Here is a 72,089-nt window from a genome sequence, read left to right as displayed (position 1 = left end):
GATTCTCGCACTCGCACCCGATGATAACCCGAGCGCAAATCTATCTTTGAAAAATACTTAGAACCCTGCAACTGATCAAACAAATCATCAATCCGGGGGAGGGGATATTTATTCTTTATAGTCACCTTATTTAATTGCCGATAATCTATACACATTCGCAGTGACCCATCTTTCTTTCTTACAAATAATACCGGCGCTCCCCAGGGTGATGTACTGGGTCTGATAAAGCCTTTATCTAACAGATCTTTCAGCTGCTCTTTCAATTCCTTCAATTCAGCCGGTGCCATTCTGTACGGAGGAATAGATATAGGGTGCGTATCCGGCAACAAGTCTATAGTGAAATCTATCTCCCGTTCAGGCGGAAGACCCGGAAGCTCATCTGGAAACACATCTGGGAACTCACTAACAACCGGAACAGACTGAAGAGTAGGTGTCTCGGCTGTAGTATCGTGCACACGAACCAAATGATAGATGTAACCTTTCTGAATCATCTTCTTAGCCTTGAGGTACGAAATAAACTTACCCCTCGGCGATGCCGTAGACCCGAACCACTCTATAACTGGTTCCCCTGGAAACTGAAAACGGACTACCTTTTTCTGGCAGTGAACATTAGCATAAAAGGAAGCCAACCAGTCCATACCCATAATGACATCAAATTCCAGCATATCTAATTCTATCAAATCAGCATTAGTGCAGCGATCACATACAGTCACAGAACAATCCCTATATACCTGCCTCGCTATAATACAATCCCCGACCGGGGTAGCTACCTCAAATGGCTCTATAGGCTCAGACACTATCCCAATTTTACTTGCAACGAGCGGGGAAATATATGATAAAGTAGAACCAGGACCAATCAGTGCATATACAGATCTGGAGAAAACCAGTAATGTACCTGTGACGACATTTGGTGAAGCCTCCTGGTCCTGCCGACTGGCTAATGCATATATGCGGTTCGAGGGACCGCTAGAACCTGAAGCACTGCCACGACCTCGACCGCGTCCCACCGGTGCAGGCATAGCTCGCCCCGCAGGGCGTGCAACTGATGGAGCAGATGATGAACCAGCGGCTGATCCTGTCGGCTGAGCTACACTACCAGAACCGCTCGCCAACGGACAATCTCGCATAATATGGCCCTGACCGCCGCATGAAAAACAGGCTCCAGTAAGTCGATAACACTCTCCCTGGTGCGATTTCCCGCAATGGGAACAACGGGGCCTTGGTGGTCTGGGCTGGCTGGGACCTCTGGTTATCTGTGACCCTGATGCTCTGGAGCTCTGACCGGCCCCAGACTGTCCTGCACTGTCAAATCTCCTACCGGCTGGCTGTGTACCCCGGCCTGACGGAGGAGGATGTCTGCCTGACTGCTGCTACTGAGGCTGTCCGCCTCGAGAATCTCCAGAATAACCTGCGGATCTGGCCCTCTTGGGCGGCCTCCTGTCCCGATCTCTGCTGGAATAATCAGCTCTATGTCGGTCCTCCATACCCAGGGCATAAGCCTGTAGTCGGGCAATATCCATGTCTTTCTGCAATGCCACCGCCATACAGCCATCAATCAAATAGCGGTCTAACCCCATCACGTATCTGTGCATCCGATCGGCCATATCTGCTACTATGGCAGGTGCATACCGGGCCAAAGAATAAAACTCCATATTATACTCACGGACGCTCCGACCCCTCTGCTGCAGATGCAAAAATCGGTCAACCCGCGCCCGCCGTAACTCTGGGGGCAAATAGTGGTGAGTGAAAGCAGTCACGAACTCGTCCCAAGTAGCTGGGGTAGCACCCTCTCCCCTGGATAGCTCCCAGGACTCATACCAGTGAGCAGCAACATCCCGTAGTCTATGCGAAGCCAACTCAACAGACTCAGTCTCTGAAGCCCTGACCAAATCTAGTGAGCGCCGCATCCCCCGAATAAAGTCATGGGGGTCCTCGTCGGGCTTAGACCCAAAAAACTCTGTAAGGCCACATAATAGGAACTCTCGAACCATCAGGCTGTCACGTCTGTCGTCATCGTCATCGTCATTATCTCTCCGCCCGCGTCTGTGAGCCTGCCCCGCTACCAGTGTGGTCAATAACTGCACAGCCTCTCTCAGTGTCCTGTCCTCCACCCCTGGCTGAGGAGCTGGAGGCTCGGGTGCGGGTACTCGGGCCCCTGGAGCTGCTGATGGACCTGCTCCAGGTCTCTTCCGGAAGTGGTGTAGCGGATCCCTCTGAATGGGGCACAACCTCGGGCAAATCATAAACACGAGCCCGGGTAACTCGTTGTGCCTGACTAGTGCCTGCCATCCCTGCCTTGCCCTTCTGGGCCGTTGTTGCCTTCTTCGGAGGCATCACTGCGAACACAATAACGGATTAGATCAAAATCGTCCTAATAGCACAGCTCTAACGCACGATCTAAGATTCCAAAGAAAAGTAACACCCTAAATGCCCTGTAGCCTCCTGTTTATAGATGTAGTGCACAACACACCGATAAACAAGACTCTACGAGACATGGCCTGTAGACATTCCAAAGACAAACCGCTCTGATACCACTTTTGTCACGACCCAACCCCGTAGGCCGTGACTAGTGCCCGATCTGGGCACCCAAACCCATCTATCAAATGCATTCAAGTATATAGCAGAAGCCTCCAAGGCTATATTCTAAATTTAGATAATTTTCAGAAAATTTTGGCAGAATTTCCTTTGTTTTACAGACTATCCAAAATAACCCTGCGCACAGAAAACACCAACAAAGGCCACACCGGCCAACAAGGCAACATGTAAACATATGCGGACCGGCCGCCGCGGCGAATGGGATCGCCCAAACACATCATATACACACATCCGTACAGAAAGACCCAACCCACAAACATGTCCACAGACCTCTAAACAGACCGACAGAATCATATGACGGGACAGGGCCCCGCCGTACCCAAATAGTCAGATATACAGAAATATATACATAACAAAAGATGTATGTACCAAAAGTGGACTCCGAATCAAAAGGGAGTACTCCGAAATAGCAGAAAATGGAGCCTACAGCAATGGATCACCTGTGTCTGTACCTGCGGGCATGAAACACAGCCCCCGAAGAAAGGGGGTCAGTTCGAAAGATGTACTGAGTATGTAAAGCATAGAGTACAGAAATATGAGCCACAACTGAAAACAAACAGGATACAAAGGGGAAATACCGAACAGTATATCAAAATCTGTATCAAAACCATATATACATAATGCAAACAAAACCATGCAAAGCTCAGGAACGTGGTCACCACTCCGACGCTGGTGCCACACACAGCATAACACAGGAAGGTTCAAATCTCCGTACATCCCCGAGCACACATATCAGCATAGCATATCACCAGCCATATCACAGCATAACTGCAAACGGAACCCGGCCCTATGGCTAGGTCTCGGGAACCGTAACACAGCATACGGCCAAATTTATCATAGCGCGCACGAATCATAACCGGCCCGGGAACCGGTGAACGAAGTCATAATAAGGGCACGAGCGGAGTCGTGAGCAAACAATGCAACTTATAAGTCAAAACACCTTTTTAAACTTGATAATATCATATGCTAACTCATTAATCAAATAGTTCGAATAACTAGTCAATACGGGGTTCGTTTCACAAAAGTATTTCCAACATAGTATTTATGGTTCAAAATATAGTTTAGAATATCGTGGCAGTCAAACATTATTTTATGATAACCAAATTCATAACCAAAAGTGTTTTGCCGACATTAGACAAGAATGGGCATAATAGAGCAAACAAAGAAGTCTCGATGCTAGCGGGCCTACCGCGGGTCAAGTCGAGGTGGCGGACATAAATCACAGACATTTGGGGTCTATGGAATCATACATGGAAGTCTCGAGGAAACTTGATTACATTTACAAAAGTTTCGGACATTAGATCACTTTTCAATATAATATGAGTTTTATAATTCAATTCAATTGAATGAATAATACTAAATTTCCAATTCGGATTTCTAGGAACAGAATTTCCCTCGGGGCTCCAATATCGACCTAGTATACCTAAGACATGCCAAAAGAAGGAATGGGTAGCCTTACATACCTTATATGCGTCTTACGCTCGCTCGAAACTCAAGTCCCGTTTCGCTCAGGATCTGCAAATGGTCAAAGTTACCAATTAGGGATTTCAAGGCTTAAGAATTCACTTAACCTCATTTTTGTCTACCGAAATTTCGGCAGCATTTCCCCCATATATATATATCACCCCGAGACTTAGCTCGGCTCCATATACAACAACAACCCACAGTATCACAATCATCACAAGTCATAACAAAATCACTCTAACGTCAATATTCTTTCTTTCTACATAAATCAACAATTTTCATCCAAACTTCACCACCTCCACATTATCATATTCATTTACTCATTCAAAGTTATTCAAACACATTCCAATAATATTCCAACGATATACATGAATTTAAGCAATCCGCTACTTTCCATATTATATTCAAAACGTCCACAACTACGACGAACATACTAACTTGCATTGTTTCATTCCAAATTCATTAACAACAACCATAATTCACATTTAAAGTCTTACTTTCACAATTATATACGAATATACAAAAATCATATAATTTCCCATAAGGAACCGCAACCATTTTCAATGCCAATTCAACTCGTTAAACATTCATTTACGTCATAAATGCCACAACGACGCAACTAACAAACTAAACAAAATCAAAATTCACCTTGCCTTCACCATGACATGGCTCACGGCCACTTCACCACACACACACACACCCACGGTTTCACACACACACCAAAACTATGGAATTCTCATCTATTTTCAATCCTTATAATATTCTTACGAATTCCATAACACAAAAGTGACAAAATCCTTACCTTATCTTGAAATTCCGACTTGCCGCAAACGTGATTCTTTCGCCAAACAAATTGCATCACGTCGGAGAGCGTCTTGTACTTGCTACAAATATGAGAAGAACAAGATTTTTAGACCACAATCCAAGGCTAGAGAATTTTTTTTTTTTTTTGGAACAAGGGGTTCGGTCGAATGGGGTTCAAGAACTCAAGGATGAGTTTTTAATTTTGTTTCTAGATTTCTCTAAGGATAAGCATACCTATATACATAATTGATTAGTAGGCACATGGAAAGCACATGACCATTAAATGGGTCTTGGGCCAAGGCCTCATGGCCGGCCACCCCATGGTCTTGGGCTTCAATTTTCCTTCAAATTTTTCTTGGCCCAATTCGTTGAAATCTCGTTTTGTAATTCCCGAAACCAATTTTCGGAATTCAAATTTTTGTCCTTAGACTTCCTCCACATTTCCACACCAATATTTTCATAAACAACATAGACATATTAACTAAAATCAAAGATATGGCCTTATAACATACAACTCTCAATTATTTTCAAGATTTCCAATTATGCGAAAACACGGGACATAACAATACGGGTGCTCCCCACGGGGATGAACTAGGCCTAATGAAGCCTTTTCCAAGCAAGTCTTTCAATTGCTCCTTCAACTCTTTCAACTCCACGGGTGTCATCCTATAGGGAGGAATAGATATGGGATTAGTGTCTGGAAACACATCAATCGAAAAATCGATCTCTCGCTCGGGAGGAAGGCCTGGAAGCTCTTCCGGGAACACATCCGGAAATTTGTTCACTACCGGAACTGACTGAAGAGTCGGCGACTCATCTTCTACATCTTGAACTCGTACTAGGTGATAAATGCACCCTTTCGTGATCATCTTTCTTGCCTTTAGATAGGAGATAAACCTACCTTTTGGTGATGCCGAACTTCCTTTCCATGCTAAGACTGGTTCTCCCGAAAATTGGAAACGAACCATCTTCATTCTACAATCAACATTGTCATAACAAGAAGCCAACCAATCCATGCCCATAATGACATCAAAATCTACCATCTCTAGCTCATGCAAATCAATCATAGTACGACGATCACAAATCACAATCACACAATTCCTATATACTCGGCTAGCTATTACTGATTCACCCACGGGTGTAGACACCTCAAAAGGTTTGATCGACTCCGGCTCGACTATAAACCGACCCGCAATATATGGAGTAACATAAGACAATGTGGAGCCCGGGTCAATCAAAGCATATACATCATAAGAGAATACCGATAATATACCTGTGACTACGTCAGGAGAAGACTCAAGATCTTGGCGTCCAGCCAAAGCATAAATACTGTGCTGAGAACCGCTAGTACTGGGAGCTCTTCCTCTGCCTCTACCATGGCCAGCTGGTGCATGTGAACCTAGCCCCGTAGGGCGTGCAGATGCCGAAGATCGGGCTACCGACCCTGATGGCTGGGTCCTACCTCTACCATGTACTGAGGGGCAATCACGCATAATATGGCCTGGCCGACCAATGAATAGCAAGCGTCTGAACCTGATCGGCACTGACCCCAATGCAACTTTCCACACTGAGAACATCGTGGTACGGGTGGCCTTGGCTGGCCTGAATCACCTCTAAACTGAGACCCTGAATAACCCTGACTCAGCTCGGAACGAGTAGATCTGTCAAATCTCTGCCCCGTGAACTGTGGAGGTGTACTGGTCATAGAATAGCCTGAATGGCTGGGAAACTGCTGTCTGTGTCCGCCCCTGGACTCGCTCCTCGAACCCGAAGGTCTGGCCCTCTTGTTATGGCCCCTATCCTGCTCACGTTCATTCCTCCGCTACTGTAGGTGTTCCTCTAATTCCTGAGCATGTGCCTGAATGCGTGCAATATCCATGCCATCCTGAAGGGACGCAGTCAAGCATTTATCCATCAAGTGTGGCCCTAGGCCTTTCACAAATCGGTGCACCCGATCGCCCATATCCGCTACCATGGCCGAAGCATACCTAGCCAAGGAATTGAAGCGGAGACTATACTCTGTAGCACTCATGTTACCTTGCCTCAAATTCAAGAATTTATCGGCCCTAGCTCGCCAAACTTATGGAGGCATGTAGTGACGGAGAAAAGCATCGACAAACTCTTGCCATACCGGCGGAGGTGCATTGGCTCCCCGCGAAGCCATCCATACTGTATACCACTGGATCGAGATATCTCTCAATCTATAGGACGCTAGCTCTACCGACTCAGTGTCTGAAGCATGTATCAACCGGAGCGTCCTTAGCATACCATCAATAAAGTCCTGGGGATCCTCCTCTAGTTTCGACCCAAAGAATTCCGAGGGTTTCAAAGCAATGAAGTCACGGGCCCTTGCACTAACAGCCCTGTCACCTTGCCCCGTGCTTGGCCTCTGAGTCTGGGCCGTGACCAACTGAGTCAACAAATTAATGGCCTCTCTCAAGTCTTGGCCCGAAGCATTCGGAGGAGGAGCTGGAGCTGGGGCTGAGGCTCCCACGTGCTCCTCGGTAATAGGCACTGTCTGGGAGGACTGAGATTGAGCCGCATTCTGGGACTCATCTTCCTCTACTACCGGTGGCGGTGCTCTTTCAGCCTGCTTTTCTGCCACCGTCTTGCCCTTTTGGGCTGCTGTAGCCTTTTTCTTTTTAGGCATTTCTGAAATACACAACACACGATTTAGGAACAAGAATTTCTTATATCATAGCTCTATCGCACGATTCTTATGAAGAAAGAAGGTCGTATATTCCTAAAATGTCCGCAGCTTCCTGTTTATAAGTGTGGCGCGCAACACACCCATAACCAAGACTCTACTAGACACGGCTCGTAGACATATCCTAGGACTAACTGCTTTGATACCACTTTTGTCACGACCCAGCTAGGGGGCCGCGACGAGCACCCGGTGGTACCCCACCCGAGCACCCCCTTATCGTACATAACATAACATCTAGGTGAACCATAAGTCAATTCGTGCTTTTCTTATCGTTAATCATATTGATCCCATTAGACGACCATCATCATTTAACATATCATAGGCACCAGTGCCACATTATAAGTACAAGGCCGACGTGGCTAACAAAAGATATACAAAACATAGGCCGACATGGCCGAACATCTCTACCCACATACACATGACTACGAGCCTCTAACAGTATGACATATCGTATGAGCGGGACAGGACCCCGCTATGCCCATAATTTTATATACACAAAAGAATAAGTACCCAAAAGCTACGGCTCTGAAAGAAATGGAGCTCTGCTATGCAATCTCTGAATAAGCAGCTATGGATCAAGTCTGTCTCCCTGTGCACCTGCGGGCATGACGCAGCATCCACAAACAAAAGGACGTCAGTATGAAGAATGTACCGAGTATGTAAAGCACGATCAACATCAATATAGAAGCATAATAGATATCATATGAAATAGCATAGGAGGGGAGAAAGTAATATCATCATCATCATGTCGCTTACTCCCATACATCGTCGTTCGTATCCCATAATAATACTCGTACCATACTTGTGCTCATAGTCGTATACATGTCCTTATTCGTATTCTTATACATAGTCTTATCACATTCATATTCATATTATATACATAGTCATTTCATATACATAGCATTTACATAGCATACCCGACCTCATAGGATCGGTGTCTTATACATACTTGGCCAACCAAGGCTCAAGGTCATACATACCTGGCCCTACCAAGGCATCAGGGTTATCCGTACCATCTGCAGAGGTGTGCGCGCGTTTCGTAATCGTATACATACTTTATACATATTCATATACATATAGTCTTACCCGGCCTCATAAGCTCGGGGTTTTATCATAGCCCTTCCTAGGCATACATATACATATATCATAACTCGTAAGCATCTCTAATCTCATTTTACTCTCATCATCATTATCGTTACATCTACATTATAGACTTACTCGTCATACGAGGAACATAGTATAATCATAGTACATATCAAGGGTCGTGAGCTTATGAGCTCGGAATGTCAACCACGTGAAGACAACATACTCATATAGAGGAATTAGGAATTTGGCCAAGAACCATGCCTTATGAAAGAAGGGTTAGCCTTACATACCTTTCCGTCGAACTACTCTACACTTGCACGTTCCCTTCCCATGCTAGCGTTTATACATTCATTAATATCATAACAATGGCCATTAGTCATTCACATTATCCACATTATCTAGATTCCTCAATTTGCCTCTAATTCACCCACATTCATGGTCATAACACCCATCTTCGTCCGTTCGTCTAAAGTGTTTAGTTCATGATCTTAATACCATTTATGACACATTCATATCACAACACAACAACATTCATAACTCAATTCAAACTATTTCTCAAAATGTCACTATTCATCATTCATGACCTAGTTGACCACATTTTCTACAATCCATGTATTTTAATTCTCCAATACCTTAAATATCTTGTAAAGATCATGAATCTTACCTTAGAAGTTGTAGGAACAAGCTTTGGTTGATAATACTCTTCTTTGAGCAAAACCCTAGTTTTTCTCCATTTGGATTTCTTGACTTGGATGATCCTTGATGATTCCCTTATCCTTGATTCACTTGTCTTAATGTTATTGATGGCTTATAATCCTTGAAAACTCATATAATAAATGTAGAGAGAAGTTTTAGAGAGAAGTGGTGTAATGTTGTAATGAAATAAAATAAGTGTTGATCCTCATATTTAATGAATTAGAAAATCTGTGTTGGGTGAACAGTGGTCGTCCATGGAGGTTTACGGTCCGTATTCCACTTTACGGACCGTCCCTCGTGGTCGTCTTTAAGCTTAAGAAGGACCAGAAACTTTGGCCTGCATGCATGGTGATTTACGACCATGGTTTACGGGCCGTAAATCACTTTACGGTCCGTCCACCAGGTCGTATTATACCTCTTCCTCAGCTGGCAGAAAGTTGAAGTTTGGCATGCCAGTTTACGACTTGGTAGTTTACGGACCGTATACCAGTTTACGGTCCGTATTTGCACTTTACGACCACTGGCAGAAAGCTTAAGCTTTTGCATGGCAGTTTACGACTGCCAGTTTACGGACCGTATTGCACTTTACGGTCCGTATTTTGCAATATACGACCACTGGGCAGTTTTGCCAACTTTCAATTTTTCTCATTTCTCGACTTTTCATTCTAATCATCCACATCCCTTCACATACATTTCCCATGAAACATTATACACTCGCACTCCTCGCACACATCATTAGTTCATTTACTTGCGTACCAACGGGAAATTTTCCGAGGTGTAACAATGATGAGTAAGGAAATGAGCGGTGCTCGGTGGTTAGCCCCGGGTACCCGTCACGGCCCCTAGTCGGGTCGTGACAAAAGTGGTATCAAAGCAGTTCAGTCCTAGGAAGTGTCTACGAGCCGTGTCTAGTAGAGTCTTGTTTATGGTGTGTTGTGCGCCACACTAATAAATAGGAGGCTACAGGGCAATTAGGAAAAATGACCATCTTTCATCTTAAGAAACCGTGCGATAGAGCTGTGTTATAAGACTTTCTCCTTCCTAATAGTGTACTATGATTTCAGAAATGCCGCCAAAGGGAAAAGCTACCGCCGCCCAGAAGGGCAAGACTACAATGAAAATGCGAGTAGAAAGAGAGCCGCAAATGAATGTAGAAGAGGGCGAGTCACATAATGAAGCTCCATCTAATACTTCCTCACCCCTGCCAAATGTAGAAGAACAAGGAAGAGGTTCAGCTCCATTTCCTCCACCAGTTGCTTCGGGTCAACAAGTGACTGAGGCTATCCACTTATTGACACAGCTAGTTGCCGCCTAGGCACAGCGGCAGGGTTCGGGTTCAAGTGACAGGGTTGTTAGTACTAGAGCCCGTGATTTCATGAGTTTGAATCCTCCGGAGTTTTTCGGATCAAAGCCGGATAAAGACCCCCAAGGTTTTATTGATGAAATGTTGAGAACATTAAAGATTATTCATGCCTCCGAAACCGAATCTGTGGAGTTAGCATCTTATAGACTCCGGGATGTGGCAGTTTTATGGTATAATAATTGGATTTCATCAAGAAAAGAGAATGCGCCTCCCCCAGTTTGGCAAGAATTTGTAGATGCCTTCATCCACCACTATTTGCCACCCGAGGTCTGCCAAGCTAGAGCGGATAGGTTCTTAAATTGGAAACAAGGAATTATGAGTGCCCGGGAGTATAGCCTTCAATTCAATTCATTGGCTAGATATGCCCCGGCTATGGTGGCCGATATGGGAGATAGAGTACACAGGTTTGTGAGTGGCCTAGGGCCACATTTGTTCAAAGATTGCTTAACGACTTCATTGCAAGACGAGATGGATATTTCTCGCATTCAAGCCCATGCTCAAAATCTAGAAGAGCAACTACATCCGCAAAAGGGCGAGCGTGATATGGATCAAGGGCAGAGTAAGAGGGCCAGATCCATAGGTGCTGATAGCAACTATAGAGGGGGATCGAGGCAGACATATTCTAGACACTTAGGCCAGTCGGCGACTAGTGTACCCCCACGAGTTGTAGGCCAGAGGTTCGATCGCTCTAGTCATCCTAGACCGGATCAGAGTTTCACAGAGTCAGGATCTCGGCATAGGAGTAATTCAGGCCAGAGGAGATCATCTATACCACAATGTACACAATGCGGTAAGCTACATTGGGGACCGTGCCAATTGGGTTTGGATGTTTGTTATGTTTGCAGCCAGTCAGGTCATATTATGAGAGAGTACCCATTTCGAGGCAGTAGGCGTGCGGTTCAGTCAGCAGGATCAGCGGCCGGTTCTTCTTCGGTGTGCCTGGGAGGGCAGACTTCCCCGATTCCAGCAGGTCGAGATAGAGGTAGAAGGGGAGCATCTACTTCAGGTTCCACTCAACCCCGTATATATGCTTTAGCTGAGCGACAGGATCCAGAGTCATTCCCCGATGCCGTCACAGGTATATCCGCACCTTTAATAATGTGTGAAAGGAGAAATAAATATTTGTAATATTAAGCAAGTATGAATTGAGAGGTTTTATGCTATGTGGCGACGGTAATCGGTAAAGTATGATACGTGGTATTAACAAAGTTTATACATCCTTGAGGAAAGTATTGATCCATCACCTGTAATCTTTATGAAATACCTTTTTAAAGGTACCACCGATGGGACTTAAGGGGGGATTGTAAGGACGATGGTACTTAAGTTCTAAGGAAGTAAGGTGTGAAGAGTAGAACCTCAAATATAGTAGTTGCTGAATGATAGAGAAAGGATAGGGTCAGTTAGAAAAAGTAAGAGAGAGACGTACGTTACCGAGTAAGTTAGTTATTAATGAAAGCTTCCTTATCGTGCAGACTATATTGTCAATATATTTTATGAATATGTGAGTGTAAGGAAGATATACGAGACATGAGTTATAGCACTTTAGAAGTTACCATTACAGGATTATTGAGTTAGTAGTACGAGGCTGCATAATCAATAAAGGACATGAGAGATGTCCTAGAAGAATTTACTGTATGATAGAAAGGGAATGGGAGAGGTGTAGGCAGATATGAAAATTCCCCCCCCCCCCACCCAAATAAGCCCATGATGTAAGTTAAGAACTAAAGATGCAAGCTTGATGAAGGTATGTACGTTTTCTTTTATGCTTTTGGGTCGTGTGTGGCCAATTTATATTGCTATGGTATTGTGGCCCTGTGAGGAAATATTATTAAGGGTTGTTGTGACAGGATGGTAGTGCCAAATTACAGGGGAAACCCTGGCGAAATTTTCGTTGAATTCCATAGTGTTTAACATTCGAGGACGAATGTTCCAAAAGGGGGGGGGGGGGGGGGAGAATGTTACACCTCAGAAATTTTTTCGTTAACGTACAGTGAATAGGCTAGCGAAGAGCATGATGTATACGATTTTTCGATAAGTAAGAAATAGCATTTGAGGATCCTAATCGAGATCCAAGGACATTTGACGTAACGGAAGAAGGTTGTCAAAGAAAGTAAAGGATATGTTACGTGTCGGATAAGAATTATGAGTGACAAGTTAACGATAGCTTAATGAAGTTTTAGAGAAGAGTTATAATTCCCTTTATATGGTTAATGAAGTTATTAAACAAGTGTTAAGAAGGTTTTATAAGGATAGGAGATCAAACAAAACGACGAGAACAACTTCGAAAAAACTGTGAGTTACACGACAATGTTATACGGCCCGTGGAATGTTATACGGACCGTATAATGGTCCGTATAACTCAACAGCAACTAAGTATTCCATGGTGGTGAACCACGACCACTTTCACAGACCGTTCCATGTTCGACGGACCGTACAAGTGTCCGTGGAAGTCCCGACGGGCTGAGTTATTCTAAGTATTTAAATGTGATCCCACTTCATTATATTCATTCTCCTCACTTCTCCACTTCTCTCCAAGCTTCTAGAGGGTTCCATATACAATTTATACACAAGAATACAAAGGAAAGTGAAGATCAATATGAAGAATTCAAGTAAATCAAGTGCAAAAAGCTTACTAGGGTTCCTCCAAGTCAAGAATTCTCTTGGGAGTGAAGCTAGGGTTTTATCCAAGTGAAGTATTACCAACCAAAACCCGTTGCTACGCATTCAAAGGTGAGTTTCATGATTATTCCATGTTGTTTAAGGTTTTGAAAGTTAAAAACACATGGATTGTAGAAAAATATAGGAAATGGGTCATGAATGTGTGAATAGTGACATTGTGGGGTAAAGGTTTGGATTGAATTATGAATATTGGTATGTTGTGGTCGTAAGTATGTTTTGAATGACATTTAGACCATGGAATAAGTATTATATATGAGAAAACGCGATAGTGAACTATAACCACAATTATGGAGAAATTGAAGAGGAATTGTGAATTGCAGATAATGTAAATGAATGATGATTGTTGTCCATTATATTGTGAGTGTTGTTTTGAACGTTTGGGAGTTGATATAGAATATGGGGAAAGTAGTATAAAACAAAGGAAATGCTGCCCAATTTTCTTTAGCTTTAGTAAGCACGGTTAAGTAATCGTTTAACTAATGTTAATACGAACTCCCTTGAAGGTAAGGACGCGAGCATTGAAGGAGAACGATCAAGCGGTAGAATAGCTAAAGGAAAAGGTATGTAAGGATAACCCTTTCCTTATAAGGCATGAATCTTCCTAATTCTCCATGATCATCCTATACGATGGAGACTATGAGTCCAAGAATATACAAAGCTACATACGCATATGATTAAGAAAGGAAATACGATATGAGATATGATATTTTCTCCTTCTTCATGATTTTTCCTACCTATCAAAAACTATGAGTCTACCATCATAAAGAACTTCATACTAGATAAAGAAAAGAGATACGTTACGAGCATGACGATATTGATGATGAATCTAAGTCTAGGGGTCTTAAAGCTCATGAATGACATTCCTACGAAGATGGTAATCCTTATACGATTCATATGATATTATTTCCCTTACATCTCTGTGCCTTTCTTATATTTCGGAGCTAAGAATGTATGATCATGAATAGCCACGTGAGATAAAGACAAGAGGCATGTTATGAGCACGATAATGAAGATGATAAGCTTAAGTCTAATTATTCTAGAGTTCATGGTATAATGTTTCTACAAAGCTAACGGTATTAACTACGATCTATTGATGTTGCTTGTCGTATACACTCACCTTATATGTTAATTCCTTCAAGGTGAGGCAGAATGCTTATGAATGCTACATAATGGAATCGGGGGTTTTCGACCTTATTTCACCCCGACATTGTTATAGATTGTCTGTAAACTCTAATGCATGTCCTATGACCAATGTTCCGAAAAGTTACGAGTCTATGTTCATAGAGGAATTCATATGAGATAAAGGTAAGAGATATGTTATAGAAACGATAATGGAAATGTTGAGCCTAACTCTAGAGATTATAAAGTCTATCATACGATACTCATACGGAGTTCATGCTACGAATATGATGTGATTTTAATAGATTGTCTTTAAATTCAAATTTATTCTTTAAAGAAAGGTTACGATAAACTCATGAGATGTGTGTAATGGTAATGATGACGTATGTGATATTGTCGAGCCACTACGTGGCCGAATACGGAAGATATGTATTGTCGAGCCACTATGTGACCGAATACGGATATTGTCGAGCAACTACGTGGCCGAATACGGATAATGTCGAGCCACTACGTGTCCGAATACGGATAATGTTTTATGTGTATGAGCAGTTACGGTACTATGATAACGAATGATATGACATAATGAGGTATACGCTGTGATGATTCATGTACGACGATTATGTATATATGATATATGTATTAAATGTATTCATCCTTAAAGGTCGCGCAGGTTTTGCCTTCACCTTATGACTTATGATTTCTCTATAATGTTTATTTCATTCCTGCCTTACTGTTATATCCCGTATTTTGTACATTCGGATATGTCAATGTTACACACCCCCGAAATATTTCGCGCTACAAAATCATAGACGGCGTGGTACGAGCTCGAAAAGGAGTTAAGTATAACAAGGATTAAGGATGAATATTGGGTGATCTAAGTCTACGAATATATACACATACGACATTTGGAGACAATATGGAGTGAATTGGTTCATAAGTTATTTAACGAAAAACCCTCGTTACAGTAAGTTAAGGTGGGGCCCACACGTCGGGACCTTATACAAGACATATGAATAGATATATCGGTAATACATTTGAAGTTGAGCATGTCATAAGAAAGATCCATAAGCCAAAAATGAGTGTAAGCCCTCCAAAAGGACAATTTAAGAAAATATTTTCGGATGACCTGACTTGGAGGGGCAAAAAGGGTATTATTAGTTTGGAATTTGGGAAAACGTCCAGAAATAAAAGTTGTAGATAATTGAAATATCTTTCCAACGGTAGGTTGTAGGCCTATAGGTGACATCGGGATAACGAGATATGAACAGTTTAAGGCAGGAGGGTCGAGTTGAACAGTAAATCCGGCCCAACCCGAATCCAATTCGGGTCAGGCCCATTATCCACGCTTTTTAATAGAAAAATTCGGTTTCTCTCCTTCATTTCAGACCAAGAGGACCTGGAAAACTCTAGAGAAAAAGAGAGGAGAGCCTAGAGAGAAAACCAGTTTTTGACCAAAATCGGAGCCCCGAATCCCGAAGCCCATGAAGAGAAAAGTGTTCTACGCCGCGTTGCGTTCGATTTGAGCTAAAAATCAACTAAAAATAAGAGGGTGGACGTGGTGGTTGTGCACTTAAGGTATGAATAAGGCTCTTTTTCATTGTTAACAAGTTTATTTAGAGTTTTAACGGATTAGAACGAAGAAAATAGCGTGATAAATTCGTTTGTTGGTATGGTTGAATTGTAGAATGGCGTTTGAAAAAATTTTTGGATGAAAACAAATGTATTTAACTTGTAGAATGTGGAGGATGTTGTTATTGATGTTGTTAGTATTAATGTTGACCTCTTTGCGGAAATAAAATTATTAAATAGTTATATCGCGAATTGGTTGGTTGGGAAAATTTGGAAAATAATGTGCAGGCTGTTTTACGGCATATGTTGGTGTTGGAAATGATGTTAATATATTTGGTATTGTTGTTGATGTGTTGGTTGCTGAATTGTAATTCTGGGCTAGGCATATAAATAGGGGAGGTGCTGCCGAAATTTCTGTAGGCAAATGTTAATTCAATGTTACATCCGGCATTTTTGCATATTCGAAAAATTTGAGATAACTTGACTTGTAACGAATAAGGCTATATTTGGACCTTGCTTGGTATGAATGTGTCGGCTATGAATACATTGGTGTGGAATTACGAAAGGAGGCCAAGGGCAAAATTGGAATTTTGGAAAACTTGCCTCATGAAATACAAAATCTAGCCAATTGGACTCAAAAATAAAAAGTGAGGTCCAAATTCAAGAGGCCCAACCGGCCATATAGTGCCCAAGTCCATGGAATTAACTAATTTCCATGTGACAAAATTATTATATAAGTCATCTTATCCTATAGAAGCTTCAAGAAATAAGGAGAAAGAACAAAAGAAAAGAAAGAGAAAAAAAAAGAGGGGCTACGGCCAAAGAGAAAGAGAAAGAGAAAAAGAAAGAAAAAAATTTTGGAGCTCAAATCCTTGGTTCAAAAATCCATCCCTTTTGGGATTATTACCAAGCTCAAGATTCTCTACAACTTGATGTAATTATCTTGGCAAGAGGACAACTCTAGTGGCAAGTGAGGAACTTGAAGGAAAGGTAAGAATTTTATGCTTTTGTTATGTTATGGGAGGTGTATGTATGATGTAGTGAGTGGAAATGAATGAAAAGCATGAAAATTTTGTGTGTTGGGATTGTATGCATGTTGGCCGTGAGTATGCATACATATAGCATGCCTATGATGACTTGAATTCATGTTGGAATCTTGTTGTAGTTATAGAAGAAATTGTATTAGAAGTGAAAGTTGAATGAATTAGTGAAAGTTGGAAAAATTAGTGTATGGCCGTGTGATGTTATGCTAACAATGGAATGTTAATCAAATTTCGTTAGTATGCCAATTGTGTTATTGTGAAATGAATGGAAGAATAATGGCTTTAGTTGTTATGGAAAAATGGTTGTTAAGTTGTTGTAGGAAAACATGCAAGTCCATTGTAACTTATGTAAATATGGAAATGAAAGTATTAAGAGGCAAATTATGGTTGGCATTGATGAAGTTGAAAGATAGAAATATATCATGAACATATATGCTAAAGATTGGAAGTTGTGGGTGAAACATGACTTTGGTAGTAAGCTTGTATATTGTGTATACCTTATGAATATTTTGTGAAAATGGTATGATATGCGTCCGAAGTATGTTGTAATGACCTTGATAAGTAATGAATATGAAAATGGTAAGATTGGTTTGGAAATGCAAGGTCGGAATGAAGGATGTTATGTTATGTCGGAAAGATGGCTAGTAGGCCATACTATGTGTTTTGTGATACTTGTTGTTGTTATTGATGTTGTTGTTGGGTTGCTGTGTTGATATATTAAGCCGAGCTAAGTCTCGGGGATGTTATATGTATAGGGGAAATGCTGCCAAAATTTCGGTAGGCAAGTATGTAATAAGTTTGGATTATTGAAAAGCTTGAATTTGACATTTGGCAAACATGACCATTTGTAGATTCTGGACGAGATTGGAATCGAAGCCAAGCGAGTGTAAGGCGCAATCGAGGTATGTAAAGCTTACCCCTTCATTCTTAGGCATGTTCTGAACATAATAGGCTCGGCCGCGAGCCTTAGATACGACTCCGTTCCTCGGAATTCGAGATGGAAATCCGCCCCAATTCCTTCAGTAAGATTGAATCAATTTCCTTATAACTTGTCTTCAAAGAGAGCTTTAAGTATGCAACCTTCCTAAACGGAGTCGGAATACTTCCAAATGATTATGGACGACCTCATAAGGTCTACTATCGGTAATTTACGTACGTCTCCTCGGGTTGGTCCGAGGTGGGCCCTCAAGGCCCGATACTTTCTGTATAACTTTAACTACTTTGTTTCTGTCCGACTTTCTCAGACAACATCTGGACTATTATTCTGATCATGATATGACTACTTTTTATATAAATTTTACAAAATGGCTTTCACATCTGAAAATCTGATTCTGGTAATAATCCGTCGTGCCTTCCCAAGCAGGATATAGGCGCATATTATGAACGCTATCCGAATACCCTGATTTGACTCGCCATTTGGCCTACTTCAGTTTGATTGAGTCGGTATAACGATCTGTATGTATGTGGATTCTCATTAATCTGTTCGTGGATGTCTCAATGCTTCCTTTCACCGGATCCCGGGCCAGTTTATATCGTGCGGATGGGCCGCTGAGTCCCTTGTCGGGGGCCGGGTCCCATGTATGAATTCCGAAGTATGATGTGTCGGGTTCCGGGGTACTGTGGTATATGTCGTTCCCGGTTACCGTTTATATGTTACGAAGTATGATGTGTCCGGTTGCCCGGCGTGTGATCTGTCCTCGGGGTTACCGTGGTTATGATATGATGTGTTATGTGACGGAGATGTTCGAAGATATGAAATCTTCTGAAATATGATATGTTGTGGCGCCAAAGGAAGGAGTGGCGACCTCGTTCTTGTGCCCCATTATGATTCTGTCTGTCTGATTGGATTCTGATTCTGTCTGTCGGTATGGATTCTGATTCTGTGTGTCCGTATGGATTATGATTCTATCCGTCCGTCTGGACTATGATTCTGTCCGGTACCCTTCCGTCTGTCTGTCTGAACTACGACTCTGTCCGGTATATCTCTGTCTGTTCGTTGGATTACGATTCCGTTTGCTATACCTCTGTGCTTCTGATTCAGACTATGATTATGATTGTATATTTCCGCTTTACATACTCGGTACATTTTTCGTACTGAACCCCGGTTCTTCGGGGGCTGCGTTACATGCCCGCAGGTACGGACGCACCTAGAGATACGCCGCCTGTCTAGGGCTCAGATTCTGCTATTTTGGAGAGCTCCTTTGATCCGGAGCGTGTACTTTTGGTATATATCTTCTGACATCTGTACATTCTGTACGTATGGTAATTCTGGGTACGGCGGGGCCCTGTCCCGTCATATGATCCTGTATGTCTGTTTACAGGTTTGTGGACATGTTTGTGGGTTAGGGTCTTTCTGTACGGATGTGTGTATATGTTGTGTTTGGGGCGATCCCATTCGCCGCCGCGGCCGGTACGCATATGTTTATATGTTGCTTTGTTGGCCGGTGTGGCCTTTGTTGGTATTTTCTGTGCGCAGGGTTATTTTGGATAGTCTGTAAAACAAAGGAAACTCTGCCAAAATTTTTCTGGAAATTATCTAAATTTGAAATATAGCCTTGACGGCTTCTGCTTTATACTTGAATGCGTTTGATAACCTTTGAGATAGCATTGGATAGATGTGTTTGGGTGCCCAGATCGAGTACTAGTCACGGCCTACGGGGTTGGGTCGTGACATTCAAGATTGAACTCCTAAGGGCTTATGGTTAATGTTTGGTATTTGTGACAAATTGTAGATTTTGGAGAATTTGGAACTTGAATTTGGAGTAGCATAGAAAGCGGAAAAGGTATGTAAAGCTACCCCTTTTCTTCTCTTGGCATGTCCTAGGTGTACTAGATTCGGATTTGAGCCTCGTGGGTTATTCTGCTCATAGAAATGCGAGTCTGAATTTTGGTACTATTCATTCAGCACAATTGAATTATAGCCCTTAAGTTTTGTTGGAAAACTGTTCAAACATCCATAACCCGTACAGACGTGATAGGCTCGCTCTGAAACATTCATGGATGACTCCATAGAGTCCAATGTTTGTAATTTATATCCGCCACCTCGACTTGACCCGAGGTGGGCCCACAAGTTCCGAAACTTCCTTCGTTTCTCTCACTTGAGCTATTTTTGTATGATATAAAAGTAAGACTTTCGTCTATGAATCTAAGACTCCGTTTGATTCGTTCCATAAGTCACTGGAAAGCTCCTTAATGTGAATATCCTGATGTGAGCATGTAATTCGATATAAGGAGTCTGCTATGAGTAATCTGATATAAGTATGTTGATAGAAATATCGTGACACAAGTAATCTGATATAAGTATCCGAAATAAGTATTCGGTTATAAATAATCCGTTACATATATCCTGATAATGCATTCGATTCTTTCATCGGGTTTTAATTTATGTGCACCTAGTTTCTTACTAATCCGCTCGTATATATGCTATGATCCCTATCACCGAGTTTCGGGCCGGTATGTATCGTGCGTATGGTTCGCCGAGTCCCTTGTCTAGGGGTCGGGTTCCATGTATGTAATTTAGAAGTATGATGTGTCCGGCTCTGGGGTACTGTGGTATATGTCCGTCCCCGGTTGCCGTGTATATGGAGTATGATGTGTTCGGTTCCGGAGTACTGTGGTATATGTCCGTCTCCGGTTACCGTGTACGGTTCTTGGGTACTGTGGTATATGTCCGTCCCCAGTTACTGTGTATATGGATTATGATGTGACTGGTCCTCGGGTTCTCGTGGTATATGTCCGGTTCCCGAGATACCGTGTACATGTTATGAAATCTTCTGGAGTATGGTGTGTTATGGCGCCAGAGACGGGAGTGGCGACCATGTTCCTGTGCCCTTTGCATGACTTTGATAGGCATCATTTGTGATTGAAAAGTAAGTATTATGATATTCTGGATAAGCTACTTACCTTCTGTATTTTTCTGATATACGATTTTGGCATACATGAATCTTGTGTGATGCATGATCCTGGCATGTGTGATTTATGTTTGGAAAGTCATAAATTTGGCATTCTGTTATTACCTCTTTCGCCAAGTCCCGGGCCGGTTATATTATTTTGCGCACTATGTGATATTGACCGCTGGACCCCTGACCGCGGTGTGTGCGACATTGACCGCTGGACCCCTGACCGCGGTATGCCGCACTATGTGATATTGACCGCTGGACCCCTGACCGCGGTATGTGCGACATTGACCGCTGGACTCCTGACCGCGGTATGCCGCATTTGTGATGTTGACCGCTGGACCCCTGACCGCGGTATCTGCGACATTGACCGCTGGACCCCTGACCGCGGTATGTCGGGTTTGGGATGCTAACCGCTGGACACTTGGTCGCGGTATGTGTGATAGTGACCGCTGGACTTTTGGCCGCGGTAATTGTGTGTTTGATTATCTGTGTGTATGAGACGGAAATGTTTTTCAAAAGAAAGCAAAGCATTTCGGCATTTTGATTGCCGTATTTGCCTTCCGGAACCTCTTATGTATGATTTGTACGTCAGATGCAACACTTTGGTATTCTGGTTATTGTGCTCACCTTCTGTACATCTTACTTCGGTTGTGACTTCTTTTCTGTGTTTCATGCCTTACATGCTCAGTACATATTCTGTACTGACCCCCGTTCTTCGGGGGCTGCGTTTCATGCCGCGCAGGTACTCCCAGATAAGTTGAAGATATTATGGAAGATGTTCCAACGAGGAGGGCAAGCTCCATTTGCTCCCGGAGAACTGCCGAGTCAGAATATATGTGTTAAAGGTTCTGTTAATGTTAGAGACTTTGCAGACAGAGTCGTGGGTATGGTGTGTCGGTTTAGTAAGCGGCTCCATCAGCCGATATGTCGTTTCGTATCACGTTATAAAGTCCGTATGATTACAGATTTGTTTGACTTGAAAGCTACAAAATATATATATGTTTCAGCAGGTTTTACTATGTATCACATTCTATTTGATTAAAAGTCCGGAAAGATTATGTACGAAATGAAAGTCTGTGGGTTCGCTCGGCTCCGGATATGGGGTCGAGTGCCCATCACACCCTAGTGAGATTAGGGTGTGACAAAGTGGTATCAGAGCAGGCCGTCCTAGGGGTTTTCTGCAAAGTCGTGTCTAGTAGAGTCTTGTTTATCGGTGTGTTGTGCACCACATCTATAAACAGGAGGCTACGAGACATTAATAGGGTGTCATTCTTTCTTTCATATCTGAGATCGTGCGATAGAGCCAGTCGTAGGAAATGAAGTCCCTGGTACTAAGTTTTGATTTCAGCTAAAGGGCAATGTCTACAAAAGAAACCGACCAATGGTATGAACGGTTACACAGTATAGTGGTAAGGAATGGTGCGGGAGAGGCACGTTGGATGAGGTAAGGATATTGACGTACGATTGAGATGTAAAGTTGGGGGATGAAAGTGAAAGTGAATATTGAAGATTGAAACGGGTAAAACAGTAATTGTAATGAGAAAGGCGTGTTACGAGAATGTCTCGGAATCTGTGAGACTTTGACTTGCTCCAGATTATGTAATAAAGGTCATACAAGGAAGTGGACACGATTATATCAACGTTAAGGCACCAGATTCCATCGAAGATTCGAGGTTAAGCGTGCTAAGATGGGAGCGATTTTGGGATGGGTGACCCCCTGGGAAGTATACCGAAATTCCATAAATGTGAATATAAGAGAAAAATATAGGAAGGACATGTGGGAGTACGAAGGACATGTGGGAGTACGAAGGACAAGGATAATGGGTTGGCACAGTTGATTAGAAAACCCATGACACGGAATGAGGATTATGTGAAGACCCACAAGTTCGATCATAAAGGAAATAGGGTAAAAGACAAGGAATGATCACGAGAAAAGGACAGCCACAAGAGGGACCCTCCCAAAGCGTTAAAACACCCCTCTAAGGTCAGTTGAACATTCGAGGACGAATGTTCTAAAGGGGGGGAGGATGTTATATCCCGTATTTTGTACATTCGGATATGTCAATGTTACACCCCCGAAATATTTCGCGCTACAAAATCATAGACGGCGTGGTACGAGCTCGAAAAGGAGTTAAGTCAAACAAGGATTAAGGATGAATATTGGGTGATCTAAGTCGAAGAATATATACACATACGACATTTGGAGACAATATGGAGTGAATTGGTTCATAAGTTATTTAACGAAAAACCCTCGTTACAGTAAGTTAAGGTGGGGCCCACACGTCGGGACCTTATACAAGACATATGAATAGATATATCAGTAATACATTTGAAGTTGAGCATGTCATAAGAAGGATCCATAAGCCAAAAATGAGTGTAAGCCCTCCAAAAGGACAATTTAAGAAAACGTTTTCGGATGACCTGACTTGGAGGGGCAAACACGGTATTATAAGTTTGGAATTTGGGAAAACGCCCAGAAATACAAGTTGTAGATAATTGACATATCTTTCCAACGGAAGGTCGTGGGCCTATAGGTGACATCAGGATAAGGAGATATGAACAGTTTAAGGCAGGAGGGTCGAGTTGAACAGTAAATCCGGCCCAACCCGAATCCAATTCGGGTCAGGCCCGTTATCCACGCTTTTTAATAGAAAAATTCGGTTTCTCTCCCTCATTTCTGACCAAGAGGACCTGGAAAACTCTAGAGAAAAAGAGAGAGGAGAGCCTAGAGAGAAAACCAGTTTTTGACCAAAATCGGAGCCCCGAATCCCGAAGCCCATGAAGAGAAAAGTGTTCTACGTCGCGTTGCCTTCGATTTGAGCTAAAAATCAACTAAAAATAAGAGGGTGGACGTGGTGGCTGTGCACTTAAGGTATGAATAAGGCTCTTTTTCATTGTTAACAAGTTTATTTAGAGTTTTAACGGATTAGAACGAAGAAAATAGCGTGATAAATTCGTTTGTTGGTATGGTTGAATTGTAGAATGGGGTTTGAAGAAAATTTTGGATGAAAACAAATGTATTTAACTTGTAGAATGTGGAGGATGTTGTTATTGATGTTGTTAGTGTTAATTTTGACCTCTTTGCGGAAATAAAATTATTAAATAGTTATATCGCGAATTGGTTGGTTGGGAAAATTTGGAAAATAATGTGCAGGCTGTTTTACGGCATATGTTGGTGTTGGAAATGATGTTAATATATTTGGTATTGTTGTTGATGTGTTGGTTGCTGAATTGTAATTCTGGGCTAGGCATATAAACAGGGGAGGTGCTGCCGAAATTTCTGTAGGCAAATGTTAATTCAAGATTGAACTCCTAAGGGCTTATGGTTAATGTTTGGTATTTGTGACCAATTGTAGATTTTGGAGAATTTGGAACTTGTATTTGGAGTAGCATAAAAAGCGGAAAAGGTATGTAAAGCTACCCCTTTTCTTCTCTTGGCATGTCCTAGGTGCACTAGATTCGGATTTGAGCCTCGTGGGTTATTCTGCTCATAGAAATGCGAGTCTGAATTTTGGTACTATTCATTCAGCACAATTGAATTATAGCCCTTAAGTTTTGTTGGAAAACTGTTCAAACATCCATAACCCGTAACCTTCGATATACTTCGCAAGAACAACATGAAACTGAACCCGGAGAAGTGTGCCTTTGGAGTTAGATCTGGAAAGTTTTTGGGCTTCATGGTGTCAAACTGGGGGATTGAAATCAACACAGACAAAATCAAAGCCATTGAGGACATCGAAGTAGTGAACAACGTGAAGGCAGTACAAAGATTGACTGGAAGGATAGCAGCTCTGAGCCGATTCATTTCTAGGTCATCGGATAAAAGTCACCGTTTCTTTTCTTTGCTAAGGAAGAAGAATGACTTCGTGTGGACACCAGAATGTCAAAAAGCCTTGGAAGATTTGAAACGGTACTTGTCAAGTCCACCTTTGCTGCACACACCGAAGGTAGATGAAAAACTATTCTTGTATCTAGTGGTATCCAAGGTTGCGGTAAACGACAATTTTGTCAGAGAAGAAGGAGTTATGGAATTCTCCATCCATTTTGTAAGTAAGACATTAGGAGATGTGGAGACTAGTTATCCGCACCTCGAAAAGTTAGCTTTGGCCTTGGTAAGTGCTTCAATGAAGCTAAAACCTTAATTTCAATGTCACCCTATATGTGTAGTAACTACTTACCCGTTAAAAAATATCATGCATAAGCTGGAGCTGTTGGGTAGGTTGACTAAATGGGCCGTATAAATTAGCGGTGATGATATCGAGTATAGGCCTAGAACGACTATTAAATCTCAAATCTTAGCCGACTTCGTAGCGAACTTTACCCCCGCAATGGTTCTCAAGGTGGAAAAAGAGCTTCTGTTAACCTCAAGAAAAGTCTCGAGGATCTGGACCCTGTATACGATTGGGACATCAAACCTACAGCGGTCCAGATTGGGTACTGTTCTTAAGGCCCCCGTAGGTGACTTTATTAGACAATCAATCAAAACTTTAAAATTGACTAAAAATGAAGCTGAGTATGAGGCTATGATTGCAGGTTTGAAATTGGCTCGGAGTTTAGGGGCTGAAGTCATCGAAGCTAAGTGTGATTCCCTTCTGGTCGTAAATCAAGTCAATGGTGTTTTCGAGGTCAAATATGAACGAATGCAAAGATACTGGGAAAAAAGTCATGTAATATTGCACCAGTTTAAAGAATGGACTATGCAACCTGTACCGAGGGAGCAGAATAACGAAGCAGATGCGTTGGCTAACTTAGGTTCGTCGGTTGAAGCGGAGGAGTTCAATTCGGGCACGGTCGTCCAGTTGATGAACTTGGCAGTAGAGAATGGTCACGCCGAGATACATGCAATGGTTTTGACATGGGATTGGTGCAACAAATACATAGATTGCTTGTGAGAAGGAAAGCTCCCAACCGATCCTAAGGAATCGAGGTCGCTTCGAACTAAGGCTGCGAGATTCTTCTTGGTCGACGATTAATTGTACCGTCGATCTTTCTACGGACCTTTGGCTAAGTGGTTGGGGCCCGAAGAAATGGATTATGTGATGAGGGAAGTCCACGAAAGAACCTGTGGTAACCATTCGGGTGTCGAAGCCTTAGTCCGAAAGAAAATCAGAGTGGGATATTACTGAACCAGATGGAAGAGGACGCAAAAAGCTTTATCCGTAAATGTGATGGGTGCTAAAAGCACGCACCGATGATACACTAGCCAGGGTAGTTGCTGCATCTGGTCCTGTCCTCTTGGCCATTTATAAAATGGGGAATGGATATCGTCGACCCTTTGATGTGGGCCTCAGGTAAGGCTCGGTTTATTTTATTTATGACTGACTACTTTTCCAAATGGGTTGAAGGAAGTCATTAACTTACGATAGAGGTCGTTAATTCATTGGCAATAAGGTTGATGACTTCCTCGAAGGGCTGAAGATCAAAAAGATTTTATCAAGTCCATATCACCCGAGTGAAAACCAACAGGCGGAGTCAACAAATAAAACCATAATCCAAAATCTTAGGAAGCGGTTAGAGTCGTCAAAGCACAAGTGGAAGGAAGTTTTGCCAGAAGTATTATGGGCCTACAAAACGACATCAAAGTCAAATACAGGAGAAACACCATTTTCCCTAGTTTATGGAGCCGAGGCTTTAATTCTTGTAGAAGTTGGTGAACCAAACCTGAGGTTCTGGTATGCAACGAACGAGTCAAATGAAGAGGCTATGGCCGTAAAGCTTGACTTAACGGATGAACTACGCGAGAATGCGCTGGTCCATTTAGCAGCTCAAAAACAGCGAATGGAAAGATACTACAATCAAAGGACGAACCTTCAGCATTTCCAAGTTGGGGACTTAGTGCTTCGGAAGATTACCCTGCACACTATGAATCTCGATGATGAAAAATTAGGACCGAACTGGGAAGGCCCGTAAAAGGTAACCGGAATAACTGGCAAAGGATCATATCAATTGAAAACTGGAGACGGCCAACAGCTGCACAACAACTGGAACGTAGCACACTTGAAGAAATACTTTTGCTGAGGTACGATCCATTAACCCTTTGTGAATTCCGATAATTCTCAGCTTTCTTCTTTGCAGGGTAAAATAAGAGTAAATTCGAAGGTCTTAGAATTAGGTCCGAAAAAACCTGTTGCACTCTTTTCCTTAGCTCAATTTTGTCCCGAAATGGGGTTTCTGGTGAGGTTATTAATGAGACAACAAGTACAACGTGTTACCTTTGTTTCGAAGAACGAGGCTAAGTGCCATGAACTCAAAAACCAACAAAGTACTAGGGACTGGATATTCAACAACATCATTTTCATGTAGTGTTTCCCCGTTCATGCTTCACGAACAAACACTAGGGGACTATGATACCCTAGCCGGAAACAACAAGACCGGAGAAAGGCTCAAATAAGCAAAGTAAGAAACGAAGTCAACGTCGAAACAGTTTTTGTTTTCTTTTGGATTTAACTGAGCCTTCTGTATTAGGTTTCGATGTAAGGGCCAAACAATCGAATGAATCGTACCCAAATAGTGTTTCTATGACAAGAGCAGAAGGGGTCGGATGAAGTCTTTTGTTTTTGTATGAAACAAATATTTGAAATGCGAAGAGAAATACTTTTGAAAAGTATGTATCAAATATGGTCTTTTACGAATGATACCCTCGACAGGGGACTTTCGTCAAAAAATTGACGTAGGCACTAAGATTATAATTAATCGAGTCCAATTCACAAAGAATTAAAATAGTCAGAAGAGGGTCGAATAATTAAAGACCTCGACGAAAATACTCAAGGTGATTCGGAGACGTCCGAATTCACAAAGCATAAAAATGCTCCCACGGACAACCCGTGTTACACCTCAAAAAAAAATTCCGTTCATGCACCGTGAATTGGCTGACGAAGGGCTCGACGTATACGAAGTTTTGATAGGTATGAAATAACATTTTATGATTCTAAATGAGATTTCAAAGACCTGTGAAGTAGGAGACGGAAGTTGTTAAGGAAGGCAAGGCATACGTTATGTATCGGAAAGGATTTGTGAGTAACGATGTATGACAATTTAATGATGCATTGGAGAAGAGTTATAGCATCCCTTATCCCGTTAATGAAGTAATAAACAAGTGTTAAGAAGGTTCCATAAGGATTGGAGATCAAACGAGTCGACGAGAACGAAATCGAAATAGTTGGCATTATACGGCCCAACATACCGGCCGTATAAATTATACTGGCCGTAAATTTCGAGCAGATGGGAAACCTTCACTGGACCAAACATACGGCCATACATACAGCCCGTATAAAAGATACGGACCGTATGTTGGTCCGTATGTTCGTGTTGGGACAGATTGTATGATTTATATAAGGAGGACCCAAGCTCATTTATTTCATTTCATTGTCACCTCTCACCTCAAGAAAACTATAGAAAACCCTCTCTACTCTTCATACACAAGAACTCAAGAAAGATTCATGATCAACCTCATCAAACCAAGGAAATCAAGTGTAAGAAACTCATTGGGGATCATCCAAGGCAAGAAACCCCATTGGATTGAAGCTAGGGTTTTTCTTCAAGTGAAAGATTATCATCCAAAACTTTCTCCTACACTATCTAAGGTAATATTTATTGTATTCCCATGTTTTTTAAGGTGTTTGAAAGTTGAAACACTTGGATTGTAGAAGGATATAGGAAATGGGTCATAAACATGAGAATAATGAGATTTTAAGTAGTAGTTTGGAATGAGTCGTGAATATTGATATGTTGTGATTATAAGTATGTTATAAATGATATAGAAAACACGGGATAGGTATTATATGCAAGAAAACGTACTAGTATACTATGACCATGATTATGGATGAATTGAAGTGGAATTGTGAAATGAGGGTAGTGTAGATGAATGAAGATTGTTGGTTATGATATTGTGAACATTATTATAAATGTGTGGGAGTTGATATACGATATGGGAAAGGTTGTATAAACAAAGGAAATGCTGCCCAATTTTCTCTAGCTTTAATAAGTACATTCATATAATCGATTAGCTAATGTGAATGCGAATTCTCTTCAAGGTAGAAACGTGAGCATTGGAGGAGAACAATCAAGCGATGGAAATTGTTAAACGAAAGAGGTATGTAAGGCTAGTCCTTTCTTTCTAAGGCATGACTCTTATGGTATGGATCCTCCCATCTTTCCATGATTTTCCTACATATCGGGAATTATGAATCTACGAGTAGAAAGAGCTTCATACGAGATAAAGAAAAGAGATACGTTACGAGCATGCTAATACCAATGATGAATCTAAGTCTAGAAGTCCTAAAGCTCATGATACGATATTTCTATGAAACCAATGATCCTTATATATTGTTCCTACGATATTGTTTTCCCTACTTCTCCTTGACTTTCTTACATTCCAGGAACTATGAGTTAAAGTTGATAAAGAGTTTCTTATGAGATAAAGATGAGAAATATGTCATGAATACGATAATAATGATGGTAAGCTTAAGCCTAGAGATTCTAAAGCAAGATATGATGTCTATGAAGTTAAAGACCCTACTTATGATCCATTGATGTTGTTCATTGAAAACACTCACCTTATATGTTAATTCCTTCAAGGTGAGGCAGATTGCATATGAATACTCCATAATGGAATCGGGGGTTCTCGACCTTATGTCACCCCGACATTGTTATAGATTGTCTATAAGCTCTAATGCATGTTCCATGACCAATGTTCCGAAAAGTTACGAGTCTATGTTCATAGGGGGTTCCATATGGGATAAAGGAAAGTGATATGCTACAGGTACGATAATGGTAATGATGGGCCTTAGTTTAGAGATTATAAGCCTATCATACGATATTTTTACGAAGTTCATGCTACGAATATGATATGATTTTCCTAGATTGTCCTTAAATACAAATGTATGCTCTATGAAACGTTATGACAAGACTATGAGATGTATGTGATGGCAATGATGATGATGAGATATACCGAGCCTTGTTGTGGCCGGGTACGGAAGACTTGTATGTGATATTGTAGAGCCACTACGTGGCCGAATACGGATAATGTTTAATGTGTATGAGCAAATACGATACTATGATATATATATATATAATGATGCTAAATTATGATAAGATTATGATATGTCTATGAGATGTGTACTGATGATGAGTTTATGAATGCTTATGTGACGATACGATTCCACCGTGCCTAAATGGTCGGGTATGTCACCGCTAAGACGGGCTGCTATGTTTACACCGAGCCTAGAGGACCGGGCATGATCACCACTAGTGGGCGGCATATGATGGTACCCCGGACGTGGGAGGCCTGGGTGCAGGCTAATGATTAGCACCGCACCTACATGGCTGGGCAAACATCGCTAAAGCGGGCAGCGCATACACCATGTCTAGATAGCATGGGCAGACACCACTAGTGGGCGGCATGAGATGATTACCCGGACTTGGGTATACGATGATGATTCATATGATATGATGATGATTTTTATGATATGATGATGATTTATATTATATAATGACGATTTATATGATACGATGATACATGTACTATGAGTATATATGACGTATGTATGAAATGCATCCACCCTTAAAAGTTACGCAGGTTGTATCTTCACCTCATGACTTATGATTTCTCTATCATGTTCATTTCATTCATGCCTTACATAATCAGTACAATATTTGTACTGACGTTCGTTTTCTTTGGACGCTGTGTTCATGCCCACAGGTAGACAGGGAGACGACCCAAATTTATAGAAGCCGATAAGCAGACTTTTTGAGAGCACTCCATTATTCCGGAGGTGCCATTGATTTACTATTTTATGTACATGTATGTTTTGGGCACGACGGGGTCCTGTCCCGTCCATATGTCTAGCACTCTAGTAGAGGCTCGTAGATACGTATGTGTGGGTAGCATGGTCTCACGATGTCCTTATTGTATATATATTATTTTGATAGCCGAAGGGCTTATGTGTATAAAGGTAATTATGTCTCAAATGAAAAATGATTTTTCTTATGAATAGAAGTGTGAGATTAATGAATGTACGCTTAATGAGCATGATGAGTAATAGAATGAGTGGTACTCAATGGTTAGGCCCGGGTACCCGTTATGGCTCCTAGTCGGGTCGTGAAAAAAGTGGTATCAGAGCAATTCAGTCCTAGGAAGTGTCTACGAGCCGTGTCTAGTAGAGTTTTGTTTATGGTGTGTTACGTGCCACATCTATAAACAGGAGGCTACAGGGCATTTAGGATGGTTACTCTTCTTTCATCTCCAAGATCGTGCAACAGAGCTCAGCCATAGGAAATGAGATTCCTTATACTAACCCCTGATTGCAGCAGAAGAACGGTATTGACCGAAGAAAGTGATTGATGATGTTGAAGTTACAGAGGTAAGTCAGTGTTCATATGATAGAGGAATTGATTAAATGTGTCTCTTGATGATAAGTTCAGGTATAAGTTGCGAACTAAGTAAATCAAATGAATCAGAATAAAGGTAAGCGACGACACGAGAGATGTGTATCGAGTAAGGTAAGAATATTGAAGTATGATTGAAATGTAAAGCTGAAGGATGAAAGGGAAAGTAAATAGGAAGGGATAACAGGGTAGATCTCTAAAGGATCAGGTATATCTCGAAGTGCGATATATGAGGTATGTCTCAACATCTTTGTGCTTTTACTTGAAAGAGGGAGCCCTGTGTGGCTGAGATATGTCGTACATATATATATATATATATATTGGCCCTGTGAGGCATTGATGGTATTTGCTGCGTGCAAGTTTTGGGATAGTAAGAAATATAGAGGAAACTCTGCCGAAATTTTCCTAAAATCTAAAGGAGATAAGATATAAACTTGTAATATGTCCCAACAAGAAAAGATGTTATGCAAAAAGAAACGGCAGGACGAGATTAAGTTAGGAGTATCGTTGGCAACCACAAGGGATAAGTTAAATACTATTGAATTGATAGTAACAATAGTTATAAGATCGACATTGATATGGTAAAGGGAAATGCATGGTGGTACTAAAATATGACATAGAAGAGAAAGGGTAACTCTAATAGAGTGTGATACTGAAGTATTGATTGAATGGATAAGTACAAGTAAAATACGACAAGTTTATTGGGAAAATAGAGTAACAACATGATTAAGACAGGGATGTGAAGTACAAAGGGGTATAACGAATGAAGATACCTTGATAAGATAACTTATGTGGTACGTGTAATAGGGCTGGTCAGAAAGAGTAACAGGTTAAGTATGCTTACTTCATGAGGTTTATTCTATTTTATAAGCAGGCTTGAAAATGAGATCAAGAAGTGGCACTCTATAGCATTGATGATTATCAAGATATAATGAGAGCGTGGCAAGAATTGTAATACAAAGCATAGCGAGGAAATGACTAAAGACGTGACATGTTTAATATGAGTAAAGAGTGATTGCAAGTGTGAAACCAACAAGCGAGACATGGGGCGGTAGATGAGAAAGCTTATAAGACCCTATTAGGGGAAAGTCCAGCATAGAGGTTCCTCAATGACAGAGATGATAGCAAGCAATGACAAAAAGGGAAGCCAACTTGAAAAAGAAATTAGAGAAAAGTGATATGACAAAGTAGTAGTAGTTTGTGATTTGTACAATTGAGAGCATGAGTGATATCTTTAGCTGGATGTAAAAGACCAAGACTATAGAAAGATGAATAACAAAATAGGACGATGGTTAGAAAAAGGATCAACACAATAAGGATGAGAGGGGATGATCAGAATCAACAGAATAAGTTTTGGATGCGAAGAATGGATTGTAGAAAGGTAGTATATTCTAAAGGACAAAGCGGTACTAAGTTAGGAATAGGATTCCTTGTGCGAGGAGTAAAGGTTTGATTATAAAACGGGAGGAAATAAGATAAATTGAGGAGGAAGGAATGTAAAGGAGTAAGAATGGGAATAGAAAGAGAAGGAAATGCGCCGCAAAGTACGCGCACTTAAGAAGTAGTCGTGTTATGATTAAAGGAAGATGCATCTCCTATGAATATTATATACCAAGTTAGAACAAGTAAAGTATATGAAGTAATGAGTTGAAAGGAAAAAGGTGGCCATGAGTTATGAGTTTACCGTGCGACGATAAAGCGAGAGAGTAAAGCTATCATCAACGACAAATACAATATGATTATGTTGGTTTTGGAAACAATGTTGAGTGCAACACAAGAGTAAGATGAGTATGAGGCATAAGGGGTATTAGTTGCGCATGAGACTTAGGCCCTGAGAAACAAAGATGACGTTGCAAGTGAACTTTGACCACCAAAGAGGAGAGCAAGTGACATTGCACGGATGGTATTGATAACTAGGCATACCACTATGGTGAGTATCCGTATGGGACAAAAGTTATTAATTGAAGCGAATTTAGACATTGACTCATAATTACCAGGTGAGCTAAGTAAAATACATCCTTGTTCGGATTGCTATGTCGGTTGTATTACTTGATTACAAAATTGCAAGATGAGTATGTTAAGAATTCACATATGAATTATCGTAGCTATAAATTATGGGAAACGGCATAAATGAGATGTAGTATAGTGAGGGATATGAGTTCAAGATTTGAAGGTGAGGCAACGGATTTGAGAATGGTACAAGTAAAACCCTTAAAGGGGGGAAGCCAGTAAAGGGAATACAAGTGTAGAGATTTAAACGATGGACCCGAAGATGTGACAGATATAGACTCTAAAACAAAGAGTGAGAGTTATGCAGAAATGTGTTTAATAACTAGTAAATAAACGAACACGAATTGAGCAGGCATCTGAGACTTTATGGGAAACCATTCGCGAAGACTTTGAACCACGTGACATTGAGAGCGAATAACTCAAGGGGTATTGTAAAGGATGGCGATGTGATACTAGAATGGAGGCAAAGGCACAAACGGTAAAGTCGTAATTAATGATATTGCGATTTATAAGCGACAATTAAGAAGGGACCTAAGGTTTTCTATAGTAGAACATAAGATATGATAATCAAGGGAAAAATAAAGGAAGGAAAAGAGCATGACGAGATAAGTTACTACAGATAGACAAAAGAGTTTAGGTATAAAATCACCGAGCCTAGCCATGGTCGGGTACGCGAAACGTCGAACCTTCGTGGTCGGGCATGCTATGTAAATGATATGTATATGAATATGACTATGGATATGATATGTAAATGAGTACGATTATGAATACGGATACAGATGTGGATTCTTGTATATGTATGGGTGTGTATGTACACGAATCACGCAAGAACCACTACAAGAAAAATGGCCTTTAGGGAAGGGAAATCTAGTCCCTAAGAGTTCAAATATGGTCCTAAAAGGTCAATTACGACGGGAAAATTCTGGTCGCCACCCGTCGTAATAGCCTCCGCCGCTAAAGGCCAATAGCGACTGGTTTGAAAATCTGGTCATAAAAGTTTTTGGGGACGGTGTATATATCTCGTCGTTATTGCATTTTAGAGACTACATATCTCGTCCCTAATGGATGATTAATATCATGAAAAATAAATATTGTTTGATCATTAAACCTTTTTAGCGACAAGCCGTTACTGGTCCTAGATTATCTTTAGAGACGAGCATTTCTGGTCTTTATTTGAAATTATTGTACTAATTGTAACGAGCATATTTCTGGTCTTTTATTCATCACGAGTGGTTCCTAAAGCTCGATATCCAAAAAAGTTATTTTTATCAATATATTTCCGATGGATATTGAAAAAAGTACATATAAAAATCTTATATATAGAGAGACAGAGAGGAAAGGAGCTAGTTATTAATTACAATAAAATGGTTAACATCCCATGATATTAGTTTCAATATTTGCTTGACACCTTAACAAAAAGACATAGCTAACACCCCGAGCTAGACTATTATATTGAGTTCTACATAATATTTCTAGCAAAATAATGCATCTTGACTTGTAACTTTGATCTTCAAAACCTGTAAGTACAAAATTTGAAAAGACTGAATAACTATTAGTAAGATAATTAATATATGTAAATGTTACACTAGTAGTGGTTATACCGCTTACCCCAAAGCATTCTAAATTCATTAGGTGTTATCCAACAAAATCATCGAGCCTGCAGGAGTATTAAAAAAAATTAATTAGAAAAACTTCGGGACGCATTAACCAAAACGCAACTAAAATAATAACTGTGTCAAGCATAATGGAAGTGTTTGAACTTAAGGAGTCGTTTCCCATTTAAAGAGAAACATGCTACTGCTAGAATATGTTTCCAACTAATATATGTTCCCAACTAAATTTTTTACATAAATTGTAGATGTTAAGTCTCTTGTACAACAAGATACTCTTCTTACAGCAATATATGTTTCTTTTAAAATTCTAGTAAACTCTCTTATACAACAAGGAGAATACCAAATCAAGAATTTGCAGAGAATAGGTTGCAGTTGGAGACAAGAATTATATGGTTAATACATAGACAGCAATAGGGTTGGAATATTGGAAGCTGCTAGCACTGGTGGTGAAGTAGAATATTATGCAGCAAGCTCTTCAAAGCACTTGTTTGAAATTTTGGTTAGAAGTACAACTAGCCTTTGTTACTGTACTACTGCAAAAATTTCAACTAGTATGGAGAGATAATATATGTAAATGTTACACTAGTTGTGGTTATACCGCTTACCCCAAAAGCAATCTAAATTCATTAGGTGTTGTCCAACAAAATCATCGAGCCTGCAGGAGTATAAAAAAAAATTAATTAGAAAAACTTCGGGATGCATTAAACAAAACGCAACTAAAATAATAACTGGGTCAAGCATAATGGAAGTGTTTGAACTTAAGGCGTCGTTTCCCATTTAAAGAGAAACATGCTACTGCTAGAATATGTTCCCAACTAAATTTTTTACATAAACTGTAGATGTTAAGTCTCTTGTACAGCAAAAGACTCTTCTTAAAGCAATATATGTTCCTTTTAAACTTCCAGTTAACTCTCTTATAAAGCAAGGATAATATCAAACCAAGAATTTGCAGAGAATAGGTTGCAGCTGGAGACAAGAACTGTATGGTTATATAAAGACAACAATAGGGTTGGAATATTGGAAGTTGCTAGCACTGGTGATGAAGTAGAATATTCTGCAGCAAGCTCTTCAAAGCACTTGTTTGAAATTTTGGTTAGAAGTACAGCTAGCCTTTGCTACTATACTTCTGCAAAAATTTCAACTGGTATGGAGAAAATGAGGATTATTTATCATCATGTTCGAGTCCTATGGGAGGAGAACATCGTGGTAATTTTTACTATGTGTTCTTTTTTGCAGGTGTTGTATATGCAAGGTAGATCATTTTCACTAGACCTGTAGGATGTCTAAAAACTGTAGGTTGCACTTTGATGTTGGCGAAGACTAGAACTGGCATCATAAAGGAATACAAGGAAACTAGCAATTCAGATACATATTCAACAAGTTCAGCATGGAATTTCTGCAGGAAACTAGGAAATTGGAAACATGACCGTACTGTTGGCTTGGTGCATGATTGCTTTAATTTTGACTATACAACTGCTACCGTAGATTCTATTTATCTAGGAAATGATGTGGTGCAGGTGTGCTCCATATTTGAAGCTGGTTCTCTTCCCATTGATCCTACATTTAGAGGAAGTGATATGGGAATTTATGATTTTTCATCAGAAAGAGAAACACAGGCTGAAAGGGTGCAGACTAGCAGCTGGGCTTTAGGATGGTTACACTGCATTTATGCAGAAATTATCCTGAAACACAAAATATTTAGTTTTTGGCAGGAAACAGGTGTTTTTTTTTTGTGTGATGTTATTGGTTTTTTGTTGTGCAGGTGCAAAACACACATGATCCAATTGCTGAATCTTTCTCAATGGGTGGTATTAACACCCAGTGCTCATTCCCTTGAGGGAATGACAACATATGGAAAATGTAGTGTCAAACATGGCTTACAAATACAGCAGAGATTGAGATTAAAAGAAGGAAGCATCATGTAGCTTATATGCCATACTATGTAGTTTGGTTACTTTACTTGTTTTTATGCAGATATGAATTCTTGACATGGTTTAATGATGCATCAAAGGAACAAACTTGGGACATCACTTGGTGACATGGTTTTGAACAATTACGAAGGACATCAAAATTAAAGGTGCAACAGTTGGATTTTACAGTGACAAGAGGAAATGGGACAAGACTGTATATTGCTGGTTTGATGGAAATAATTGTTGGTTTCACCATGGAAGAATTCATCATTTCACTGACAGGAGGCAATAGGACAAGGCTGATTTTTTCATGATGAGGGGCAAAATGGGAAATATAGTTTTTTGGTGGGAAAAGTCTGCTGGGATGATGCATAATGATTGTTACAATCATTTATAAATGTATTATGTGAAGCACCTGATGGTTTGGACTGTCTAGGCCGATTTTTTCATGATCAGGGGCAAAATAGGAAATATGGTTTTTAGGTGGGAAAAGCTTGGTAGGAACATGCATATTGATGGAAACAATCATTTGCAACTGTTTTGGGTGGAGAACCTGGTGATTGGTAATAATGGGCTGATTTGGATGGTTTGGTGGTATAAGAGTTGGTACAGAACTGCTTGGATTTCTACAACCATCAGGAACTTATTTTATAGAGCATGGTATAGTGCAGTTTGTGCATAACTGCTGCAGTGAGAACCTGGTGTGCTTGGTTGCTACTGTATGGCTTAAAAGGATATTGGTTGGTTGGTGTATTGATGATCCTATACTCATAGGAGACTTGGTGAAAATGGAGCTGTTGGTTATTGACATCAGGAGACTCTATCACTTGGTTCACTGATCCCTTCACAGGAAATGAGGTAGAATCAGTTCCAAAAAATCCTTCTAGCACCAAACAAGGAAACACATTAACAGACAACATTTATCAGCAATAAGACTTTTGCCATTTGGTAGAAATTATTTTTTTTATCTATCTTCAATAAAACTTTTTCCATCATCACAACAGCAATTGCACTTTCTCTAACAGTAAGTCCTTAGAGCTAGAGTTAGGAGTGCTCACGGCTCTGGTTTCTATCTTTATAACCGAAGTTTGAACAATAAAATAACTACTATGTTCATGTGAAACAAACACAAATGTTATAGACTTTGAACCGAGATTGCCACAAATATATAGGAACTGTGAAATGGATAACAGTAGCATCATCTATATATAAAAGAATAAAGATGTTGTGAACTTAAAAATGTAGCAAAATTAATGCAAACCATGCAAAGAAGGCTGTGAATCAGTGTAAGATAGAAATTGACAATACGCAAATCAACACATAGATTTAAAAGTCGGGTATATTGTTACTAACTTGATCAGTAGACAAAAACAGTGGTCATTCGGATGAAACAGGCGATGTCATAGGCTGGACATATGACTGTTGAGCAGTAAATAATTCTTTCATTTTCTTAATTTCTTTCATTTCATCTTCTAAGGCAGACAAGCGATCATTCAAGGACTTGTTTTTCTCATTCAAGGATTTGTTTTCCTCCTGAGTTGATCGTAGCGCAGACAATAATTCAGCCTTTGAAGAAGTTCCACCTTTCAAGTCTTTCGCCTTTACTCCACCGCCAAAACCAAACACATGGCTACGAGTTTGAGGGCCATAACATTTTTGTACAATCTCTATGCTAGATAGAGATGGCTCTGATTGAATCATATCTTTGATCTGAGCTTACAAACCATATAAAAGAATATTTTCTATCAGAACTATAATAATTTCAAGTAATTTACATATTCAATTTACCAAACATACATGTTTTTCAATTTCTTCAGGTTCAATAAGCTTGTTATCTTTCTTACGAGTCTCAAAGAAAACTGTCCCCAAATCTCGTGGATTGCCATATTTCCCGCCTTTTACATCAAAAGAAAACATGTCAAATAACACCTCACAAATATTTCCTTTAGGAGAACATAGATTTTATGATAATACCTTTTGATAAATAATCTCTCGAATAGGCTTGCTACCAATATGATGAGGCATCTTCAACTTAGCTCGATTTGCTGCATTCCTGGTGCTTCTCGCCTACATTTGTTATATAATTAAGCTTAAATGTAATAATTATAACAAATAAACTTAAACAGTTTACATAGGTTATTTTCCAAGAATAGTGGAAAAAAGATATCTAGTGCGAGGGAGGGGAATCAAGTTACGGATGATATGGCGAAATAGTCGAGTAAATCACTAGGCATACCTGAAAACTTTCTGAAGTAAAATGTTCTTTTACTAAACACTCCCATTCTTTCTTGTCTACTCCCTTTGGAATATTCTTAAGAGCCTGTTGGATTGGTTTATTCTTCACATAGTTTGCATGCAAGTATCCTCTCCATTTGTTCCATAACTCTTTCATCCATTCGAAGATATGATCACGATGATCATTCATGTCCACACTCTCAAACTTATCCTACAACAATCAAAACATGGGTTGAGTTAATGCATTTACAAGATACTATCGACAAACTTATGTTTTCCGTATACTTATATTAAGTTAGTTCTTGTTTGATTCTTTTTAAACTGATGCTTAAGATCAAGGCCATAAAAGAGCTTGAAAGCTAGAAACAAATATATACTCTTATTTTGACTTTGGACACAATTCAGAAAATAAAAGAAAAGTACTTTATGCATAGAAACTGAAATCACAGTTAAAAAGATCTATACACATTCATCGAAAAAAAAATATCTATGCACATTTTAAAAAAAATAAAAAATTAACAGTAATATATAAGTTTATATCAAGTTCTGATATAGTCTTTAAAATCACGGATCAACCTATGTTAGGAGCACGTAATCCAGCCAAAAAACATGGCACTTTGGAAACAAACACTCTCAAGCAAGAAAGGCTCTATATAGGATGTAGAGGTTGGACAGGCATCATGGGTGATTCAGAAAATCCTAAAAGCTAGTCGATATCTCGCACATATTGGGGTTACTGAAACTGATTTGATATAGTGGGAGCACTTCTCCATTAAAAAAGTTCACTTGCAGTTGAGGGGTGAGTTCCAAAGTGTACCATGGCGACGACTAGTTTGCAATAATAGAGGAGCACCTAGGTGGATTTTCATCCTCTACTTGGCTGTATGTGGCAGAATGCTTACTAAGGACCGACTAGCCAAATGGGGCACTATTGAAGACAATCGGTGTTTGCTATGTGTAGAGCATGAAGAAAGTAGTGGGCATTTATTCTTTACTTGTCCATTTTCATCTCAAACCTGGGCAAAGTTTCTCCTTTGGCAAAGGATTCCATGACAGGCTATGGAATGGCGACAAGAAATGCTATGGGCAGTGACACATTGTAGAGGAAGAAATGTGACTGCTTAGATATATAGAATGGTACTGGCTGGGAGCATCTACTATAACTGGCGAGAAAGGAATAATAGGATCTTTCAAGGTAAGAGAAGAACTGCTATCCTGATGGTTAGTATACTTTGAGGTAGTAGTTCATAGAAGAACAGTTGTTTCCTCGGTTTGTGCAAGGGTGGGACTTATTTCCAGACTTGCCAGTTTTTTTGACTCGAGCTTTGTAAATACTACTTGGTAAATAATAAAATCGTTACTTACAAAAAAAAGAAACAAAGACTCTCAAACTACTGCACTGTTCAAACTAATTCTTAATAGAACCTTTGCATCTTAATTTTTTTTATCAACTCACCAACACAGTGTATTTAGAAGTAACTCTTTATAAAACCTATCTTATTTACAGACTAATCAGAAAATCGCAGCTAAAAGATCTACACATTCATCTAAAAAAATATCTATGCACATTTGTTTTTGAAAAAATTAACAGTAATATATAAGTTTATATCAAGTTAATATATGTCCTCTAAAATCACGGATCCGCCTATGTTAGGAGCACATAATCCAGCAAAAAAATGGCATTTTAGAAACAAAGACTCTCAAACTACTGCACTATGCAAACTAATTGTTAATAGAACCTTTGCATCTTGCTTTTTTATCAACTCACCAACACACTGTTTTTAGAAGTCCTTATAAAACCTTTCTTATTTTGAGACTAATCACAAAATTGTAGTTAAAAGATCTATACAGATTCATCGAAAAAAATACCTATGCACATTTTGTTTTTGAAAAATTTAACAGTAATATATAAGTTTATATCAAGTTCAGATGTAGTATTTAAAATCACGGATCTGCCTCTGTTAGGAGTACATAATCCTCCAAAAACATGGCACAATCATACTCTTGACTACAATAGTTACCTCAACAGCTGCCCACATGTGATTCAACTTTTCTTGCTTAATGTAATTCCACGATGATACTCCCAATGGACATATATTATGGTCACGAACCATTCTTCCCAAGTGCCTCAAAAACAGATTGTTGTTCGTTCCAACCGTTCGATTATTGTAAAAAGTTAATTTCAGCTTTTGTCCAACTTCAAGTGATGCAACTTCTTTGCACTTGTTCCTCCCTCGAACTCTTTTTACTTTCCTAGGATTATATGAACCTACATTTGCATAATTTGGTAAAAACTACAGCAATTAAATTCAGTCCTACAAATTAATAACACATGGATTCAAAATGCCATACCAATTGTTTCAGTTGTTTGGGAGTGTTGCATAATTTGATCAGTAGATAGAGGCACTGAAATATTTGTTTGCATATGCTCTTTCTCAAGAATCAAGGGGTTTTTATCCGTTGCAGAATTTGATCTTGTGCTTTTAGAAGGAGTATGCATACGTTGATTAGCATAAATAGCATTCTTGTGGAAAGATTCCGCCTCGTTTTGCATATGCTCTTCCTCAAGAACCATGGTTTTTCGTGTATCATTCCCATTCCTTGACAAGTAGACATGGTAGAGTTTTTAAGCCCTTTTCGTCTTCCTGTCCCTATAGCACCTGGCAAAAAGAAATCATATTAGTAAAACCTTTGGCAATTAAAATACACAACAGATTTATTGAAAAAACATACTTATTTCAACTTTTTGGGTGGATTGCTTAAATTGATCAGTGGATGGAAGCAATGGACTATTAGTTTGCATATACTCTTTCTCAAGAACCATGAAATTTTTATGTATCATTCCCATTCCTTGACTAGAAGACATTGTAGAGTTTTTATGACACGGTCCTCGTCCCTTCCCTGTAGCACCTGAGGAAGGAAATCATATTACTAATACTTAAGGATTGATATTCAGTTACGCAAATTAAACCCAATAGATTAATTTTCAGTTACGCAAATTAAAAACAGTAGACTAATAAAAATTCTTACTTGTTTCAATTTTTTGGGTGTAGTGATTAACTTGATCAGTAGATGGAGGCAAGAGACTATCAATTTGCATATACTCGAACTCAAGAACCATGGAGTTTTCATGTATCGCATTCCTTGACAAGCAGACATGGTAGAGCTTTTAAGCCCTTGTTATTGTCCCCTCCTTGTAGCACCTGACAAAAAAGAAATTATATGTGTAAAAGCTTTAGCATTTAGTTTCAGTTATATATGCACAGCAGATTTAATTTGGAAAAACTTACTTGTTTCAACTTTTTGGGTGTATTGCTTAACTTGATCAGTGGATGGAGGCAATGGACAATTAGTTTGCATATACTCGTTCTCAAGAACCAAGGAATTTTTATGTATCATTCTTATTCCTTGACTAGAAGAAATCGTGGATTTTTTAAGCCCTTCTCCTTGTCCCTTCCCTGTAGCACCTAAGGAAGAGTAACCGTATTACTAGTACTTAAGCATTGAAAGTCAATTACACAAACTAAAAACAACAGATTAATAAATATTCTTACTTGTTTCAATTTATTGGATGTATTTCTTAACTACATCACTAGATTGAGGAAATAAACTCTTAATTGGCATATGCTCTTTCTCAATCAAAGATCTAAGCCCTCCTCGTCCTCGTCCCTTTCCTATAGCACCTGGCGCGACGAATGCATATCTGCTAGTAGTCTTCATAGTTGATCCCACTTCATCAGTCTTTAATGGTTTCATATTGAAACTGCAAAGAGCAATAATAAAAAACAATAAGAGAAAATACGTGACAATGTAGTAATAAAAGGAATCATGCCATCAGAATGTGTAACAGTGTACTATTTCAGAAAGAGATACTTTACCTCATCAGTTCTTTTTCATTTCTTTTGAGAAGGATTTCCTAAGTCTACAATAACATCATCCATTTGTTTCACAATCTCATACGAATCACGAGGTTGAGTCTTCCTCACTACATACCAGCCTTTGTTGGAATTGTCATTAGCATAAAACACTTGAGATGCTTGCTCCGCTAAAACAAAAGGCTCATTTGTTTTCAAAAATCTCGTTGGATTAACACTCACAAAGTCGTACTCATCTTTTTTAACTCCTTTTGTTTTATCATACACATCAAAAATATTACATTGAAACAAACTCACTCTTCTATGCATGACAAATTATAATTCAATCACATCTGTTAAAACTCCATAGTAATCAAGGTTCTCACTATCTTTATCATTTTCACCAACTACAACAACACCACAATTTTGAATCCTTAAGTTTATATCATGATCTTCTGCATGAAATCTATATCCATTTACAATGTAACCATTGCAATGTGTCGAATATCCGGTAGGACCACGTGAAAGTGAGAGCAGATCTTCCATGATCCGACTATTATCTCCCTTATGCAATTGTGCAACCTATGAGCAAATTAAGTTGAATATTTTAGAAGGAGTAATACAACACTAAAATGTCAAATTTAAATTTAATGTTTTATGTAATACTCACCCTAACTTTAAACCATTCAATAAATTGTCTGTTCCATTCTGCATCAGTCAAGTGTTGCACAGTATCCACATGAGTTTGTGCAAACTCTCTACAAAATTGAAGTGGACCATAAATGTCATATAGAAAAAATTTATCCTAAATGAAATAAGGACAATAAGAATATATAAAAGAACTCTCCATACTCGAGATATGGTATGACTTCATCATAGTTCTTCAGTATGTATATATGTGCGTTCCAATTCATTTTCGTCAAGATCACATGGATATTTAACTCCCAGAGTACTTCCAGGTTGACAAAACACAGTTAAACCTCCATTAGCTTTTTTTAAACCCCCATCATAATTTCGTTCAAGACGATTGAATTTAGTGTCGATCCTATGCAGATACATTGAACATAAGGCCATACATTCATTTGCAATGTAGCCCTCTGCAATAGAACCTTGTGGACATGCTCTATTACCAATGAGAGATTTCAAAAAATATAACCATTGTTCCACAGGATACATCCACCGATAATGAATAGATCCAGCAATCTTAGCTTCACTAGCCAAATGAATAGGCAACTGCATCATGACATCACAAAATGAAGGAGGGAAGACCCTTTCTAACTTGCAAAGTGTTATGGGAATTTGCGCTTCAATATGTTCCAGATCATCAATCCTCAACTCCTTTGATCCAAGCATGTTAAAAAATAAAGATAACTCAATAAGAGGTTCATAAACTTCTTTGGACAAGATACCACGAAGTGCAAGAGGAAGTATATGTTGCAAAAGAACATGACAATCATGACTCTTCAACCCAGATATCTTGTGATCTTTCAGGTTCACACATTGAGAAATATTAAATGAAAATCCATCAGGGACCTTTAAGTTCTTTAAGAAAAGGCATAATTTGTGCTTATCTTCAGGAGGCAATGTGTAGCATGCAGTTGGAACTTCGACTTTCTCCCCTCTTTGGATGGGATGCAATTCTGGCCTAATGTTCATTTCTTGCAAGTCTAACCAAGTTTTAACTGTCCTTGGTCTTTCCTTTGACATTCATGATTGTCCCCATAATATTATCACATATATTTTTGTCAATATGCATAACATCCAAATTATGTCGCAACAAGAGAGATTTCCAGTATGGAAGTTCAAAAAAGATACTTTTTTTGTTCCAATTATCCTTTTGATTTTCATGTGATATCTTCTTCCTTTCTTTGGATCATTTGTTAATTGTAGCCCTTTAAGATCTTGCACTTGATTAAGTATCTCAATACCGGAATGCATTTTTGGTGGGAGCCTTTTCTCTTTTGTACCATCAAATGACTTTTCGTCATTCCTCCATTTGTGACTAACAGGAAGGTAACACCGATGACCCATAAAGCACTGCTTCTTACTATTAGTCAATCGAATTGACGAAGTGTCTTTATTGCAACATGGACATGCCAATTTTCCCTTTGTACTCCATCCAGATAAATTTCCATATGCTGGAAAGTCATTGATGGTCCATAACAAAGAAGCATGCAACTTAAAATTCTGTCTAGACGATGCATCAAAGGTCACAATACCAACTTCCCACAACTCCTTTAGTTCCTGTATTGAAGGTTGAAGATATGTATCAATTGCATCTCCTGGACCATTCGGACCAGGAATAAGCATTGACCAAAAAAAATTTTCCTGCTTCATGCACAACTAAGGTGGTAAATTATAAGGAATAAGAACCACAGGATAAATGCTATATGAGGTTTTTTGAATTCCGAAATGGTTGAAATCCATCACTAGCAAGTCCAAGTCGAACATTACGAGGCTCAGCCGCAAATGAAGGATGAAGTTTATCAAATGACTTCCATGCCATCGAATCAGATGGGTGCCTCATTATTCCATCATCAACTCTTTTATCTTTATGCCATGTCATTAGAGTAGATGTCTTTCTAGACATAAACAATCTTTGAAGCCTGGGCGTTAATGGAAAATAGCGCAAAGTCTTTGATGCTATCTTTTTACCTTTTTTATTTCTTGTCTCCCTGCTATGTGTATCTATTTTCCTTCTGGATGCACCACAAACTTTGCAAGAATCAAGTAACCTGTCCTCCTTCCAGTATAACATGCAATCATTAGTACAAGCATCAATCTTGATGTAAGATAGCCCAAGGTCTTGAATTACCTTCTTTGCCTCATAATATGAGTTTGGCAAATTGGCACCATCAGGCAACAACTCCTCTTTTAACATTTTTAATAACATCGTAAATGACTCGTTACTCCAACGGCCCATACTTTTGATATGAAGCAATTTAATCAAAGAGGACAGTTTTGAACCTTTTGAATTTTGGTACAATGGCTGCTCGAAATCCTTCAATAGGCTGTAAAATGTTTTTGCTTCAACATATGGTTCCTCCTCAAGTAAATCGTCACAATCAGTGTACGTGGTTTCTCCATCAAGATTAGGATATAAATCTCTCAACAATTCTTGTACTTCATCTTCACTCTCGCATTCTTCTTCTTCATCACCATCTTCATCTTTAGATTTTGATAGGGGCTCACCTAAAGTTTCCCCGTGGTGATACAAAAAAGTATAATTTTGAATTATTCCATAAACTTTCAAATGTGTCTCAACTATCTCACGGGTTCCCAAAGTTGTATTACAACATTTGACACATGGACATCGTATTTCATATTCTTCTCCTGTTTTCCAAAAAGCATAATCCAAAAACTTTTGCACCCCGATTAAGTAGGCTTCATCGAGCCGGTTATCAACAAGTTGCATCCATTGCTTACTAGGTGCCATAACCTTAGAAAGTACATAACAATTAGATTAAGAAAGGAAAAAAGATACGAAAAAATTAAGATGCACACAACTTGTTACGATCAGATGCACACAACTAGGTTGAACTCTAAGGTCGCAATTTGTAGTGGACCTCGGCTCCTTTATCCGTTAATGCATTGCACTATACAATCAGCTGATGTTAAGATGCATAAAATATTAAAAATTAACTTGTAATTAAAAGGTTGGTTCCTAAAACATGAATACATTCCTTTTTCTTACTAGTTTGAATTGTTTTAATTCTGCTTTAACAATAAGTCTCATTATTGGTGCATTTATTCTTTAGGTTGTAACGAATTTTTTTATTATCCTTGATAAAAGTAAAACAAAAATTGTGGTTTTTCTTCCCTTTTTGTGCACGGGTGTCAAAAACTAAATTGGATAAAGCAAGAAGTGAATTCTAGTAAACAAGACAAGAGTGAGGTGATGCCAAATTCCGTAAATACCAATTGGCAGAAAATGATGGAACTGCCCAATTTCATATGCTATCCACTAAATTCTGCTCTATAGTGACTATCATAGTGTAAAAATGCAACAAAGTGATGCCAAATAGAAAAATAAAATAAAGCAGCTCCAAAACATAACAGCAACTTAGAGGTTATATGTGAAATGATAATGAAGTTCAAGACACCATGCTAAAATAATGTTTTTTAAGTTTTTGAAAACACCATCTTTGGCCTTTTATTGAGTAAAAAAGTAAGAAAGTTAACAGTCATCTCCCTTCCCACTCAACTTCTTAAACAATCCCAAAAAACACATCTAAAATCCCCCACTCTCTCTTACATAATACCCCAAGATCGAAGTACTTACACCAAAGAAAAAAGCAAATAGTATACTTTACGACCCAAAAAAATCAAACTATGTCATACATAAAGTTGCTAAAAAGAATACTGCCTTTGTTTTTTTATATAAAGTAAAGATTTTACTAAATGGTACCAAGATGGTACTGGAACAGAAACAAACAACAGCATACAAAACTTTTCTTCCTCGCATATCCAAGAAAACCACATATTGGTTCAAACTATCTATTAAGCTACTTTTACATTAGAAGTACAAATTTTGTAAACATCTATCCTTAATGAGTACTGCTTGCTGGTAGGTAATGTGAGATCTTTAATGCCTGAATTCTTAAAATTTTGTAAATGCCAACTGGCAGAAAATGATGGAACTGCCCAATTTCATATGCTATCCACTAAATTCTGCTTTATAGTGACTATCATAGTGTAAAAATGCAACAAAGTGATGCCAAATAGAAAACTAAAATAAAGAAGCTCCAAAACATAACAGCAACCTAGAGCTCACATGTTAACTAATAATGAAGTTCAAGACACCATGCAAAAATAATGTTTTTTGAGTTTTTGAAAGCATCATCTTTGGCATTTTTATAGAGAAAACGTAAGAGAGTTAACAGTCATCTCCCTCCCCGCTCTACTTCTTAAACAAATCCCAAAAAAACACATCTAAAATTCCCCCACTCTCTCTCACATAATGCCCCAAGATCGAAGTACTTACACCAAAGAAAAAAGCAAATAGTATACTTTACAACCCAAAAAAAATCAAAGTATGCCATACATAAAGTCGCTAAAAAGAGTACTACCTTTTTTTTTTAAAGTAAAGATTTTACTAAATGGTACCAAGATGGTACAGGAATAGAAACAAACAACAACATACAACACTTTTCTTCCTAGCATATCCAAGAAACCCACATTTTGGGCCAAACTATCTATTAAGCTACTTTTACATTAGAAGTACAAATTTTGTAAACATCTATCCTTAATGAGTACTGCTTGTTCAAAGAGTACTGTTTGTTGGTAGGTAATGTGAGATCATGAATCCCTGAATTCTTAACATGTATTATGATTCATGTCTCTGCTATTTCTTTTTTCTTGCAGACACACCCATATTTCTCTTGCTAGTTATATGGAAGAAAAATATCTTAGAATACACTGGTAGTTGTATGTTTAACATTACTTGGCACATAAACTAGCTTCTCCTTATAGTTCAGTATGCTACTCTCAATCTCAAACTAATACATAATGAAAGAACAAAGAAAACTAAAAACCACTAACATTGATAAACATGCACGAATATATTCATCACATTATATAACATCACCCTTGCCTTTGAGCAGAAAAACAGTGGTTTATATGTTACATCGACTATATGTCCAAACTCCAGAGCATTGTTGTAAAAAATAATGTTTATTTTAATACTGAAAAATTAGAAATTTCGACCATGTACTCTTAACCTCCTCAAAACATGGGTTCCATAACTTTTTCAATTTTTCCTATCGAGAGTGAAAGAGTTAAACACAACAAAAGGGAATTGCTATCTTCCCATATGTTGTTATTTTCCAGGTATGCTAAATGCAAATGACAATAGAGAGTAGACGGGCTATGAGGTATAAATGGATTTAGTCGAAACCTTTTCAGATGTAAAATAGAAAAATGGCAATAGGAGTAACAGGACATGTCCCTATTGGGCAGTGGCGGAGCCACACCTACTCAAGGGTGTTCATATGAACACCCTTCGTCGGAAAAGATTGTCGGATGCGTATGTCAAATATAGAACTTTGTGGATATATACTAGTAATGAACAACCTTGACATAGAAACAAAAGATAGTCCAGCGGCTAAGGATGTGCAAACTCTTGCTCAGAATGCGAGTTCGAATCCCAACTGTGGCAGAATTTTTTTATTTTTGCATTAGAGGCATTGTGTTTTTCATGCGTTGTTTTTTTCCCCTCACACATCCCCTGTCCTAAAATATGAATACCCTTGCTGAAAATCCTGGCTCCGCCCCTGCTATTGGGCTCTGAAAATCTCAACAATAAAAAGGTCTTTCTGATCCTAAGCACATACCCATAAAATAAATAGCACAAATTGTCGAAAACTAAACAAAGAGAAATTCATACAACCAAAATAAGCACACAAATCAAACTCAACTTATACAAAGCTATAAAACGAAATCAAGATTGAGTTCTAAAATATAAATAGAAGGGTTTTTCATATCATAAACACATACCCAAAAGAAAAAGATAAAAAATTCAACTTGGTGCATATGCAAAACATTGAAACAGAATCAGAAGATTGAGTTTTAAAAGAAATAGAAGGTTTTTCATATCATAAACACACAGACCCAAAAGAATAAGCTCAATAATTCAAAAGATTGAGTTTTTAACCCTCTGATTTAAAAAAAAAAAAAAAGAAGTAATAGCACAAATCACAGAAAATAAAACAAAGAGGGAGAAGAAGCTATAATACCTTGAGAGGTTTTTGATGCACAAGAGAAGAATCTGAGGAGATGAGAAATCAATTGGTTGCACTAATTAAGGAAGAGCAGACGATGGGTTTGATGTGTAGAAACTAGGGCTAGAGTTCAGATGATCACTTGTGTTTGAGAAGATAGAGAGTTTGATTTAATTTTTAGAAATTTTTATTTTAGTATATACTACTTTATTAGTTTTGGCGCCTTAATTTTTTGTGAAAACTAAAAGTTTTTATTTCACTGCAATTGTTTTGGCGCCAGTTTTTTCAGAAATAGTAGCTTTTTTAATATTATATGTGGTGGCATCTATCCTGCTCATGGCCTATCAATTACAATTTGGGACCAGTTACAAAATTCTTTTGGGACTAGATTTAGTGCCTTCACAATAAAATATAGAATTTAGGACCGAAATAAAATCTCGTCCCAAAAAATGTACTTTCAGAGACGGGATTATTAACTCATCCCTAAATGTTGGTCACAGATAAGCCTTTTTCTTGTAGTGAACGATTATGTAACTTGCAAGTATTTATACGTCACCAATGAAACCAAGCGGGTACGTAAAAAGAGGAGTAAGAGGTAAGCAAGAATAGTGTGGTCATGATAATCCGGGTGAGTTGAAGGAAAATATATGGCGAAATTTTTGTAGAATCCCGAATAACTTAACATTCGAGGATGAATGTTTCCAAGGGGGGAAGAATGTTACACCTCGGATTTTTTTTTCGTTCATGCACCGTAAATATACTGACTAAAGGCGCGACGTATATGACGTTTTGATAGGTAAGAAATAACATTTGATGATTCTAAATGAGATTTCAAAGACATGTGAAGTAGGAGATGGAAGTTGTTAAGGAAGGTAAGGCATACGTTATGTATCGGAAAGGATTTGTGAGTAACGATGTATGACGATTTAATAATGCTTTGGAGAAGAGTTATAACATCCCTTAGATCGTTAACGAAGTGATAAATAAGTGTTAAGAAGTTTCCATAAGGATTGGAGATCAAACGAGTCGTCGGGAACGAAATCGAAATAGCTGGGCATTATACGGCCCAACATATTGGCCGTATGTTAGGCCGTATATTTAGCCCAGATGGGAAACCTTCCCTGGAACAAACATATGTCCAGATATATGGCCCGTATAAAAGATACAAACCGTATGTTGGTCCGTAGGTTCGTGTCGGGACAGATTGTATGATTTATATTAGGAGGACCCAAGCTCATTTATTTCATTTCATTTTCAGCTCACCTCAATAACACTCTAGAAAACCCTCTCTACTCTTCATCCACAAGAACTCAAGAAAGATTCATGATCAACCTCATCAAACCAAGGAAATCAAGTGTAAAAAACTCATTGGGGATCATCCAAGGCAAGAAACCCCATTGGATTGAAGCTAGGGTTTTTCTTCAAGTGAAATATTATCATCCAAAACTTGCTCCTACACTATCTAAGGTAAGATTTATAGTATTCCGATGTTGTTTAAGGTGTTTGAAAGTTGAAACACTTGGATTGTGGAAGGATATAGGAAATGGGTCATAAACATGAGAATAATGAGATTTTGAGTTGTAGTTTGGAATGAGTCATGAATATTGATATGTTGTGATTGTAAGTATGTTATAAATGATATTAAGAACACGAGATAGGTATTATATGCAAGAAAACGTACTAGTATACTATGACTATGACTATGGATGAATTGAAGTGGAATTGTGAAATGAGGGTAGTGTAGATGAATGAAGATTGTTGGTTATGATATTGTGAACATTATTACAAATGTTTGGGAATTGATATACGATATAGGAAAGGTTGTATAAACAAAGGAAATGCTGCCCAATTTTCTCTAGCTTTAGTAAGCACGTTCATATAATCGATTAGCTAATGTGAATGCGAATTCTCTTGAAAGTAGAAACGTGATCATTGAAGGAGAACAATCAAGCGATGTAAATTGTTAAACGAAAGAGGTATGTAAGGATATTCCTTTCTTTCTAAGGCATGACTCTTATGGTATGAATCCTCCCATCTTTCCATGATCTTCCTACATATCGGGAATTATGAATCTACGAGTATAAAGAGCTTCATACGAGATAAAGAAAAAGATATGTTACGAGCATGACAATACCAATGATAAATCTAAGTCTAGAAGTCCTAAAGCTCATGATACGATATTCCTACGAAACTAATGATCCGTATATATAGTTTCTACGATATTGTTTTCCCTACTTCTCCATCACTTTTTTACATTCCGGGAACTATGAGTTAAGGTTGATAAAGAATTTCTTATGAGATAAAGATGAGAAATATGTCATGAATACGATAATAATGACGGTAAGCTTAAGCCTAGAGATTCTAAAGCAAGATATGATGTCTACGAAGTTAAAGACCCAACTTATGATCCATTGATGTTGCTCATCGAAAACACTCACCTTATATGCTAATTCCTTCAAGGTGAGGCAGATTGCTTATGAATACTCCATAATCAAATCAGGGGTTCTCGACCTTATGTCACCCCGACATTGTTATAGATTGTCTATAAGCTCTAATGCATGTTCGATGACCAATGTTCCAAAAAGTTACGAGTCTATGTTCATAGGGGGTTCCATATGGGATAAAGGAAAGTGATATGCTACAGGTACGATAATGGTAATGATGAGCCTAAGTTTAGAGATTATAATGCTTATCATACGATATTTTTACGAAGTTCATGCTACGAATATGATATGATTTTCCTAGATTGTCCTTAAATTCAAATGTATGCTCTATGAAAATTTATGATAAGACTATGAGATGTATGTGATGGCAATAATGCTGATGAGATATACCTAACCTTGTTGTGGCCGGGTACGGAAGACTTGTATGTGATATGGTCGAGCCACTACGTGGCCGAATACGGATAATGTTTAATGTGTATGAGCAAATACGATACTATATATATATATATATATATATATATATATATATATAAGGATGCTAAATTATGATAAGATTATGATATGTCTATGAGATGTGTACTGATGATGAGTTTATGAATGCTTATGTGACGATACGATTCCACCGTGCCTAAATGGTCGGGCATGTCACCGCTATGGCGGGCTGCTATGTTTACACCGAGCCTAGAGGGCCGGGCATGATCACCACTACTGGGCGGCATATGATGGTACCCCGGACGCGGGAGGCCTGGACGCAGGCTAATGATTCACACCACGCCAACATGGCCGGGCAGACACCGCTAAAGCGGACAGCGTATACACCATGTCTAGATAGCATGGGCAGACACCACTAGTGGGCGGCATGAGATGATTACCCGGACTTGGGTATACGATGATGATTTATATGATACGATGATGATTTATATGATATAATGATGATTTATATGATACGATGATACATGTACTATGAGTATATATGACGTATGTATGAAATGCATCCACCCTTAAAAGTTACGCAGGTTGTATCTTCACCTCAGGACTTATGATTTCTCTATTATGTTAATTTCATTCCTGCCTTACATACTCAGTACAATATTCGTACTGACGTCTGTTTTCTTTGGACGCTGTGTTCATGCCCACAGGTAGACAGGGAGACGACCCAGATTTATAGAAGCCGATAAGCAGACTTTTTGAGAGCACTCCATTATGCCGGAGGTTCATCTGATTTACTATTTTATGTAGATATATGTTTTGGGCACGACGGGATCCTGTCCCGTCCATATGTCTAGCACCCTAGTAGAGGCTCGTAGATACATATGTGTGGGTAGCATGGTCTCACGATGTCTTTATTGTATATATACTATTTTGATAGCCGAAGGGCTTATGTGTATAAAGGTAATTATGTCTCAAATGAAAAACGATTTTTCTTATGAATAGAAGTGTGAGATTAATAAATGTACACTTAATGATCATGATGAGTAATAGAATGAGTGGTGCTCAGTGGTTAGCCCCGGGTACCCATCATGGCTCCTAGTCGGGTCGTGACAACCCGTCAATAAGTCTTCGGTTAAATAGGAGCTGGATAAAGTAAAGCCCATAACTCATAAGTTAAGTTGGCTCGATTTTCTAAGAGAAAAACTGTCAAGGCATTACGGTCGAACCTCGGCCATTTTTTACGAAGCAAACATCAATACGAAAAAATATCATAAAGTATACCCGAGTTACAGATCGGAGAAAATACTAGCAACATGAAATGCGACTTTTATATATAGCATAACGGGCCGAAGCATTATACTTGTGATTTTCACAAAAATCAAAAAGAAAAAAGAAAAAAGTTCCTACAAAGCCCTATTTACTCCGTCGAAGAAGAACCCGAGTCGTCAGAACCAGACTCTTCAGGGTCCTCTTCGGAGGTGTCCTCGAGTGCCTTCCTATCTCTATCCTCAATCATCTTTGCGTTGGTTATACGAGCCGGAATATCTTTAATACCCCGATGAACCGGCTCAAGTGTAGACCGTCGAGACCTCCACTTCTCGAGTTCAACTAGAAGGGTGGAACGAGCCTCGGTAGCCTCAATTTATTTTTGGGCTTCCTCTAGGTCGACCTGAGCTCTCTTTAGTCATTCTTCCAATTCGGACTTCATATCGCACAGAGCGACCCGAACCTCATTGGAAGTTGCCAGCTCGGCCTGATGTCACGACCCAACCGAAGGGCCATGATAGGTACCCGGAGCTAGCCGACCGAGCACCACCTAACATGCTTCTTCTAATCGTATCTCGGTGGACCACATATCTTACTCACATTTATCATAATCTGGATGGGCATAAATTCTCAAATAAAGCTAATTTATATGATTATCATCAACTCTGCCCCATATATATATATATACACACACATGCAAAAGCCCACAAGGCTACAAAAATGATATACAAGATATGAACCGAAGAGGTTATGAGACGTCTAACCATATACACACATGTCTACGAGCCTCTATACAGAATGCTAGGAGTCATAAAGATGGACAGGATCCCGCCATGCCCAAACATGTACACAAAGAGTAATATTTATAAACTGCAGCTCCGAAGTAAGTGGAGTGCTCCTGAGAATTAGCTGATGAAGCTCCTAAGGATCTGATCGGTCTCCCTATCTATCTGCGGGCATGAACGCAGTGTCCACAAGCAAAAGGACGTCAGTACGAATAACGTACTGAGTATGAAAGCAGGAACAAAAACATAATAAAGATACAAAGAGCATGAGATATAAGAGATAACCTGCACATCTGATTGCCACTCAAGGAGGATATCATGCATGCTTAGCGTTTCCTTTCAAAACAATAAGCATATATATATATATATATATATATATATATATATATATATATATATGGTAAACTGCCCGTCCATATAGGTAAGGTGTTATCATCACTTGTATAGTATACTGCCCGGCCATATAGGCACGGTGTTATCATCATTATCCCGCGTCCGAGACGATATCATAATGTTACACCTCGTAGTTACCTTAGGATATATGAGATTATGTGTTCCCATATTATGGTTATAGGGGTTTAAGCCCATGAAATGAGCAATGGAAGGAGTTAAGAACAAGCAAATAAAGGAATTGAGATTATGGGAACTTTGGTAAAACATTGCAAAATTTTCGGATAGGATTTTGTCCAAATTGGGGGAGGCATATCTCCTAGAATATGAGGAGTTTTGGTGTGTTTCTTTTGTCCAAATTGAATTTCATCGAGTCTAGTTTTTAACGCAATAAACCGTTCGGTAATGTGACATTGGAGTAAAAAATTATACATATTTCACGACAGAATGTCTGAGCAGAAAAATTCTGCGGACCATTTGATGGGCCGTAGGAATTTTGACGCCCCGCAGAAAATTCTGCGGTCCGTCAAATTGCACCAGCCTAGCGTCAAATGGTCACAGTGAACCATATTTGATTGGGCAGTTCTACGGACCATTTTGACAGTCCGTAGGAATTTTGACGGCCTGTCAAAATGGGCGCTGAATCGCCCGATGGGATTTTAAGAGCCACTTTATATAATTCACTCCACTTCATTTGGACATTTTATTTCACCAAATCAGATCCAAAAGCTCTCCAAAAACCCTCTCTTCCACTCCATAAACTAATCCAATCCAAAATCCAAGGGAGATTAAATATCAAGAGGCAAGAATCAAGAGACCCATGTGTTACGATTCTTGCTAGGGTTAGTAGACTCCAAGAATTCTTTGGATATTGAAGCTAGGGTTTTCATATAAGTTGATTGCTTGCTCCAAAGCTCATTCTTATGAGATAAAAGGTTAGTTTTCATGCTTATTGCATATTATCAAGAATGTTTAGTTGTTGAATAACTTGGGTAGAAGGAGAAAGTAGAAGATGAGTTCTAAATGTAGTTTTTATGATGTTATTGAGTAGTATGCTAACTTGAGTTATGATTCTTAGTATGATATGGATATAATATTACTATGGAAGGTAATAATGGTGATGAGGAATCATTATATGAAAATGTGCTAAAATGGGTATGAAGTTGCTAGCATAAGTTAAATATAAGGATGAATTTTGAAAGCTTAACGAAGTGTGATCACTTGATTATGATATTATGAGTTTATTAAGGATGTTATTGTGGTTGTTGGGAGTTGTTTTGTGATATGGTGGAAGTTGACGAAATAGGGGAAATGCTGCCCAATTTTGATTAGATCATGAATCATTCTAGTTTGAATTTAAGAGAACCATCAAGTCTTAACCATGGTATAAAATCCTTGTAAATGTATATTACTCAAGCTTCAATGGTGAACGTTAAATAGTTGAGGAGGCGAAGAGGTATGTAAGGCTAACCCTTCTTTCATTAAGGCATGATTCCCTTGCTATATGTATCCTTTCATGAGCTCTATAATGTTTTCCAGATGACTCTATCTCTAAGATTACCAAAGCTTACGATTCTCGATACGTTCACGATTCTATTGTCTCTTTTATATGATAGTTGATCCTCTAAGGATAGATATAACAAAAATGATGATGTCAATGATGACGATGATACTCATGAACTCCTACGTATACGGATTTAAGTATGCATGACTATTATATAATGTCGAGCTTATATGGCTGGGTATGCTACCTATTACGCGCACACCACTGCAGTTGGGTACGGATAACACCGAACCTTGGTAGGGCCAGGTATGTATGACACTAAACCTTGTCTTGGTCAGTATGTGAAGCCACCGAACCACTATGGTCGGGTATGCTATAGATAGGAACATGGATACGAATACGGATTTGAATATGAATACGAATATGGATATATTTATACGTACACATGTATGTGCACGAGCACGCACTAGAAGTGGAAGGTCCCTTTGAAAGACGAGTAAGTAAATATGCTCCTATTATGATGTTGCTTATGCTATCTTTTATGCTGTCTCGTATGCTCCTATTATGATGTTGACCATACTTTACATACTCAGTACATTATTCGTACTGATGTGATTTTGTTTGTGGACGCTGCGTCATGCCCGCAGGTGGACAGAGAGACGGGCTTGATCCGTAGACTTCTTATTCAGGGACTACATAGTAGAGCTCTATTTCATCCGGAGCTACAGCTTTTGGTATTTATTGTTTTATGTACATACCTATGGGCAAGGCGGGTCCTGTGCCACCTATATGTTGTGACATGCTCTTCTTACAGGCTGGTAGATAGTTGTGTATGATTAGATGTCCTTAGCCTTGTCGGCTTTTATTTTGTATAGCATTTTGATAGCCTCGTCGGCTTATGTACATTGATATAGGCATAGTTGTTAATGATGTTATGAATGTGTTATTGCCCAATGATATTAGCATGAATGGTGGACAGAAATTATGACTAAGCTATGTGGCTCACCTAGATGTAAATATGAATGTACGATAAGAGGTGCCCGGGTGGGTTAGCACCGGGTGCCCGTCATGGCCCTCCGGTTGGGTCATGACAAAAGTGGCATTAGAGCAGTTCTGTCCAAGGGTGTGTCTACGAGCCGTGTCTAGTAGAGCCTTGTTTATGGGTGTGTTGCGCGCCACACTTATAAATAGGAGGCTGCGGGCATTTTAGGAATGAATGACCTAATTTATTCATAAGATCGTGCGATATAGCCATGATATAGGGAGTTATTTTTCCCTAACCGTGTATTATGTATTTCAGAAATGCCTGTAAAGAGAAAAGCTACGGCAGCCCAAAAGGGAAAGACAGTGGCAGGAAAGCGGGCAGAAAGAGCACAGCCAACGGTTGTAGAGGAAAGTGAGTCCCAGAATGCGGCTTAATCTCAGTCCTCCCACTCAGTGCCTATTTTTGAGGAGCATAAGGGAGCCTCAGCCCCAGCTCCAGCACCCCCAACTCCTCCACCGGATGCTGCAGGCCAAGATGTAAAAGAGGCCATTCATTTACTTACTCATTTGGTTGCCACCCAGACTCAGCGGCAAGGTATAGGGCAAGGTGATAGGACTGTTAGTGCAACGGCTCGTGATTTTATTAGATTGAACCCTCCGAAATTCTTTGGGTCAAAGCCGGATGAGGACCCTCAGAATTTTATTGATGGGATGTTGAGGACACTTCGGTTAATGCATGCTTCGGACATTGAATCGGTGGAGATAACATCCTATAGATTGAGGGATGTCACGGTTCATTGGTACACAGTTTGGATGGCTTCACGGGGAGTCAATGTACCTCCCCTGGTATGGCAAGAATTTATGGATGCCTTCCTCCGACATTACTTGCCCCTAGAGGTTCGGCGAGCTAGAGCCGATAAGTTCTTAAATCTTAGGCAAGGAAGTATGAGTGCTTTAGAGTATACTCTCCGCTTCAATTCTTTGGCTAGGTATGCTGCGGCCATGGTAGCGGATATGGGTGACCGAGTGCACCGATTTGTGATAGGCATAGGGCCACATTTGATGGATAGGCGCTTGACTGCATCCCTTCTGGACAACATGGATATTTCACGCATTCAAGCCCATGCCTAGAATTTGGAAGAAAGCCAACAACAACAAAGAAGTGAGCATGAGCATGATAAGGGGTATAACAAGAGGGCTAGATCTTCGGGTCTAACAAGTGAGTTTAAGGCGGGCCAAGACAGCAGTTTTCTAGGCATTCTGGCCATTCTATGACTAGTGCGTCTCCACGGTTTACATGCCAGAGATTTGATAGATCTACTCATTTCGGGCCGAGTTAGGGTTTCAGGGCTTCGGGTTCTCAGTTCAGGGGTGATGCGGGTCAGGCTAGGTCACCCATACCACGATGTTCCCAGTGTGGGAAGTTACATTGAGGCCAGTTTCGCCTAGGTTCAGAGTATTGCTATACATGCGGTCGGCCAGGCCATATCATGCGTGATTGCCCCTCGGTTAGTGGTAAGGGTAGAGTCCAGCCTTCAGGATCGGCTGCCGGGTCTTCATCATCGATACACCCTATGGGGCAAAGTTCACAGGCGCCGGTCAACTATGGTAGAGGGAGAGGGAGAGATCCTAGTTCTAGTGGTCCTCAACACCGTATTTATACTTTGGCTGGACGCCAAGATCTTGAGTCTTCTCCTGATGTTGTCACAGGAATATTATCGATATTTTCTCAAGATGTATATGCTTTGATAGATCCGGGCTCCACATTGTCATATGTTACTCCATATATTACAGGTCAGTTCGGGGTTAAACCGTGTTACACCTCGGAAAATTTTTCGTTGGTACGCAAGTGAATGACCTAGTGATAAGTATGGGTGTATGATGTCCATAAGCAAGAAACGACGTTTGATGACCTTAGGCGAGATTTCAAAGGAATTCGACGTAAGATGAGAAAGTTGGCTAAGATAAGGCAAGGTGAGGTGAGCAATGCATGTGCATGGATATGGATGATTAAAATGAGAAGTCTAAGAAATATGGAAAGTTGTAGAATTGCAATCTGCCCAGTGGTCGTAAAGTGCAAATACGGACCGTAAACCGGTATACGGTCCGTAAACTGCCAGGTCGTAAACTGGCATGCAAAACTTCAACTTTCTGCCAGTTGAGGAAATGGTAAAATACGACCTGGTTTACGGACCGTAAACTATGGTCGTAAATCACCATGGTTGTAGTCTAAAGTTTCTGGTTCTGGAAATGGTTAAAGACGACCACGAGGGGCGGTCCATAAACTGCAATATGGGTCGTAAACCATGGTTTACGACCACTGTTCACTTCAACACAGATTTTTAAGTCATTAAATAAGGGGACCAAGACTTGTTTTATTTCATTTCTACATTACACTCCTTCTCTCTAAAACATCTCTCTACATCCATTATACAAGTTTTCAAGGATTATAAGTCATCAACAACATTAAACAAGTGAATCAAGAGTAAGGAAACCATCAAGGGTGATCCAAGGTCAAGAAATCCAAATGGAGATAAACTAGGGTTTTGCTCAAAGTGGGTTATTATCAACTAAAGCTTGTTCCTACAACTTCTAAGGTAAGATTCATGATATTTACATGATGTTTAAGGTATTGGAGAATTAAAATACATGGATTGTAGAAAATATGGTAAGATGGGTTATGAATGATGAATAGTGACATTTTGAGGAATAGTTTGAATTGAATCATGAATGTTGTTGTGTTGTGATACGAACATGTTATAAATGGTAATAAGATCACGAACTAGAACTTTAGATGAATGGACGAAGTTGTGTGTTATGACCTTGAACATGGGTGGATTAGAAACAAATTGAGAAATCTAGATAATGTGGATAATGTGAATGACTAATGGCCATTGTTATGATATTAATGAAGGTAGAAACGCTAACATTGGAAGGGGACGTGCAAGTGTAGAATAGTCCGACGAAAAGGTATGTAAGGCTAACCCTTCTTTCATAAGGCATGGTTCTTGGCAAAATTCCTAATTCCTCTATATGAGCATGTTGTCTCCAAATGATTGATATTCCGAGCTCATAAGCTCACGATCCTTGATATGTACGACGGTCGTACTATGCACCTCATATGACGAGTAATCCTATGATATAGAAGTAACAATAATGATGATGATGGTAACGATAATGATATTAATAATGATGTTAAGGGTGCCTGAGGGCTATTATACTTATGTGTGCCTATGAAGGGCTATAATGAAACCCCGAGCTTATAACGCCGGGTAGAATATATGTATATGAATATGTATAGAGTATGTATACGATTACGAAACGCGCGCACACCTCTGCAGACGGTACGGATAACCCTGAAGCCTTGGTAGGGCCAGGTATGAGTAACCTTGAGCCTTGGTTGGCCAAGTATGTATAAAACACTGATCCTACGAGGTCGGGTATGTTATGTAAATGCTATGTGTATGAAATGACTATGTATATAACATGAATATGAATGTGATAAGACTATGTATATGAATACGAATAAGGACATGTATACGAATACGAGCACAAGTATGGTACGAGCACTATTATGGGATACGGATGATGACGTATGTGTACTAATACGTATGAGAAATGGAAATTCCCTATGTAAGGCAAGTAAGTCCCATGACGATGACATTATTGTCTCCCTTCCTATGTTATTTCATATGTTGTTCATTATGCTTATATATCGATGTAGATCATGCTTTACATACTCAGTACATTCTTCGTACTGACGTCCTTTTGTTGTGGACGCTGCGTCATGCCCGCAGGTGCACAGGGAGACAGACTTGATCCATAGCTGCTTATTCTGAGATCGCATAGCAGAGCTCCATCCCCTCGGAGCCAGAGATTTTGGGTACTTATTCTTTTGCATATATGATTATGGGCATAGCGGGGTGCTGTCCCACTCATGTGTTATGTCATACTCTTCTTAGAGGCTCGTAGTCACGTGTATATGTTTAGATATGTCTGACCTTGTCGGCCCATGTTTTGTATATCATTTTGTCGGCCACGTTGGCCCATGTATATTTGATGTGGCCTAGATGCCAATTACGATATAACGGTAATGTCGCCCAAAGGGGCTAGTTTGATGAATAAGAGGAAATGCATATCTAATTGTGTGGTCCTTCTAGATGCGAGCATAAGATTAAGCAAAGGGGTGCCCGGGTGGGCTAGCACTGGGTGCTCGTCGCGGCCCCCTAGTCGGGTCGTGACAAAAGTGGTATCAGAGCAGTTGGGTGTGTCTATGAGCCCTGTCTAGTAGAGTCTTGGTTATGGGTGTGTTGCGCGCCACACTTATAAACAAGAAGCTACGGACATTTTAGGAATGATTGAACTTCTTTCTTCATAAGAATCGTGCGATAGAGCAATGGTGTAAGAAATTTTTGTTCCTAAATCGTGTGTTGTGTATTTCAGAGATGCCTAAAAAGAAAAAGGCTACAGCAGCCCAAAAGGGAAAGACGGTGGCAGAAAAGCGGGCTGAAAGAGCACCGCCACCGGTAGTAGAGGAAAGTGAGTCCCAGAGTGCGGCTCAATCTCAGTCTTCCCAGACAGTGCCTATTACTGAGGAGCATGAGGGAGCCTCAGCCCCAGCTCCAGCACCTCCAGCTCCTCCATCGGATGCTTCTGGACAAGATGTGAAAGAGGCCATTAATCTGTTGACTCAATTGGTTGATGCCCAGGCTCAGAGGCAAAGTGAAGGGCATGGTGATAGAGTTGTTAGTGCGAGGACCCGTGACTTTATTACTTTGAACCCTCCGGAATTATTTGGGTCAAAGCCGGAGGAGGATCCTCAGAATTTCATTGATGGTATGCTAAGGACGCTCCAGTTGATACATGCTTCAGACACCGAGTCGGTGGAGCTAGCATCATATAGATTGAGAGATGTCTTGATCCAGTGGTATATGGTATGGATGGCTTCACGGGGAGCCAATGCACCTCCCCCGGTATGGCAAGAGTTTGTTGACGCTTTTCTCCGTCATTATATGCCTCCAGAAGCTCGGCGAGCTAGAGCCGCTAAATTCTTAAATTTGAGGCAAGGTAGTATGAGTGCCCTAGAGTACAACCTCCGCTTCAATTCATTGGTTAGGTATGCTTCGGCCATGGTAGCAGATATGGGCGACCGGGTACACCAATTTGTGAAGGGCCTAGGGCCACACTTGATGGATAAATGCTTGACTGTGTCCCTTCAAGACGGTATGGATATTGCACGCATTCAGGCACATGCTCAGAACTTAGAAGAAAGCCTACAGCAGCGGAGAAGTGAGCGTGAGCAAGATCGGGGACATAGAAAGAGGGCCAGACCCTCAGGCCCGATGAGTGAGTCCAGAGGCGGACACAGGCAGCATCTTCCCAGGCATTCAGGATATTCCATGACCATTGCCCCTCCACGGTTTCCAAGCCAGAGCCTTGTTAGATCTGCTCATTCAGGGTCGAGTCCGAGCTATTCAGGACCTCAGTTCAGAGATGATTCAGGCCAGTCAAGGCCACCTGCACCACGATGTTCCCAGTGTGGGAAGTTGCATTAGGGTCGATGCCGATTGGGTTCAGATGTTTTCTATTCATGTGGTCGACCAGGCCATATTATGGGTGATTGCCCCTCAGTACATGGTAGAGGTAGGACCCAACTATCAGGGTCGGTAGCCGGATCTTCGGCATCTGTACGCCCTACGGGGCCAGGTTCACATGCGCCAGACGGCCATGGTAGAGGCAGAGGGAGAGCTCCCAGTTCTACCGGTCCTCAGCACCGTATTTATGCATTGGCTGGATGCCAAGATCTTGAGTCTTCTCCTGACGTGGTCACAAGTATATTATCGGTATTCTCTCATAATGTATATGCTTTGATTGATCCGGGATGCACATTATCATATGTTACTCCATATATTGCGGGTAAATTTATAGTTGAGCCGGAGTCGATCAAACCATTTGAGGTGTCTACACCCATGGGTGAATCGGTGATAGCTAGCCGAGTATATAGAAATTGTGTAGTTATGATTTTTGATCGTCATACCATGATTGATTTGCATGAGCTAGAAATGGTAGATTTTGACGTCATTATGGGCATGGATTGGTTGACTTCTTGTTATGCCAATGTTGATTGTAGAATGAAGAAGGTTCGTTTCCAGTTTCTGGGAGAACCAGTCTTAGAATGGAAAGGGAATACGGCGTCACCAAAAGGTAGGTTTATTTCCTATCTAAAGGCAAGGAAGATGATCACGAAAGGATGTATTTATCATCTAGTGCGTGTTCAAGATGTAGAAGCTGAATCGCCGACTCTTCAGTTAGTTTCCGTAGTGAATGAATTTCCGGATGTGTTCCCGGAAGAGCTTCCAGGCCTTTCTCCCGAGCAGGAGATTGATTTTGCTATTGATGTGTTGCCGGACACTAAGCCCATATCTATTCCTCCCTATAGAATGGCACCCGCAGAATTGAAAGAGTTGAAGGAGCAATTGAAAGACTTACTTGATAAAGGCTTCATTAGGCCTAGTTCATCCCCGTGGGGAGCACCCGTATTGTTTGTCCGGAAGAAAGATGGCTCCTTGAGAATGTGCATTGATTATAGGCAATTAAATAAAGTGACGATTAAGAATAAATATCCCCTCCCGAGGATTGATGATTTATTTGATCAATTGCAAGGTGCCAAATGGTTTTCAAAGATCGATTTGAGGTCCGGGTATCATCAAGTAAGAGTTAGGAAAAAGGATATCCCTAAGACAGCTTTTAGAACAAGATATGGTAATTTTGAATTCCGGGTGATGTCATTTGGGCTAACTAATGCGCCAGCGATATTTATGGATTTGATGAATAATGTGTTCAGGTCCTTTCTAGACTTATTTGTAATCGTATTTATTGATGACATCTTGGTGTATTCTAAATCCGAGGCAGAACATGCGGATCATTTGCGTATCGTCCTTGGAGTTCTTCGAGCTCGAGAGTTATTTGCAAAGTTTTCCCAGTGCGAGTTTTGGTTGAACTCAGCCAAGGCCCACAACTCCTACAGAGGTTCGTAGCTTTCTAGGCTTAGCAGGTTATTATAGGAGGTTCGTTGAAGGATTTTCTTCTATTTCTGCACCACTCACAAAGTTGACACAGAAATCAGCGAAGTTTCAATGGACGGATGCTTGCGAACGTAGTTTCCAAGAGTTAAAGGGTAGACTGACTTCTACCCCAGTTTTGGCACTTCTATAGGGATTGGAAGGATATGTAGTTTATTGTGATGCTTCAGGTGTTGGGCTAGGCTGCGTACTGATGCAAAATGGCAAGGTGATTGCATATGCCTCAAGGCAATTGCGAAAACATGAACAGAATTATCCTACCCATGATCTAGAATTAGCCGCAGTGGTTCATGCATTAAAGATATGGAGACATTATTTATATGGTTTCCACGTGGATATTTACACAGATCATAAGAGTCTCCAGTACATCTTCAAGAAGAAAGAGTTGAACTTGCGGCAACGACGATGGTTAGAATTGCTAAAGGACTATGATGTCGATATTTTGTATCACCCCAGAAAAACAAATGTTGTGGCTGATGCTCTTAGCCGTAGATCGGTGGGAAGTCTAAGTGATGTACGACCATAGAAGAAGGAAATGGCCCGTGAGCTCCAACAGTTAGCTAGCCTAGGAGTCCGAGTAGTGGACTCAGGTAACAGCGGAGCTACTATTCATAATATAGTAACCTCGTCGCTAGTAGCAGAAGTGAAAGAGCAACAATATGAGGATCCCATGCTAATGCAGTACAGAGATACACTCCCTCAGAAAGAGGAGTCACCATTTGATATTTTAAGAGACGGAGTTCTCCGATGTAGAGGTAGATTATGTGTTCCCGGTGTGGCAAGTTTACGCCGCCAGATTTTGAGGGAAGCTCATTGTTCCCGTTACTCCGTTCACCCCGGAGCGACGAAGATGTACCATGACCTTAAGACTATATATTGGTGGAATGGGATGAAGAAAGATATAGCAGGATTTGTAGCTCAATGTCCTAATTGTCAACAGGTGAAAATCGAGCACTAAAAGCCGGGCGGATTATTGCAAGCTGTAGAATTCCCAACGTGGAAGTGGGAAGTGATTAATATGGACTTCATTACCGGGTTACCTCGTTCTCGACGTAAATATGATTCCATATGGGTGATTGTGGATAGACTCACAAAGTCAGCTCTTTTCTTACCGGTCAGGACGACCTATGTGGCAGAAGATTATGCCAAGCTTTATCTTAGGGAGATAGTGAGACTCCATGGTGTCCTAGTATCCATTATCTCTGATAGAGGGACTCAGTTTACAGCAAAATTTTGGAGGTCTTTCCAAGGGCTTAGGGACCCAAGTGCGCCTTAGCACGGCATTCCACCCACAGACCGATGGACAAGCTGAACGCACCATCCAGACTCTTGAAGATATGTTACGGGCATGCATGATAGACATTGGAGGAAATTGGGATGACCATTTTCCACTCATTGAGTTTGCTTACAATAATAGTTATCATTCTAGCATTCAAATGGCACCGTATGAGGCTTTATATGGGCGGAAGTGTAGATCCCCGATTGGGTGGTTCGAAACAGGAGAGGCTCAGTTGATGGGGCCAGATTTGGTTCAGCAGGCCATCGAGAAAGTTAAGCTCATACAAGATCGGCTGTTAGCGGCTCAAAGTCGTCAAAAGTCCTATGCGGATAATCGTCGAAGGGACTTAGAGTTTGAAGTGAAAGATTGGGTATTCTTAAAAGTGTCGCCGATGAAGGGCGTAATGAGATTTGGCAAGAAGGGGAAGCTTAGTCCCCGGTATATTGGGCCATATGAAATTGTACGCAAAGTGGGAAAAGTGGCCTATGAGCTAGATCTACCTCCCGAATTGGAGTCAGTTCATCCAGTGTTTCATGTCTCGATGCTTCGAAAATGTGTTGGAGATCCTACTAGGATCGTCCCAGTGAATGATGTGCAAGTAACAGAGGAATTGACTTATGAGGCTTAGTAACAGAGGAATTGACTTAGTAACAGAGGAATTGACTGAGACCACTTCTTTGTACGGAGGCTTAGAAACAAAGAAGTGGTCTCAGTTAAGGTGCTCTGGAGAGGCAGTAAACGAGAGGAAATGACGTGGGAAGCGGAAGAAAGTATGCGATCCAAATACCCACATTTATTTCAGCCCTTGGAAAGAGCCTAAGATGAGACGTCAAAGTCATAAGGTATGTATGTTTTCCTTTTATGCTTTTGGGTCATGTGTGGCCAAAATTTTATGTTATTATGTTGTGGCCCTGTGTGGCATCGATATTATTGGGTTGTTGTGGCAGGATGGTAGTACCATATTATAGGGGAAACTCTGGCAAAATATTTATAGAATTCCCGAACACTTTAACATTCAGGGACGAATGTTCTTAAGGGGTGGAGAATGTTACACCTCGGAAAATTTTCCATTGGTACGCAAGTGAATGAACTAGTGATAAGTATGGGTGTATGATGTCCATGAGCAAGAAACGACGTTTGATGACCTTAGGCGAGATTTCAAAGGATCCGACGTAAGACGAGAAAGTTGGCTAAGATAAGGCAAGGTGAGGTGAGAAATGCATGTGCATGGATATGGATGATTAAAATGAGAAGTCTAAGAAATATGGAAAGTTGTAGAATTGCAATCTGCCCAGTGGTCGTAAAGTGCAAATACGGACCGTAAACCGGTATACGGTCCGTAAACTGCCAGGTCGTAAACTGGCATGCAAAACTTCAACTTTCTGCCAGTTGAGGAAATGGTAAAATACGACCTGGTTTACGAACCGTAAAATGATTTACGGCCCGTAAACCATGGTCGTAAATCACTATGGTTGCAGTTTAAAGTTTCTGGTTCTGGAAATGGTTAAAGACGACCACGAGTGACGGTCCGTAAACTGCAATACGGGCTGTAAACCATGGTTTACGACCACTGTTCACTTCAACACAGATTTTTAAGTCATTAAATAAGGGGACCAAGACTTGTTTTATTTCATTTCTACATTACACTCCTTCTCTCTAAAAGATGTCTCTACATCCATAATATATGTTTTCAAGGATTATAAGTCATCAACAAAATTAAACAAGTGAATCAAGAGTAAGGAAACCATCAAGGGTGATCCAAGGTCAAGAAATCCAAGTGGAGATAAACTAGGGTTGTTATAGCCCGTATTTTGTACATCCGGATAATTCGAGATAATTGCGGGAAGTCAAAGGCAAGACTATCTTCCAAAATTATATTAATGTACAAGATGTTTATGAATATTATTTATAAACATTATTAGTATGGAAATATTGAGAAAGGCTAAGGGTAAAAAAGGAAAATTTACAAAATGGCTCATGGTAATATTGCGGAAGGCTAGGGGCAAAATGGGAATTTCACAAGATGTCTTGAAAATTCTTCAAGAAGCCAAGTTGGCCGTGTGGCATATAAGTATATGTCCACATTTTTATTTAATGAGGCTAATTATAAATAAATAAATATATATATATATATATATATATATGGACCAAGCTTGTAACATAAGCCAAGTGGTCATATTTGCTATTTTAAGAAAGTTCAAGAAAAATGGAGAAGGGGACATGTGTCCACCTTGTATGGGTAGAAGCTATATATATATATATATATATATATATATACATATAATTGATGACAAAATAAGGGGCAACTTATCATTTTGACTCTAGAACCTTGGAGAGAGAAAAAAAAATATATAGTAGGTTCGGCCATGGCTCAAACAATTGAGGCCATGGAAATTGATCAAGAAAAATTATTTCTTCTAGCTTTTCTACTAAATGGAAGGCCCTTATTAACATGGAGTAGTTATTGGAACAAGCAAAGCACTCATTTGGGAAATTCATAAGCCTAGCCGAATGAAGGAGTCAAGTGAAGAAGGTATGTATTCAATCTTCTTTCCCATGTGTTATGGATGATTTGTGAGTGTTGTAGCATGTAGAGACGGATGAAATTCATGAAATAGATGTATATGGGTGGTGGCCAAATGGGATTGTATGATGGTAGGATGCGTCTTGAATTGATTGTTGATGTTGTTGGCACGATTGTTGTTGATAGTTTGGCCGAGTTGAATTCTCGGATTGTTGATTGATGATTTGGGCCGAGTTAGATTCTCGGGGATGGTGTATTTACAGGGGAGATGCTGCTGAAATTTCGGCAGATCTTAAGTGAATTTATTTGAAAGACTAAGACAAGTGTGTGTGACGATGAATCTAATGATTACGTAAATCTTCTTGAATGTAGACTAGCGATAACGAGCCTGGACAATTAAGCATAGCTAATAGGACGTGCAACAGGTATGTAAGGCTTACCCTTTCTTTCTTTTGGCATGATCTTTATGAAACGAGCAAATGACGTATATATATGCTTTCAAAGAAATTCCTTCTCTTAGAGCCACTAGGATGGCTAACGTTCTTGATTTCCATAAGCTACTTCATATGATTTTGATGCGTATTTATGATGTCCGAAGATCTATTTGATATGTTTCCGAATGGTATTTGAAAGATAATCGATATGACTAATGTCTTGATTTTTCAAATGCTAGCACGTTCGACTATTCCATTGAGTCTTTGATATATTTTGATATGTACATATGATTCCAAAAGCTATATTTGATTTGATCCATACGATATCCGAAAGATACTTGATATGATTATTGCTTCGATTTTCCAAAAATGGCTTCTGAAATGTTCGTAGAAGGTTCTGTACTTCAAACGCTCACAACTTTCTCATACTAAGTCGGATTGAACCGAAACTTGTTTCTCAGCCTTCAGATGTCGGTAAGTATACTTATCTATCGAGTCTTGATTTATGTGCATATAGTTTCTCACTACTCTGCTCGTGGATGCCCCAATATGTCCTTCACTGAGCCCGGGCCAGGATATGTTCTCGTGCGTACTCTCCTGCATTGTTCACCGAGTCCCTCTGACTTGCGGGCCGGGACACGTTATATGTACATGATGATATGATGATATGGGGATGGCGGCCAGGATGGCATATGATGATTTCATTCACCGAGACCCGCAAAAGAGGGCCGGGACACGTTATATGTACCCATCGAGTCCCTCGATAGAGGGTCGAGACACGTTATATGCATACATGATATATGATGTTGACATGCATGATTCTATCCACCGAGTCCCTCACAGGAGGGCCGGGACACGTTACGCATATATGATATATGATATGGACATGTATGATTCTATCCACCGAGTCCCTCACAGGAGGACCGGGACACGTCATCTGTATATATGATATATGATATGGATATGCATGATTTTCATTTAAAAAGGCAAGTACTTTGATGTTTTAAAAGGTCATACTTGATTCTGGTAATTCTCTGTTTCAGTTATGATTCTGTTTCCTATATTTCATGCCTTACATGCTCAGTACATTTTCCGTACTGACCCCCTTTCTTCGGGGGCTGCGTTTCATGCCGCGCAGGTACACCCAGATGAGTTGAAGCTATTATAAAGATGCTCCAGCGGAGATGGCAAGCTCCATTTGCTCCTGGAGTGTTTCCGAGTCAGAGTGTATGTGCTATGATGTCTGATTGATGTTGGAGACATTGCAGACAGAGTCGTGGGTATAGAATATCAGTTATGTAAGCGGCTCCATCAGCCGATGTGTCATTCTGTGTTATGTGACAATTCCATATGATGACAGATTTTGTTTGATTTGAGAACAAAGAAAAAGAATATTTCTGAAAGTCTTATTATGTATTTCATGTTTATTTGATTTAAAGGACCAAAGAGGCTATGTGTGTATTAAGAGTCAGAGGGTTCGTTCGGCTCTAAGTATGGGTCGGGTGCCCATCACACCCTAGTGAGATTAGGGTGTGACAAAGTGGTATCAGAGCAGGTTGTCCTAGGGATTGTCTGCAAAGTCGTGTCCAGTAGAGTCCTGTTTATGGTGTGAAGCCGGCCACATTTATAAACAGGAGGTTGCGGGGCATCTAGGGATTGTTGACCTTCTTTCTGTCTTAAGATCGTGCGATAGAGCCAAGTCATAGGAAAATGAAATTTCTTATATAAGCCTTACATACGACGGAAGGAGGTAAGTGATGATATGGGAAGTTATAAAAGTAAACCTCGATATACTTGTTCTGTTATCTGAAATTGGAAGTTCTGGATGGCTAGAATGTGACATATAGTCGTATGCTCTGTAAGGCATTGTTGGTATTTGCTGCGTACAGGTTTGAATGGTAGGAATTTGTGAAGGAGACCCGATCAGAATTTTTCAAAATCAGGTTATTTGATCTGGAACACCTAATAGGAAGAGCATGGGAATGAAATATCGTAAATAGACAATAAGCGGAATGTAGTATTTTAGAGGAGCTTCGGATTTGGGCATGGCGTGAAAAATGATTGTGAGAAAGACGAATAGCAGTCTGAAGGATTAAAATGGATGACATTCGAGGCTTAGTAGGACCAAGGTCAGTTGAGGGATTCAGAGAAAGTTGACAATCAGTTTGCTATAGATTATTATGTAAGAGTAGTAAAGTGGAAATTCAAACAGACTGATACTCGAAGTATTCATAAGTAACGGCGATGAAGGTATGTTCGCCACCATCGGGAATCTGGAAGTTCAGGACAGGAAGTAGTCATACACACAGAAGTGAAAAGTGAATATTGAGGATTAAAAAGGGTAAAATAGTAATTGCAAAGGGAAGGACGTGTTACGAACATGCCTCGGAATCTGTAAGACTTCGACTTACTTCAGATCATGTTATAAAGGCCATATGAGGAAGTGGACGCGGTTATATCAACATTAAGGCACCGGATTCCATCGAAGTTTCGAGGTTAAGCGTGCTAAGATGGGGGAAATCTTAGGTGGGTGACCCCCTGGGAAGTGTGCAAGAAATTTTATAGATTTAGACGTAAGAGACAAGTGGGAAGCCAGAGTAGCCTAAGGGAAACTAGAGTATACAGGATGGTTGGAGACCATAAGAGGCCACATAGGACGAGACAGGCTAGACTGGAGAAGAGACGGAAAGTGTATCACAGCCCTGGAATTAGGATAGGCTTGAATAGCGTTTGGAGTTATTCTGTAGGCAAGGTAGTAGTAATTACACACACACACACACACACACACACACACACACACATATATATATATATATATATATATGAATGCGTATGATATTTCATATGTGGTTGTATCGACGGGCATGTGGTGTGTGTCCCAGTAGCCGGTGCTACGGTATAGAAGGCATTAACCAAGTAAGGGTACCGAAGTTCGAGTGACACTAAAAATAAATGGTACAAGTGTTACAAGGTAAGCTGCTATTATTTTCACTACAGGTTAAGATTGGAAATTTTAATACAACGATATTTGGAAAAGAAAGAGAGTGAGTTAATGGAAGACAAGGAGATTAAAAGGTCGGGAAAAAGTGGAAAGTAAGAAAACTCAGTGAGGGAAGCCCCCGAGAGAACTACCGGCAAAACATGAGACTACTTGGGTAAAGACTCAAAGATAGGCACGTGAAAGGGATAAAGTGTGGTAATATGGAACGAAAAA

General features: G+C 39.8%; 2 protein-coding genes and 1 long non-coding RNA gene across 4 annotated transcripts; all 3 read right to left on the bottom strand.

Moving 5' to 3' along the window:
* Positions 1-34,766: 34,766 nt before the first annotated feature.
* Positions 34,767-42,080, bottom strand: LOC132638479 (uncharacterized). Its single transcript, XM_060355341.1, has 10 exons — positions 41,912-42,080; positions 41,531-41,838; positions 41,200-41,447; positions 39,180-39,389; positions 38,918-39,010; positions 38,741-38,838; positions 38,297-38,653; positions 35,639-35,688; positions 35,029-35,077; positions 34,767-34,937 (listed from the first exon to the last, which is right to left on the bottom strand). The coding sequence occupies exons 2-7, from the start codon at positions 41,751-41,753 to the stop codon at positions 38,641-38,643; spliced, it is 885 nt and encodes a 294-aa protein (XP_060211324.1). The 5' UTR covers positions 41,754-41,838; positions 41,912-42,080; the 3' UTR covers positions 34,767-34,937; positions 35,029-35,077; positions 35,639-35,688; positions 38,297-38,640.
* A 143-nt stretch (positions 42,081-42,223) lies between these two features.
* LOC132638478 (uncharacterized) lies at positions 42,224-42,927 on the bottom strand. Its single transcript, XR_009581756.1, has 3 exons — positions 42,733-42,927; positions 42,469-42,645; positions 42,224-42,381 (listed from the first exon to the last, which is right to left on the bottom strand). It is a non-coding gene; the product is annotated as an uncharacterized LOC132638478 (long non-coding RNA).
* A 135-nt stretch (positions 42,928-43,062) lies between these two features.
* On the bottom strand, positions 43,063-49,933 carry LOC132638477 (uncharacterized). Of its 2 annotated transcripts, none has more exons than XM_060355338.1 (4): positions 49,767-49,933; positions 43,885-46,471; positions 43,703-43,790; positions 43,063-43,614 (listed from the first exon to the last, which is right to left on the bottom strand). In XM_060355338.1, the coding sequence occupies exon 2, from the start codon at positions 46,466-46,468 to the stop codon at positions 45,419-45,421; it is 1,050 nt and encodes a 349-aa protein (XP_060211321.1). In that variant the 5' UTR covers positions 46,469-46,471; positions 49,767-49,933; the 3' UTR covers positions 43,063-43,614; positions 43,703-43,790; positions 43,885-45,418. Both variants share the same exon structure in this region, with proteins under 2 accessions (XP_060211321.1, XP_060211322.1).
* Between the last annotated feature and the right edge of the window lie 22,156 nt (positions 49,934-72,089).

The sequence above is a fragment of the Lycium barbarum genome, chromosome 4, assembly GCF_019175385.1.
Source record: "Lycium barbarum isolate Lr01 chromosome 4, ASM1917538v2, whole genome shotgun sequence".
Classification (NCBI taxonomy): domain Eukaryota; kingdom Viridiplantae; phylum Streptophyta; class Magnoliopsida; order Solanales; family Solanaceae; genus Lycium; species Lycium barbarum.
This window is presented reverse-complemented; position numbering and strand designations above follow the sequence as displayed.

Bases quoted from the DNA above. Each gene is read 5' to 3' on its own strand.
- LOC132638479 (XM_060355341.1), bottom strand. From the start codon at position 41,753: ATGGTTCTTGAGGAAGAGCATATGCAAAACGAGGCGGAATCTTTCCAC. The intron at 39,011-39,179 runs GTATGCCTAGTG...TAACAAATGTAG, and splicing joins TTACTTCAGAAAGTTTTCAG to GCGAGAAGCACCAGGAATGC. The intron at 38,839-38,917 runs GTATTATCATAA...TTGATGTAAAAG, and splicing joins GAGAGATTATTTATCAAAAG to GCGGGAAATATGGCAATCCA.
- LOC132638477 (XM_060355338.1), bottom strand. From the start codon at position 46,468: ATGGCACCTAGTAAGCAATGGATGCAACTTGTTGATAACCGGCTCGAT.